The 72,089-nt window shown below is 46.7% G+C and overlaps 3 protein-coding genes across 3 annotated transcripts in view; 1 reads left to right on the forward strand and 2 right to left on the reverse strand.

Moving 5' to 3' along the window:
- Nucleotides 1–5,473: 5,473 nt before the first annotated feature.
- arhgap35a (Rho GTPase activating protein 35a) lies at nt 5,474–52,349 on the reverse strand. Its single transcript, XM_048980258.1, is given in 16 exon segments — nt 5,474–6,362; nt 6,787–6,892; nt 9,686–9,817; nt 12,224–12,301; nt 17,325–17,466; nt 20,695–22,145; nt 22,148–23,263; nt 23,266–23,349; nt 23,352–23,804; nt 23,807–23,857; nt 23,860–23,959; nt 23,962–24,020; nt 24,023–24,206; nt 24,208–24,258; nt 24,260–24,809; nt 51,626–52,349. Coding segments are annotated over 15 exon segments (4,596 nt in total). The 5' UTR covers nt 24,437–24,809; nt 51,626–52,349; the 3' UTR covers nt 5,474–5,950.
- Nucleotides 52,350–54,938: 2,589 nt separating this feature from the next.
- Nucleotides 54,939–64,766, forward strand: ap2s1 (adaptor related protein complex 2 subunit sigma 1). The gene is made up of 5 exons (XM_048980645.1): nt 54,939–55,121; nt 57,191–57,340; nt 60,814–60,927; nt 61,833–61,892; nt 62,883–64,766. The coding sequence occupies exons 1-5, from the start codon at nt 55,119–55,121 to the stop codon at nt 62,982–62,984; spliced, it is 429 nt and encodes a 142-aa protein (XP_048836602.1). The 5' UTR covers nt 54,939–55,118; the 3' UTR covers nt 62,985–64,766.
- A 136-nt stretch (nt 64,767–64,902) lies between these two features.
- rab4b (RAB4B, member RAS oncogene family) overlaps nt 64,903–72,089 on the reverse strand; it is a 10,849-nt gene continuing 3,662 nt past the window's right edge. Inside the window, exons 3-8 of the mRNA XM_048980644.1 lie at nt 71,794–71,908; nt 71,532–71,594; nt 70,915–71,069; nt 70,294–70,389; nt 68,989–69,147; nt 64,903–68,252 (exon numbers count right to left, since the gene is read on the reverse strand). Of these exons, the coding sequence (XP_048836601.1) occupies nt 69,032–69,147; nt 70,294–70,389; nt 70,915–71,069; nt 71,532–71,594; nt 71,794–71,908 (545 nt within the window). The 3' untranslated portion in view covers nt 64,903–68,252; nt 68,989–69,031. The remainder of the gene's footprint in view (nt 68,253–68,988; nt 69,148–70,293; nt 70,390–70,914; nt 71,070–71,531; nt 71,595–71,793; nt 71,909–72,089) is intronic.

A 72,089-nucleotide genomic window follows, 5' to 3' on the forward strand; every position in this document is an offset into this window, starting at 1 on the left:
CGCCCTCTCAGCTGCATCGGATCAATGGCGTACAGTGCAGTAAACATCTCTCAGGCTGACCCTGGCAGTTTTTAAAGGCTATAGTTCAAAGGTCACACAAGCTGCCAGAGCTTTCTGTCATACATTATCTATCGTCTATTCTTTCCTAAAAGATCAAAAATAAGATTAGGCAGAACAAAGGTCATTTGAAGTTTTTCTTTTTTTTTACGAAAATCAAACGGCAGGGCAGCCGCCTGCAAAACAAGTCAGATGACAAAATGAATCATTTTTCATGAGCAAGGACCATATTTCACAGAAAACCCATATCCGTTTTTTTTTCCCTTAACCAACTTAAAACCAGTTAGTTTCTTACCATTTCAGGTTGGAAAGCTGAAATGACACACAGATTATTTTGTTTGTGCATGGACACATACACCAGTAATAGCTGGGATAATAGCTGAACAAACACATCTCTGGTTAAGATGGACGAAATTAACTGATGCCAGACAGAATCCATATCAGAGCAGGTCCTTAAAGGCAAGGGGTGCATTTTTAATCTTCTGAGCTGAACATCAGAAAGAAGAAGCAGACGAGTTGAATATCCATTTACTCCGTAGCCCCTTTATGGTGCCGTCATATGTGTCCACAGCGAGCTAATTTAACTGTGACTGCAGCTGCTCCGACTGGAAAAGCTCAGTCCCAGACGTGGACGCAGAGCTCAGTGGTGTAAAGAAAGCAGAGGCCAAGCCTGTTATTAAACAGTTAAGTCTGCAACCACCAAGTGTTACAGAACAACTGAGTATATCGAGCACAGTCCCACCGTGGGACATGAGCTTCATCTGACCTTTGTGAAAATAAAAACAAAAGAAGAGGCTGACAGGAGGCAGATTTTACAAGATTGATTTATTTAGTATTATACAGGTCACGTAAGGCCTTAATGTTTGTACACCATTCCCATTGAGACAAATTACCATACTTTTAGCAAATAATATGATTTTGTTGTTGATGTGTTTTCACTTTACTTCATTTTGATTTTTTTAACTATTTTTTTTTTTTTAAATACTGAGAGTGGTAGGGCCCCTCTCCCTGGCTTGGTTTTAAATCATGCACTATACTGAACTGGCCTTAACACCATTCACAAAATTGTTAAAAAACGTCTTTTTTTAATTATTAAAATAAAACATAAAAAGAAATGCCTGCTATCACCATCAACTAAAGGGCAAAGTGTTAGACCCCTAACATACAAATAAACAGCCATTTGAATATAGTTTGCTTGTTTTCATTTAACTTAACAGACAATGTCACCATTGTTTGCAAAAATAAAGAAAAACATGAGGCAGCCACAGAAGATTGCTGAACCATTGTCACATTTTTTTTTTTTTTAACAGAACCGTTTCCATGGTTATCCTTAACCTCGGGCTTACCCCGCTCTTCTTTCCCCTCCTGTAGTCGTGCCCTCGCCTGTGCACACAGTTCACTGTAGTGTTAAGTCGTCAGTTAGCACGAAGAGAATCGCTACAGCGGCATCCAAAAAGTACCAGAGGGGTTTCCGTGCTCTCCCCCACTTTTCCTTCAAACCCCCCATCTCCCAAAATGCCACTTCAACTCACCCTCTGGAAAACAAACAAAAAAAAAAAAAACAATCTTCGTAAAATGGGATTGTTGCGATTTCGTTACAAGCAGAGTTCTTCAAGTAAGAGCCACAGTAGAGAATGCAGGAGGGGGCCGGCGTATGTGACACGGGCAGCGTGGGCGGATGACGAGGCATAGGTGGGATGCTCTGCTACACTGATTGGCTGGGCGTTCCCCATGTACCCGTCCTGGGGACAGAGAATTTTAATGCGTGCTGACATTCGCCTGTATGGTGATGGGCAGACGGGATAAACTGAAATGCCTGTGTTACGCAACTAGGCTCCAATTGTAGAGCCATAAAAAAAAAAAAAAAAACACAAACACAACACCCCCTCCCCCCGTTGGCTGGACTGTAGATGACCATGTTTAAAACAGCTTTGTTTTTTTTTCTGCCTGGCAAAACACTCAAAGCACCAGGAAATGACGGGTGACCTAGTTGGGCTTTCATTTTGAGGGAAGGAGTAAGAAAACCACCACCGATCAACGCCCCGCATCATGAAGTCTCTCAGCTTTAATTCCAGGTAGACTGGTCAACTCCGCTAAGTTAGTGATTAGCGATGAGCGAAACGCACACAGCAGAGGGGTTTGGAAAGAACCGGGCGGCTGCACGTTTATAACCCTCGCATCCGAAGATGGTCATCCAGATGTTCTCTCGCCTGGCTGAAAGGATGCCAAGTGGACTTAATATTACTACCAGAAATGATCAGGCTTCTAATTCCCCATTGAGTAATGTGTGTTTCTGTCCCTTGACAGACCCAGAATTTCATTCCCTAACATTGTGGTCTATAAACAGAGCGAATTTACATAGCAGGCATGCAGTCATCAATCAATTATGCAACACTTGGTTCCTGGAAGGCCACATTTCGTAGGGGTTTAAAAGACACCAGCCCTGCCTTTAAAATGCTTCACTTTTGAAGATCTGGACCTTGGAAGACGATGGTAGCTAGGCAACAGAGGTTAATCCCCCTTACAGCAAATGATCTCACTGCTTTCCTTCATGCTAAAGCTACATCTCCAGCCGGCGCTAACAAACCAATTCTATCAACATCAATGCAGTGAAAACATCAAATCTAAAGGGCGCATGTCTGACTGGATATCGGTTGTTTAACTGCAGTGGTGGACGAGGCCAGTATAAAATCAAAGCTAATGATGTGGCAGTGAAGGAGCAGTGGGGTGGGACAGGAATGAAAATGGAATAACATGAAGGTTTAAGTATAGAATTGAGGAATTTAATGGCCATTTGGGCCTGGTCCACATTCCAGAGCTCAACGGCGGCACTGCCAGTAAGACTGGGGCATCTACCCCAGCACCCACACACTCCTGAACTGAGAAATTCAGGTTACCCTCTAAAATAGCTGCCAGATTGAATGTAGTAATTTACTAAACGGAAGATATGAGATAAGAACAGCCTACATTCTGAGATTGGGCCCAAACTACAGAACCAAGGACGTGAGCAGTGAGAACAGAACAGGCCAGTAGCATGACCCACGTGGTCGCCTTGGAAACCATGTCGGCACGAACAATCTTAACCCGCTGAACGTCAAAGTGAATAACCCACTAAAAAACAGTGACCGATCCACTGGACGTCAGATGCAGTGGATGCACAGCTCATGAAGCCAGATGCAGTGGATGCACAGCTCATGACGCCTCGAGTGGGTTACCTCGGTTGCCCTATAACGTCTTTCTTTGTGGTGACTTCATGAAAACGGCACGGTGAATTAAATGACACGCCCCAGTCCTGCGCGTGCAACACCTCACAGTGGCAAATGCGAACAGCGCCGTTCACCTTGAAGGTGGCCGATCCCTTTGTTCCAAGTGCTTTGGAAAATCTAAACCCGTCGCGATGTGCGTTTCTGTCCAGCAGGTGGCAGCAGCTCGCTCACATGTATGGCACAACCAGCCCGACGGCTGATGAAAGACTTGCACGGGGGAGGGAGTGAAGAGGCTGAATCGAGCCACGGGCCGTCGCCCATTCTTTGTGCCAAGCAGACACCGGGAGTGGTCTGGTCTCTACTCCCTGGAAACACCGATATTGCAAACTTTAATCGACCTGGACAACATTCTGTTCTTCTCATCAGTAATTCTGCTGCAAGTCAGCTCTGACCCAAGGGTTAGGTTTTAATTGGCACTCTTAAAATGAAAACGGCAGCCAGTACTCCCCCCCCCCCCACCCTGTTACTCGGCTCCTTACTGGGATATACATCCGCCGGACTGGCCTGTCACCTCACCCCAATCAATTCTGCTGCAGATTTTCCCTCCTTTTTTCTCTTACATCCCTCTCTCTCTCTCTCTATCCTTTTGTTCAAATCTTCTTGTTCAAGTCTTTCAATCATCATTCAACTGTGGATCACCGTAGCGCTACCCACAATGCTATGCTACGAGTGGCAGACGTACACACACACACACACACACACACACACAGTCCAGCCACTCTCTCGACCTCCTCCCTGAGGAGGGGGTCTCCATGGCGACCAGGTGATGCTCCATCCCTCGGCGAGCGGAACGCACTCGGGGATAAACGCCACCCCCCGCTGCCACAAAGATGAGTTGCCATGGGCGTCCACAGCCAAGGAATGAATCTGTGGCCGACTTGCGTGCTACAGCCATGAATTGTGGGATATCCAAGGGGATCTCTGTGAGCGCTACAAAATAAAAGGGGAAAGAACTGAGTGGCAATTGGGCTAAATGTAATCTGTGCGGCTGCCCCACACCACTGACACAACCGTGGAGGGTATATTACGAAGAAACCAAAATCCATGTCATCCCCGATCATCATGCAGGAACCTCCCTCGATGATAATCTCAGGTGCCTTGCGAGGCCTTTACCGCCTCCCAGGCGTCTCAGGGCCGCTGATCAACATCTGCCCTCCCCAGTCCATCAAACACGCATACACACAGGGAATGCCGCGTCCAACCCAGTTCCTCCACATGCATTTCAGCCACACAATCGCCGTCTCTGCTAAACATGCGACCACCCATTTTATTTCACAGATGGGATAACAGCAATTGGCTGCTCTGACAGGGTGAGTATGAATAAAGACTCCTTTTCAAAAAAAAAAAAAAAAAAGGAAAAGAAATGAACTCGGGAACCTGCCAGGACGCGAAAGGCTCACCCATGCAAACAGTCCTGCTTCCACATAAGCATCTCTGCAGGGTCGCATTTCTATGTGCAATAAAGTGCTTCCCTGGGCTCATTCTCGCACCCCCTCCTTCTCTGGCCGGCCCTCAGCATTCCACCCCCAGCCCAGGAAGTGCAAAGCCTTTGGGAATTAACGCAGGCCCCTCCCCCTTCCCCAGAGAGGTGGGACTTCCTGTGTACTCGGTCACGTGTCTCCGTCAAGTCCCTGAAATCTGGAAGTGATCAGAAAAATGGCTATGGGGTGCGAGGAGGCTGACAGGATGGCAAACTGCACCAGGCTGATCCTGGGGGGGGGATAAAGCAGAGTGAATGGAAATGGAAAAGCAAAAAACCCACACGATCCAGCCTGTTAAATCTGTGTTCCAGCTTGACATGTAGAGATGGTCTTGTAGTATTTTCAGGGTCAGGAGGGAGCAACTTTAAAGGTTCTGTTCACCTGGAATGTTCTGCTGAAGTCCTCCCCGCGGGGGAACCCGAGCATCCCGACTGAATGGGGTGTTTGGGCTTTTCTTTCCTTTTTTTTCTTTTCATTTTTTTTTTAAACATACATGTGACAGGGTTGGGGTCTCCATCCATATACAGAGAATTAATCAGAGAGGACAGTCCTTTCGAATCCCCTAAAACGAGGTGTCAGAAGCAGTCTGCCATTGTCACCTGGGCCTCACTCCCTCACAGAAGATCAATTCATGGTTGTGGTGCTGGGGGGGGGGGTGGGGGTGGGGGGCAGGGAACGCTCAAGGGAAGGATGGCGAGAAGCTGGAGGGAGCAAATGGGAGAAAAGGGGGGGGGGGAGGGGCGAGAGGTCTGAATTCCACCGCTGATCTCCCCCCTGCTGTCCTCTCAGAGCACAGTGCTCACACCGAATAAAAAGGGAACTACGCTCTCTGCTGACACCTGCAGGCCAGATCCTAAATAACAGCCGGTGGGGGGCGGAGTCCCAAGCAGCAGAAAGTCAGCTGTGGGAGTGGGACACGCACATATACTAGTCTGCGTTTCTGCAAAGGGGGTGGGGGCCGGAAGGAACTGGGGATGGACAAAAAAGAACGAACGAGTGCAAGGCAAAGGGTACGAGAAATAAGTGGCATGTTACTTAAGTGGCTCAAAAGTCTCTTGTTCCTTGTGGCGAGAGGGGAAAAAAAGGGGGGGGGCTCCCTCTCATGTTCCTGCTGCTTATCCTTTTCTCTCGCTCTCTCTCTCATTCTCACAGAGTCTGTTGCTCGGCCGCAGTGTGGTGGGGGTGCAGGGGCAGCAGGGACTGCAGAGGGGACTGCGGAGTAGGGGGAGGGGAATGGGAGGGGGACGGCTGTGACTGGGGGGTGAAGGGTGTGGCCAGAGGGGGCGTGGACTGGCAGGGGTAGGTAGCGCCCCCGGAGGAGACGAGGGTGGCAGTGGGGGAGGCGGGCAGCCCTGGCAGACCGCTGGGCGTCTCCACCAGTGGCTGGCCGTAGAAGAAGAAGCCGCACTGGTGGATGAAGCTCTCGATGATTGTCTGGTAGGTGCGTGTGGCCGTCAGCGCGTCCATGGTGGTGAAGTCAGGCCGCATGAGCGTGGGCCAGAAGCAGATGGAGAGGTTCTCGCTGGTCATCAGGTTCAACCGGTTGTTCTGGCTCACCCTGGAAAGGAAGCGCGATGAGAAAGACGGCCCCTGCTGGTCAAAACACTCGGCGTCGACAAGACGTGGAACACTCCCTGGAACGAGACCTTAGCAAACATCTCGCTCTGCGACTGAAAAGCAAATTTCTGAAACTCACTCGCTACACGGCACACGTTTAAGAAAATTTCTGTGGACTTTTGTGAGTTTTGGAAATGGATTACATGAGGACAGAGTGACTTTTGCTTCCCAGTACTGTAACTCATCTTAGAGACAGAAAAAAGTATGCATAAGCAAGGTATGGGAGATTTTCACTTCAACTGAACTGAAGAGGATATCTGAAACTTTAAGCGGTTGCATTCCTGACGCGTATTTACACCTCCGGTTTACATTTTCTCACCCGCCCCCCTTCCCAGGCCTTGCAGGAAAGCAGGAATGGGACTTACTTGTTCAGGTGGGTGATGACGTACTTGAAGACCTCGTAGTTCTCGCGGGGGAACCTACGCAGTATGTCCTTCATGGTGTGCAGTCTTTGTTCCCGGTCGTTGATTTCTGCAGAGAGAGCGAGTTGCATTGATGCCACCTACTAACCTCTGTCTTTGTGGCCATTTCTGAGTCAGTGACTCTCATCATATTAATGAGTCGTAGACAGAGGCGGAACATAACATTAACCGATCATGAGATGCTGTACACCGGGGTAACGCTATAGGAACTTGCGTGCGACGTGTTTTTCAAGATTTACTGCTTTTCTGCATCGCATCTCAAAATGTCACGCGCAGACCGATGCAGCCTCACAGAGGCATGCGCAGACTCATGCAGGTAGGGGCAAATGGGGATGGGAGACGACTGTCAGGACCGTGCAGTACATGGCTGCCCGATTGCAGCGCTCCTGCCATACTGCGACACTTTGCTGCCAGGTCTCCGTAAAGTTTTCCTCCTCGGCCACTGCCTGATCGCCAAGTGCGATGCAAAAAAAATTATCCTACAGTGGGGCACAGACAGACAACGCCGCCATTGTTTTTTCCCTCTGGGGACGCACATATAAATACAACCTCGCCAACTTCCTTTTTTTACGAAATACAAAGTATGCACCCATCCCTTTGATTCGGCCTCAAACTTCCCTATGGGGCCTGGAAAAGGCATACAGGACATGCAAAAACGTGTGACCTCCCCAAGAGATCCCAAAACTACATGTTAGCAGCAGCCTGGTTTCTGCTACATCATCCCGCTCTGCACTGGACGTTAGGGGCTGCACAGATCAACTGTTACACATAGTTCATAAGTCAAATGAACTGCTCTGCCATGACGCTTTAAAGCTTGACATCGGTCTTGCTGATCGCGTGACTGTGACATTGACGACATGGATGCCAAGGAGAACACCGGTTACGTGGTTCGGGGAAAATAGCCAGACGTAGTGGAGCAAAAACTGAGCAGATGGAATTATTTGTGTAACTCAGTTACATTTAAGGCATCAACGAATGCCCTCCTGCTTCTTTATATTTCCACATGGGAAAATTCGATCGATATCTGATACACATTTGCCTAAAATCGCCAGTGCTGGTGGTGAAACTTGCCAGCACTTATTAGCGGAATAACGTTAAGTCATTTATTATTCCGTAGATCAATCTGCATGCCAGGTCAAAATAAATCAAATATAAATAAAAAGATAAGTCTCATTTTAATTGCGATCGATCCCAATAACTACCCAATAGACTTGCTTACGCTCCGTGGTTTTGGGGTGGCGGCGTAGTGCTTGTTTAGCGTAAAAGGTCACAGCTCCTCTTGCAGGGTAGGAAAGCGCCTAAGGACAGCGACGTCCAGGCTTACAGGCTACAGGATCGTACACGGTTTTGTTTTGTTCGTACGTGGTTTTGTTTTGTTCGTATGCGGTTTTGTTTTCCTCCCCAAGTGTTACGCCGACATTTCACTCTGCTTTCACACTTAAATGGAAGTTGTAGCACACAAGTGTTACTGATGTATAAATTGTTGCTGCCGAGTTGCAGTCTGTCGTCATTTCTGTTCGATTCTGTTCCCCGTAAGAGATACTTGTACCAGCTGTCTGTTGTCAGCATATGCAACAAGTTTTGTGAATACAGATTGTCGCTTTACTGCAAAGCATTTCCTCCTCCTGTGGTTTTATTAAAGATGTCACCAGCGATTAGTCGACGTAGATTCGACTTTCATGACGCGACTGTCGACCTAAAATCTGAAGCTGTGCCTAGTCCAGGCCGCTGCACTAGGCCAGCCTGACATCCATGGGGTGCGCCCCACCCTGGCCTTACCTCCCCCGGACTGGGGCCAGCCATTCGTACAGCTCCATGATTGTTTCTGCATGGCGACCTTAACTGTACCCTTCACAATTAAAAAAAAACAAGCCCTGGCACTTAAAAGCAGAGCTTCCCCATGGCAGCTTAGCTGAGATCTTGACACTAGATCAAACCCCAGCAGAATAAGTGCCGACTGCCAATTCATCATTGGTCTGATGGGGAGAAGCTTTATCTATAATAAATTTGTCACAATACTTCAGAAATGTTATTTATGCGGCTTGTGTAAGCGGCAAAAAGAGAAAAACAAAAAAAAAAAAACTGTGCCCACTGGATTAGTGGCAGATTTGACCCTTTACCCACCTGGGAGAGGGGGGTAGGGAGGGGGGAGAGCAATCTAAAGGGCTCTCATTGGGTTTTATCATCTCTAACCGGTGACAGTTGTCTTATCCGCAAAGGGCCGGTGTGTATGCAGGTCTTTGGGATAATCTTTAGGTCAGCTGTTCAAACCTTCAGCCAATCAGTCCTCTAATTAGTAATCTAATTAGCTAATTATTAATATAATTAGGGAGTTGCAGTGAAAACCCGCACACATACCGGCCCTTTCTGGATAAGACTGTCCACCTCGATTCTAAATCTTCTCAGAGTTGAACCGGCACAGCCATCAGAGTCAAGTCCCATGTTTTTATAAATGCCAAAGCCTTCAAAATGGCTAGTTAAAGCAGGAAGGGTGAGAGCCGAAATGCTAAAAGATAATCCTTTGTTAGGTGGATATACAGGCCGGGCACATTTAAATTCGTCAGGCTCTTGTTTCGACGGTCTTTTAAATTGTGAATAAAAAAGCTCCCCCGTTTTCATTATAGCGACCTCCAGCTCATGAGAGCTTCTCCCTGGCCGAGGGAAGGGGGCTCCGGCGTCAGGCGAAATGTCCACAGAACCTGTCAGGCGCCCAGACCAGGGAGAGGGGAAGCCAGGCACGGTTTGCGGGTACGTGACTGTGCGCGCTTGTGTGCTGGGTACTGCACTGGTCTCCCACACGAAACCGCCGCCCCCCCTCCCCCCCCACCCACGGGACACTTACTGTGAGCTTCCACCAGCTCAGTCTGCATGCTGTATGGCACTAGTGGCTCGGGCAGCTCCGAGAAGAAGCTCTTCATGGCCCCGGCCACCGTGTTCACAGTGAAGTCCTTCTCTACCAGATCCAGGTTGTGGTCTACAGGCAGGAGGGGAAAAAAAAGCGTAAAAGAGAAGCACAAGTCACACTCGCCGCAGCCCTCTGTGCAGGCGCCACCCCACCCGCCAACTGACCAGCTGCTCCCGCTATAGACCGCGAGGGACACCATCATGCTCTTTTTATAACTGCCTCCTGCCCCCTACAGACCGAGAATCGTCAGCGCCAGCTGACATCACAGGCCCCGGGCCCATCGAACCCATCTGGAGATCCGAAGGGCTCCGCTTCTCCCCCCTCATGCTCGCTCCCTTTGGAATACTTCCATTGCCTTCCATCAGAACAGTAACGGAACCTTACACAAGCTACTGTGACCTAACAAAAGAGCAGTTCCGGACGTTCCGCGTCTCCGACAGGGATTGTTATGGATTAACAGGCAGGCCTTTGATGCACTCGGTACTACTGTTTCACTGTGTAAATCAAAGATATAATTTCTCAATCATTGCGGGGTGGGGGGGGGGGGGGTGACAGAGGCTAGGATGAGAAAGAAATCAAACACAGGGCGGCACTCATGTACATGGCAAGACAACTGTAATTACCGGGCCCGCCTTCGTGCTGAGCGTTTGTTTTCAATTAAAGGAAAGAAGCGGGAAAAATGAGACAGAGATGTGACGAGTGTCTGCAGAAAAAAATGGGATGAAGTTAATTAAAGAGAGCTCACTCGTGATTAATTTCTGCAGATTAGAAAAGGCATCAGGATCCCGGGGGGGGGGGGGGGGTACCCATTGTTCCCGGTAAAACAATACCGGCCCTCTCACATGTAAGCATCCCGCTGGAGAAGGAGCTCCTGGAAGCAGTGTAACAAAGGGAGGTCAAAGGTCGCCTGGATGTGAGCGGATGCCCAATGTTGCCAGCTGGGGCGGGGGGCACTGCAACACCTCTAAGTCTTACATCACTCCCCGGTCTGAGTTCCTCATCGACTGCGGCGTGTAATTGTACCTAGGCAGGTCCCAGCCCAACCGGATCAGTCTCTCGTATGCTTCATTAGTCGATCCTATTCGGGGCTTACAAACTGTCCGCCCAATCACACCCCCTAACAGGTTGTAGGCTGCGCCATGCTCTGATGCATTTTTCAACCAGCCCAGACCATCGCCCCCCCCACCCCAAAGTCAAGATCGATGCCTCCAGGCAGCCACAAGTTCATTAAACGGACCCATTACTGAGACAAGGTATACGTAGAAATTGAACATGAACAAGAGTGCCTCGGTTGTCCGCACACAGCTGCCAGATGGGCGGCAAGGCGTGCCCCAGCTGCAAGAGGCAGGATCTATGCCCGAATCCACAACTACATTTACCAAAGTCCAGGCCACTCCCAGTCATTATTTTTACTTTTGAAATCGGACCTTAAGTACTTGAACTAGGTTATAAACCTGAATTTCAAACAAAAACACACACTGACTAATCAATAAATTGTAAGCAATACAAGACTGTGAATGACATTCTGAACATGCTCACTTTTCAGTTTAAATCCGGTCTCATGAATTTGGGCAATGCGATGTCTGTCATCCCCAAAGTTGCCGTTGATGCATTTGAAGCTGCATGTGTAGGCTTTGCATGTTCCTGCTGTGTCACTGGGGATTCCTCCCGCACTCCAATAATGTGCAAACTGCCATTTCTAAACTGCACGCGATTTTACCTGCGTTTCCTGTGACTGTGTGCATGCCCTGTGAATGACTAGCATCCTGTCCAGGGTGTTCCCTTTCCACGCACCTCAGGCTTTCTGGGCCCGGCACCATTCCAACCCCATGACACCATACTGGATATGCGGCTGGAAGTTGGCTAGATGGATTATTCGCTTTTTGCTGAGCATGCATTTCCATGGGCGGATCAGCGTTACCATACTTAAATTTAGGGAATCCGAAAATAAAGATCAATATCTGTAACATATCCTCTTTGAACTCAAGGAGTCTTGCGCCGCTGGTGAGATGTAGACGTTGTGAGATAGGGGTTGCTGTAAGGCTCGATAGGTTAGGAGGTCGTGCCTGTGATCAGAAGGTTACCAGTTCAAATCCAAGGCTTAGCTGAGTGATGTCACCATTGAGCCCTTCAACAAGGTCTACCTTAACAGTTAGACATTTCAGGTCCAGAAAGTAAAAATCCAGACCAAGAGTTTGTTTCAACCAACCAGTTGAGTACTCTGTGACTGTGACTCTGACTGGTTGGTTAAACCAAAATCTTGGTCTGGATTTTTACTTTCTGGAACTGAAATGTCCACCTCTGGTCCTTAATCCCTAATTGCTCCAGGGGCTGGCTAACCCTGCATTCTCAAAGAAGTATGTCGCTAAATATGTTAGCGTCTGCTAAACAAATGAGATGGGAAAGCTGCAGCAACCAAGTTCCGCTGCAGAATGATCAGCCGCACAGCAGCTGACCCGCTGGTTAGTTACTCACCCTGGTCAAACTGCCTCTGCATGCTCTCCATCTCTGCCTTGTTCCCGCTGACTCGATAGATGCCCTCTGTGCTCAGCCCTGGGAGGAAGAGGAGCAGAAGGAGGAGGTTATGACTTATACCGCCCTGTTCCAAACTCTGCCAGTCCAGCGTGAAGGGTGGACCCACCAATGCAAACACGTTTATCTGAGAGATCCGCTAAGATCCACATCGCGTCGGTCCCTCCAAGAAAAACAAACCTCGCTGGGTGTTCCGGCAACACAAAGGTTACATCGGCCGTTCCAAGACAAGCAAATGTCATCAACTGCTCCACTTCGGCCCAAGCCGGACTGAAATGTGAAAGTCGAGACAGCCCAGAAGCTCAGGAGGCTCTCGGTCCATATCCTATCTGCCCGAGGATAAGCGCAGGATGACCCCGGAACCAGCGGACACCCGTCCTCATTCCAATACCACAATACTTCATACCAAGATTGCCAGCTCCAAACCTCCTCACGGTTCCTAGGTATAGATTATCTTCCCCAGGTGGAAAGGCATTTAGTGTTGCAGCACCGAAACTCTGGAACAAGCTGCCGCAGAGTCTGCGAGATGTGCAACCTATTTCAATGTCTATGTTCCAGCAAAAATATCTACACATAAAATATTTATATATGATATACAAATATCTATTCCAGGAATGTTATAATACAGTTCGTAAGGCTTCCCTTGTTTTTGTTGCCGCTGTTCTGCGGTTTTCGGTTTTTGTGCCGGATTATATGCATCGTAAAGCTTTCCGGAGAGTGAGAGAGCAATAATATAAATAAAATGTATTGATATTATATTTTTAAGGAAGGATTGGTAACAAAAAAAATAAAAGATGCACCATGAACTGCATGGTTGGCACTCAGAGCGGAACGGTGACTCATCTAGCGGTAAAACTGATAAACAGGCCAAGCGGTAGCTAGAAAAAGCAGGGGGGGGGGAGAGACAGGAGAGTGGACACCCCCCTCACTCCAGCATGGCCTGCCGGACACCCCCCCCCAGGCAGCGCTCGCAGGAGAGGGGCAGTGTGCTGTTGGTGAAAATGAGGAGCCCCAGCAGCAGGGGGAGGCCGCATTGATTCCCCCCCACCCCACCGATCAATTACCCACAAAAGCATTAACAGGCACCGGGGAAGGGGGTGCGGTGGGGCGGCTGCAGGAGTAAGGGGGGGCGATCGGGGGGGCGGGAGAATGGCTAAGGATGTGGGGGGGGGGGGCGTGCGCACTGCGTCTCACACACAAGACTTAAGGTCACATATTAATTCAACTCACTTTCAAACACCGGAAAAAATGCTAACAAAGTCAAACGATCAGGCCCTAAGGGACACTGCAGTGGCTCACAAAAAATATTAAAGAAGTAATTAAAATATGTAACTGTTAAATGCATTTGACCTGGGTTTTGCCACTGAGCTATGGATCACTTTACCGACATTTCAGGTCCGTAGCTGCAGCTCGTACGAATTTGAACACATTCCGCCTAAAGTGGAACCGATTGGTTCATGTAGAAATACTTCGGAATCGATCCGGAATATAACCGTAAGTGTGAATTTATGGTAACGTTACTATCAGGCGGGGGGGGGGGGGGGGGGACTAGTTGGTCAGTAGCTGGTCGGTGATGGAGAAATCTCAAAAACGAGCTTAGCAGGATAACAGCGCTGACCCACCCTGGCGGTTGGACCACGGTGTAGATCGATATGCTCGGCACCCATCTGTTCTCACACCCCGGACAGCGCGAGTGAAGCGGCGGTAGGAACAAACGAGGCAAGGCCCCGGTGCGTGAGAATCGCATTCCGAAAGAAGCCCCCGGGTGCGTTTAACACAATCTCCCACTCCATCGCTCGCCCATCAAGGCCAAACGGAGACAGGCACCTGCCCTTCCGGCATCCCGAGCCAAGAGAGACCAGGCAGGAGTGGCCTTAGCGAAATGACCATGCTGAAGATCCACGAACAAAACACGTGGGAGGCAAGGAACAAAGAACAAAGCAGCCTGGCTCACAGGTTAAATAAAGGGAGGGGGGTTAAGGAAATTAATTCTTGACTGCGAGGTTGCAGGTTCCTGTCCCATGAGGTACCTTGGTGTAACTGCTCTGGGCAAGGTATGTAACCTGAATTACTACGGTGAAATATTCAGCTCAGCAGTAAGCCTAACACTGCATGTCACCTCTATAAAAGTAGCATTTAAGCAATAAATACAGTAAAACTCATCCATCCATCCATCCATCACCCAACCACTTACTAAGTATGGGGAGCGCAGGGGATCGTGTAGAGGTTGAGAAATATTAAACCGACATCCATTCATTCTTCCTGCGTCTATGAATCCTTCTATCTCTCTCTCACACACATGCACGAAAGATGGCAGCCATTTTCAAAAGATGCCCCACCTCCCCACCCCCCCACCCCCCCGTGGCCTCTCGGGTGTCAGCGATGGCCCAGCATATCCGCTCGGCACCTGCGCCACTGAAAAGGATTCTGGAGAGCGGCTCGGGGAAGGACGCGAGGGACCGAGAGGGAGATCGTATATGCATACAAATGGCGGGGGTGGCAAACAAAAGAGAAAAAGGCAGGAAGGTGATGCGGATCAGGATACAGGCGGCTCACATGATGCCATGCAGGCACATGTAAGGGTGCAAGGGAAAGGGAAACCAAAGTTTAAAAGAGTCATGTATTATGTTTAATAACACTGACATGTGCTAATCCCCTAACATGCTGCTATACGGTTGGACTAGTGTGCTATATTTGCGCTTATATATGTGCCGTAAATATAATATTACACAGTGATCACACAGTGGGGGAAGGCTGGGTATCGGGCAAGGCAAGCTGTTCTATACAAAGCAGCACCAAGCTTTTGCTGAGGAGAGAGGAAACAGTACTGGAAATTTAAAAAAAAAAAAAAGAAAGAAAAAAAGTGTTATCTTCGAAATGCTAATGCTAAAAAAAGTAACGTTGCATGGATCGTGACGTGCAGGCGGGCTAACAGGAGCGGCACCCTGGCCCAGCCGCGGAGGGCGTCATGCCTGGGAGCCGTTTCGGCAGCTTGCTCCCGGCGACAATCGGCGACGAGCTCCAGAGGACCGCCCTCATTTCCTCTCCGCCGATATCGATCTGAGCGAGGGAGCTCTCAGGCAGGAGACGGCGGCACACGCAGCTCGCCAATCTGCCGGCTCCGCGGAGATGGAGGAATGGGGCAAAGGCGCGGGGGGGGGGGGGGGTCAGCAGGAGTGAGGGATGCTGCGGCACGGAGTAAGATGGAGGACCTGCGGTGGGGTGGGACGGCAGGGGGGGAGGACACAACCCTAAAATATGAATATGATAAACGGGATGAGAGAGAGTCCAGAGGCGTGTTTAACTTGGCCAAAGGTGCAGCTTCTCTTTCAGGCTCCCAGTTTCTGGGCTTTTGCAAATGTCCACATAGGCATCAGAGTTGCACACAGTCACACGCTAAGCCAGTGCTCAGTGTGGAAATGCACAGTCAAGGCAGATAAAACGTTAATACCTTCGCAAATGCACTGCACTGTGAATTACCTTTACCTTTTCAAATGGCCGCTGGCTCATTCTTTCTGGAGACTTGCGTTTGAGCTTCTCACGCGGTAAATGTGATATTCAAACCCCCCTAATCACTCCTCACTGGTCACCCGCCCCTTGTTTATACAATGACAACACCGGTCACCGAGATGGCTTCAAACCTTGCCGTCTAATCAAAGACCAAAGATTCACAATTAAAACTCTCAATCACAATTCACAATCAAAAGCTCTTTTAAAAGAAGCTTACAGCAGCAAAACAGATTCAGATCAGCATGTGTCACTGAGATCATTACACCACCATCCGGGACAAAATCCCCCCCCCATAACTAATACACAATGCATTCTCCAGGGATCATGAGGGCGAGTTAGATCCGCACACAGAATTCTGCTTTGTTGACTCATAATCATAACCACCACACTAGGCAGTGAGGCGTACACAAGGCGAGGACATTGTAACAGTTATTGTGTTTATCCATACGACAAAGACTAATAGACCGCGTTCCCTAACGGAGTCCACACAAGCCTGCCACCAGGATGTATTCTCCACAAAGACCCAGTGAAAGAATGAAAACAAAACTAAACTAGCAGTGCTTTCGATTCTATCCCAATGACACTGCGGCTTGAGACTCCAATGGGATTGGTGTGGAAGGAAATCCCATGGGAGATGACGAATCAAAGGATTTGCTGTGGATTACGAAGTGTGGATATACAGCTCTAGAAAAAAATTAAGGGACCCTTCTGTAATATGTATTTACATTTTTTTTTATTCATTTATAAATCCTTGTCCTGCTGGTAGAAGACAAAGCAGAGCAGCAGGGCGATTCCAGGTTCAAAATTTACAAGACAGCAGTAAAGAAGAACAAGCTGAAGCAGGAGACACTGGGATCAACCAGAAACCGGCCAGATAGAAGGTGAAAGTGACTCTCTAATGCCCAAAGATGACTGTCAACTTATCTGACAGTGCCTGCTTCCTGAACTGGAGGATGACACTGTATGACCATCAAAAGGAATGGGAAACATTAAGTGCAGGTGTGAAGTGCACTGCTAGGACAGTTTGTATCAGGCTGCTAGAAACAGGATTGAAGACCCATAAAGCAAGGAAGAAGCTCTTCATTAATGAGAAACGGAGAAGCGCCCTGCTGGAGTTTATTTTACCCAGAAGCATGCCTTTAAATTGTGAAATGAGTCGAACTAAAAATTTTACTGCTGTCTCGGTTATTTTCCAGAGCTCTAAGGTAGCAAAACAATGAAATATACCCCTGCAAGGCTGACTGACAACTGGGCGACGGCTTGCAATTCAGCAGGAAGAAATATTATAGGAGAGATAAAGAAAAAAAAAAGGGAGGGGGAATGGGGGGGGGAGGGATTAAAACAACAGGAAGAGAAGAGAGGGCTATGTAAAGCAGCAGACAATCCCTGACCAAACTATGAGTGAGGGTGTTGGTCACGAAAACACAAACAGCAGTCCTTCCTAAACCCTCAACGGTGGGTAGACATTGGCAACTGATCCACCTCCAAGATGGGGGGGGGGGGCTACAATACAGGCGGTTCTCAGGCAGCTTACCAGTGGCCTCGATGTACCGGATGCACTTCTCAATGAAGACGGGGATGGGTCTCTCCGGCGACACCACACTGACCAGCGGCACCCCGAAATAGTTGCTCTCCATCGGCTTGGAGATGGACGGCCGGGACTTCATCCTTTTCTGCTGCTGAGAGAACGGCAGGCTTTCAGCACAAACACTGCAAGGCTGGAAGCGCATCCTGTACCGGGATCCGGCCGAAGGTCGTCAAGTCGCACGATAGTTTGGAGACTCGCTGGCCAACAGGCAGGACTTCTACCGCCGCATGCCAACACACAGGCTGTTGTATAAAGGACATCGCAGATTCTTGGAAAACCGGTGCCTTTAGATTTTTAGTCGCTCCTTAATTACCCCCCCCCCATTCCACCATCCCCCACTGGGCCACACAGTACTCTCAACTCTTAGGGCCCGCGGCACCATCAGCACCTATCAGCAGGCCGGTACTCGCGAGACCCTGCCGCAGCAGGAACGCCACGGATGGCTGGGAGCCGCCTCTGAAACGCTGTCAGAAGTAGAAGCTGCAAGAAACTCATTAGCAAAGCAAAGCTCCCCCCCGCTTGCCCTCTGCTACAAATCCAGCACCCATTTCTTTTATGAGACTCTTGGCAACCACCTCCTTGTACCAGTCATCTTCTAAGTAGTTAATTTGCAGCGTACCGCTCTCCCAGGTCTCCCCTTGCTTCCTATCCAGACTTTTAGCTAACTAGCTAATACACTTCTGATAAAACAGTACCGCTGAAGATACCATCTCAGCCTGAGATGCTAAGGGCTTTTATCTGTATTACTAAACTAACTTCTAAGACAAGAGTGGGCATTGCCCACATTCCGTGGGCTATGGCCACACAATGTATCTCTTCAAATACTTATTCCACTATTCCTTTCTTCAAAATTTCAGACCGGCTGTGTAGTGAAAACATTCACAATAAAAACAAGAATCTACTCACCGATTCTGAGCCCAGTACTTCTTTAACTGGCACATTTTTGAGTTTTTATTTCCCATTTCTCATTCTCCACGCCCACACAGGAGACAAACAGAAATAATTGCACCTGCCTGCTTCCTTCCCGCCCCTCAAACACAACATGCTGCAATACCAGCGGGAGGTTCTATAACGTACCTAAACTGAGGCAAGAATCTGAGCGATTCTACTTGTTAGACCAGAATCATTAACAGTGTCACAATTGTATTAGAACAATATTTCACATTCCTGAAATTCATATGTCTATGAGATGGACTAGCATCCCATCCTGGGTGTTTCCCTCTCTCTTGCCCTATGCTCTCTGGGATCGGCTCCTGGTTCACAATGACTGGATAAATGGTGTGGAAGATAGATAGATGTAATTCATGCAATTCACAAGGAACTACATGGGCGTCACTGCCATTAAATCTGAGGGGGACGTGCCCCCCTCACATTTTAGAATTTATTCGTTTGGACGCCCCCCCCCCACATTTAACATAAAATATTAGTTTTATGCCAGTGTGTCCCCCCCCACATTGAAAATGCTTCTGACGCCCCTGAGGAACTGGCAGATGGGAGTTCAGACTTTGGGAATGCAATGATACAATGCTTAAATGTAGATTTTATTCATTACATGTTTATTCATTATATCTACCCAAACAGTCGATGTTGGTGTCACAGTATTTATCCATTACTGGACCACAGTGAGCCAGCAGCCTATGTGAGGGAGTATGGCGAATGACGCATGGGACACTCCGAAAGGAGCACCAGTGCATCCCAGTTATTCAGAACCACAAAAAAAGACCTTTCTACAGGAATCAACCTATAGATCCAAAATTTTACTGTCAGGGCTCAACTGCTGTAGTCCCTGATGGCTCGTTGGCTACACTAGTTTTTATTGCTTTTATAAGATCCTTTCAATCAAGAGCTGCCCTTTCAGGGATTGGAAGTAGATTGTGGAGGTGGTTCCTGGTCCCATAATGAATCCAATTAAGTAATAAAAGACCCTGAAGTGGTGCAAAAAGCCGGAGCCTCTACACTCCTGCTGCAGCTGAATGGAGCTGAATGTTCGCCGACATCAGCCAGCAGGCTGCAAGTGCCACAATTTTGGGAATAACAAAACAAAAATTAAAATCAGGACCTTAAACACCATACATGAAGACACCAGAGGTCATGACTCTCGCCTCTCCATAGCAAACATGACCGCCCCCAACCAATACGGACCGATCAGATTGTTGGAATTCCTCTGCACGCTGCGTGGCATAGGCGGCCCCTTCAGTGCAGTGGCTGTAGGTAACAGGAGATCGAGCATCTGCACTCCAGGCCTGTGGAACATTCTGCAGCCCTACAAGCTCCGGTCAACCGGGACCAAGTGCTAGAAAAACCAGAGCCTAAGAATCCCCCCCCACCCCCCTTTCTTTAAACACACTGCGGCCGCTCGCTGTCTCCTGCAGACATGCGCCAGTGCTGCACAGCACAGCGCTGATTCAACGTCAACGCGTCTGCTGCCCAGGGCCCGACTCCAATGCGAAGCCTTGGCCAAGAAGCCCGCAGCTCTGATACATACGCACAGGCTGCTGGATTAATATGAAGTCCAATTCTGGGCTGGACTTCTCTAAATGCTCAAGGCTTTGGCCATATCTAATCCAAAAAGCACGTCAATAAAAAAAGGTGGTGGGTCAAAGAGGAGCTTTTAGACCTCACCACCAGGCTTGCATTTTGTGTTCAGAGCATGGGCAGAAGCTCTGATTTAATACAGGATGAAGCAGAGCAGGACAGAGAGTGAGAGTGAGAGAGAGGGGCAAAGAGGTTGGAGATGAGACAGCAGCCAACTCTTCCTTCACCACCTTTCCTTTTGTGCTCAGCTACAAATGATACCCGATTGTGAGTTTTGTATGGAATTCGTGCGATATTGTCCATGCCTATACATTAGACCAAAGGTAAGAGGCGCGGGAAGAAGCAGAATAACAGCACAACATGATGTTAATCGTACTTGTACTTCTTAAAGCATAAATAAAACGAAACAATTTAAATTCTAATTAATCTCGGCTGCAAGGAAAAGCTGATCTTAAGGGACTCCAGAATACAAGAGTTAAACAAAACAAAAGGAAAAAAAAAAAAAACCATGACAAAATGAAGTTTAGGGAGGAGGTGGTTTGCTCACAAATAACAGCCTTAGATAACAGGAAAAATTGGAGCTTAGGGTATTTCTTGGAATCCATTTAATTCCATTCTCAAATGAGATCAGTATCACTAAACTACTTGACATTCAATAGCTTTTCCTTTTTTAAATCTGTGCATGTCAATGACTACAAAAATGTCCTACGATCCAAATCATGCCCCCTCCTTCGATTCAACAATTGATAGTGATAAAAATAAACAATATGCATTCACGCACCTTGCCAGGCCTGCGGAGGCTCCTTAAGATGTTCCTCCGTTTAGGGTCCTCCCCTTCATCAGCAAGAGAATTGTCTCCTTTCAGGGCCCCCACTTCGTCCTCTTTGGCCTTTGGAGGGCCTCCGAGCTCGTCGTCGCTGCAGATGGAAAAGCTGGCACGGAACGTGCTGAACTTGCCCAGGCGCTTGGATCGGTCGCGATACAGCCGCGGCTTGACTCCCAAGGAAGAGAGCTTGCGGCGGCGTTCCAGAGAGCTGCTGTCCGCCTCGCTATCCGAACCGTTGCCTCCACCGTTGGAGTGCGCTTTGTTGGCATTCCGTATAGTGATGATCTTACCCTGTGTGCTGTCGTGGGGCACGGAGTAGATGTTCTCTTCTTCAGTGGGCCGGGGCTTAGCGACTGCGTCCATGGGCTCGGCATAATCTGAGGGGTCATAGCCACCATCCCCTCCGTGTGCCCATGTAACGGAAGGAGGTAGTGAGCGCCTGTTGGTCCCAGGGTCCACGTAAGGACCCAGGCTAACTTTGCGGAGAGAAGGTTTGGTCCGCGTTGAGGGTGGCACTTTGTTGTTTAGCTTGTTCTCAAAGGAGCTAATATCAGAGATGACAGACAGGGTGTCGCTTGTGTCCAAGTCGGACAGCTTGAAACCATGAGGGGCAAGAGTGCCATCATCCCTAAGGGTGTGGTATGGAGGTGAAGGCTCTACATCGTCCTCTGAGTCTACCAAAGCTGTAACGGGACTTGGGGAACCACAGCGTGGTGAATGGATGCTTTCATTGGTACTGCAAGCCTCGGCGACATTATCATACATATGTGTGGCCTCCACAATGTTCCGCTTATCTACGACTTCCTTGAAGAACTGCTGGAAGAGGTCTATCCGATGCAGTCCACCAACCACTCCACTAGGCCCACACACTATGCTGTTAAAGCGGGCCTCTATCTCATGCGCCAGGTCCTGTCCCTGAAAGATCTGCTCCTGGGCAGCCTCACAGTCTGTCAGTTCTGCCTGACTCTCCCCCACTGCTAGCAGCTGCACTGGGATGATGTCCTGGACCTCACACAAGAAAGCGCACAGTGTCTCCAAGGAGGCCTTACGGCTGACCGAATAGACTGCAATGTAGCCATGGACCAGCCTGGTCTTACGTAAGGAAAAGGACGAGTGATAGGAAAGAATGGAGAATTCAATGTTCTGCCTCTGGCCACCAATCATCAGGTCCAGAAGCACTGATGTGCCACTGCTCAGGCTGGACATGGGCCGACAATGTTGTGGCAACAGGAATGGTGCAAGGAGCTGGTCCACGTCATAGGCGTCGCCGCACATCAGGCACATAACAATCCGAATGTCCCCCTCCGAGTTGTGTTGATGGTGTGAATCTCTGAAACCCAGGGGTGGAAGCGGCAGGGGTGGCGAGCTGCTACCTAGACTTATACTCCTCCGTGATTCAAGCAGGCTTTCAGAACCTGGTTGATTTGCTTCTCGTTTACATTGCGCCCGTAGCTTATGCCAGAAGCAGCAGGTTCTAAATAAACACACTGCAGTTTGCTGGCTACTTGTTGCCCCTGTGCAATCAGCTGTGTGTCGTCTCCCCCCCAATGTCCCCCCACAGATCCCACTCCCCGTTTAGTAATTAAAAGGAGTGACATAGGAAGCTGAGCCAGATGGTTGTCTCTACGACCCAGAGTAGACTCCCGAACCTTCTCAATGCTCTCTACAACATATGAAAGAGACTCCTTTGAGTTATAGAGACAAAGGCAGCCATGTGGGGAAAAGGTAGGGGTGTGGAAGGAATTTACTGGCAATCGAACGTTGCCCTCAATGGGTCGCAGTGCTAGCTCGTACATTTTTCCATCCAAAACGTACCGGTCGTCATTTGTGCACAATGCCCGAATCTCATTAGCTAATTCCCGAGCAAGACCGTCTTTTCCCAGGATGACTAAATTGATCCTGTCAGCTTTACTGTCACCAAAATGGGACTTCTGGTTGCCGTCAAAAAAGGGGTAACGAGTTGGAAACCGAGTGGCCAGGATCTGTTCAATCCTGCTGTCCACACAATGTGGGCTGCTAGGGCAGGTGTCTTTAGTGGGGTGATAAACAAAGTGGATATGTTTGAGCACCAGGGCATCCCTTTCAGCTTGGAGTTTTTGAAGAGCTTTAAATCTCTGCTCTTCCCCTAACACCTCCTGAATTGCACCCATTTTTTCCTTTGCTGGGTTGGGCATCCACCTCCAGCTCTAGAAAAGCTCTGAGTATTCAAGCAGGAGTTCCTGAAAGTCCTCCTTGGCATGGTCAATGATCTCCTTCTGATGCCTGTTGTAAATGTCTAGGTATTCTGGCTCTTCTAGCCACTGGTAGAAGTCTTCATTCATAATGAAGCTACGCGCCTCCTCCCAAGGTTTCCCTGCTGTGACAAAAGGTGAAGATTTAAGTTTCTCCTTAAACTCCCATCGCATCTCAGCCCGCTTGCGCTCATTGCGCAGGTGCTCCAGGTGCTCTTCAAAGATGGCTTCCGCTTCCGGCGTCTCAAGGAGGTCCTGTGGAATCCGATCATCTGCCATGTTGTCAATATGGTCGTGGCATCCCAGGGAGTGTCCTCCAAAACCACAAACCACTGACTAAACTCCCGTTTAGTCTCAAGGACTTCTGCACCCCTGACCAACTCAAAAGGTCAATTTCATCGAGGTCGGGGACAAGCGACATAAGGGCCTGTGGTAGGGTGCTTAGATACATCTTGCGCCGTTTCTCTATATGCTCCTGCTTGAGTCGGTGCACGTGTTGCTGGAATAGCTTTTTGGCCTTGACTGTGCCCTCCAGGAAGACATAATCCCTATACTCAGAAGATGACTGCATGCGGCAGCTATTGTTAATCCAGGTCTCTTTGTAGTCCTTTACAAGGCGGCTGACCAGCCACTCATAGCGATCCTTTGCTGAAGCGATCTGCTGACTTTGCTGCTTGAGGGCCTCAAAATAAGGGATGATTTTAGGTTTGCCCCGACTCTTGTCAATCAGCTGTGCTAATGTGAGAAACGCAAGGTCTACATTGACATTAGAACGAGCAGAAGTCTCTACCACTTGCAGGTTCTTCTTAGTCATAGCAAACGTGTGCGAGTCCTTATGTAACGTTCCACACCCTCGTCGCACTTGGTGAGAACCAGCACCACTGGCTCTTGGTCTTGGCCAGCTGATTATAGAGATTGGTGACAAACTTCATCTGGTCGTCGAAGTTACGGTTCATGCCCCTGCTTACATCCACCGCATAGTAGAAACCCCATCCACCATGAGCTTGCCCTCGGGCATCTGCTTCTGCTCAAAGTCCTGTTCCAGACCAGCTGATCTGTGCAGAAGTACATGAGCTTCTCTGCAGAGGCCAACTTAGCAGAGGCTGCCCTCTTGATGTACGGCTGCAGGGCTGTGCTGCGGTGCGGCTGGAAGGTCTGGTCATCTATGAACTCAGTCTGCTCCACGACACGCAAGCGGCACTCTGGCCCTTCCTCGAGTGCTCGGGTAACTTCCCCCCCAGAACAGGAAATGATCATTGTTCACCACCCGGCCACCAAAGTCGCTGGTGGCTCAGCACAGACGTGTGGTCCAGGTAGAAGTCATCGGCACTAGGGCGGACGAACCTATTGCACAAGCAGGACTTGCCCACTCCACATTGTCCCTTTTCCTTCTCTGTCCCGGACAAACCAACCACAACCAAGTTGTAGATAAGTGCCCGGGCATCTTGTTTTTTTGCCATCATCATCGCATGCAGACACTCATCCTGCAAGGCCCAGATGCTCGGTGAGGGAGACGGACAGGGTGCTTTTCCATGCAACTGTTATCAACTATTGGAAGGAAATTACTGAAACTGGGTTCTCATCTGTGTTTGGGTTCTTTATCCACGAGAAATTCAGTCTTCTTTGCTTCGTGGATACTTCAGATGAAAATCGGGTAAGGGCTGGGTAAGGGTAGGGAAGAAAAAAGGATGGTAGAAAGAAGGATGGAAGGAGGAGAGAAGGGGATGGGGAGTCAGCGTAAGATTTAGATGGATAGGCAGTAATTAGCCTGATCCATCTGTGCTCCTCAGTTTTGTTGTAATGCAGAATAAGTGGAAGCAGGTTTCACAGTCTTCCAGCCTAGGGGGAAAAAGAAGAAATAAAATAGGAAAAATGACATCATACATGACACATCAACATATCTGGGCCTTAGGCTGGGCAACAGAAATGGCTTTAAAAACGATTAAGTGAGGACAGGTAGCCATTGCCATGATCTGCAATACATAATATCTGTTCCAAAACAAAAAAAAATCTCCACATATGAATACTGAGAAAAAAACGTATGCACAAGCCGAAGGTGGGGGGGGGGTGTGTTTTTGTTAAAGTGTTCCCATGAAAGAAAAAAAATAAATTATGAATTAGGTGACCCAACCCCCATAAACAGAGCACTACCATTTGGCAGCAATCCACAGAGTGAGAGGCATGTTCAAGAGGCCTCTCTGCGTGCAGGAACAAAGACAAGGACCACTCATTTTGGCTGATGTGCCACAGCTAATTACATATGCAAATGAGCTACATTAACAGCAACACGTTTCCTTCTCTGTAACATATAGCATCATTTAAAGGTCTGGGTAGCCATTATGGGGTGAAAACATAAGCTAATAGCAGGCAAATGCTTATGCTGGTTGAAAGTGCTTTTGAGGCAAGGCTACATCAGCATCGTAACGAACATAAAACCCCAAGAGGGGAGGACAGGAGCAGCATGCTTACTATTAGCATTAGCCTGACAGCGAGGGGGCCATCTTGGGACGTGGCCGAGTATGGCAGGCGAGAGGTCAAATTAACAGCCTTACTCAACAATTTGTTAACTGTTTAATGGATGTTTGCTAAACAATGAATAGATCCAGGTAAAGCACTGAGCAAAATTTCATTTGATTTAGTCACTAGTCCTGTTTACCGGGCAGGGCAAGGGCTAAACCTTGTGTTCTGTTAACCAAGTTGTTTACAAATCCTGAGAAGAATTAATCATCCTATTTCAGAGGAAATGTTTATGCCACATGTACACTGATGACAATCAGCGTTGGCGAGGCCTAGAGAGCAGGCACTGGCACAGTAAGACAAAGATGAAACAAAAAGAGATGAGCATTTCACCGTCTTTAAAAGCACGGCAGGTTGGAGCAGAACGCTATTAACGATCTTCGGTACATAGCGTGTTGTGGGAAGGGAGCTGCGAGACAAACATCTTGAACTGACAGGTCCTAATCAACATGTCAATATGGGGTAGATATTAAGACTGGGGTTATCATGGTTTATTCATGTGCGCTTCCCTGTAAGTCCATTTCCAAACCACTGTTGTTTGCCTTCATGCAATTAGGATGCAATCAATAAGCACTTCCCACAGAGGCAACACCCAGCTGGTTTGCTTGCATTGTTGACCCCGTTTTAACCCATTTCTTTGTCGCCCTTGAAGACACGACGTACGCCAGTTTTTGAGGGGAAAATTTCGGGACACAGGACACAGGGAAGCAGATGGAGAGGTGACCACTTCCATGACTTCCCAAAGACAACACTATAGATTTTGTGCGCGACACGCCTTTCAAGCGAATCCAGTGTCGATGGTCTTACAATTCGGCGATATACACACGTACAGCTCGACAAACGCGGGATTTCACCAAAAGGGCTACAGCAGCAGCTCTCCTACGGGAAGTTCACTGCACATCAATGGGTTTACATCTGCAAATCCAGTGATTTCCAAAACAGCCGAACATGTGAGGCGTTGAAGCTCCTTCAAGAAATGGATGACTCGATAAACTTTGACGGGCCGACACGACACGCATTATCCGTAGCAAATAAAATCTGACGTCAAAAACATGAGATGGTAGGTATTAAGACAACAAATAGTTTAGCAAACATTAAACAGTTGTCCCATAGCGTAGTAATTGGTACTGTGGCCTGCAAGCCTCCCAAGTTGTAGGTGTAACTCGTGTTCAAGAACATGTGCTACAGCCGAAACTCAGTGTACACAACTTCCTGTGTACACCAACAGATATGGAAGACACGATTCAGGTTATGCACGCTAGTTTACTTCAGCATATGGAAAGTATCTAAATGTAAAATCATTAGCTAGTTAGAACGCATGGCGGTGCGTCAGTGCATCGTGCCTCCAGACTGCGGCTTAAATTCCAGCCCAGGGCTGTGCATGTGTGGAATTCACATGTTCTATCCGTGTTTGTGCAAGTTTTCTCCTTAACTTGAAGAAAATGTGGTTTTGGCGAACTGCTGTCTCTGAATCGCCCACGATTCCATGTGTCAGAACGTGTGTCCTGCAAGGCATTCCTGATAGCCTGGGCTGCCTAGGATAAGCCTGAGACTCACAGCGACACGGACTCCAGACAATTCCCTTCTGAAACAAAGAACTGGGGGGGTGGGGAGTGGGGGGACAATAAAGGCCACACGTTAGTTCCTGGTTTCCCGCAACATAGCACGAGTGAAGGTGAAACCGATTAAGCCCAAGGGCATGTCGGACTGAACGGGTGCAACATGAGCTCTCCGGAGAATTCCGAGGGAGCGGATATAAAGGATTCCGTCTCCGACCAACCCCATTCCCTTTGGGGGTCCCTGACTTGACAGTTCATCGCTGTACCCTAAACATGCTAGAAAGCTCAGAATGTCCACCCACTAGCGCCGGGGGCAGAGGAACGGAATGTACTGTAAGAGGCTCTTATGAGGGTGGTGGGTGGGGGTCTTTGACTCAGAATTCACCTCCATTGGGTGGGGTGGGAGTGACACAGATTTTACCTTCACCCACGTGGGATTTCATTCATCCTGCAAACACAACATGGTTTACAATGAAAACCCACAGTAGAGTAGAGAGACTGCAATACAGTCCTGTGTTCCGTGATTCATAATTTCAGACAATGAAGGAGAACGATCGCGCCAGGAACCAAAAGGCTAAAAGTGACATCCATGCAAACCGAAAACGCTTAAATAAAATTCACGTTATACTTGAGTTAAAAAAAAGAAGAACTTTTACAGTTCAATAGAAGAGTCATGATGATGATGATGATGATGATGATGATGATGTAAGCCAGGACTGTGAAAATCCCAGTGGTCAGTCTGGTGTCTTCTCTCTTAAACACATCAGTACAAATGTGTCCAAAGGATCCACACCTCTCGCTACACCTTCTTCACACCCCTGTCAGCCCGGTTCACCCTCACTCCCTCTCCAGAGGGCTGCGCTGCATTAATGTGGATACAGGGAACGGGGCAGACAGCACCTCTGCAGAGACAGACCTGCGTAAAGGCATTCTGACCGGGCACCAGCAATCGGAGGCACCCGCTGAGGATCTAACCCCCGTGCCAGCAGCTAGTTTCCCAATGGATTAGCACAGCTGTAGATTTAAACCGGCCCTCTCCACCTCCCAGTTTTCGGGGACGGCTCGGGTATTAGTAGGTTTTAATGCCGTTACACAAACACGGCACTCCGGAGATTTACAAGAGGACTCACGTGTGGTTTTATACCAGCTTACTGTGTAAAATTCTGTTAAAAATATGCATGGCTCAGGACAACTACAGGCTGTTTCTGCATCATCCACCACCTCCTGCTGCATCCTGCAGCATCAGGGAACAAAATAAAGTGGCTGATCTGCAGTATATGCCCCCCCCCCCCCCAGGTTATCATTTTGACACCGTGCTCTGCTCGGCGCTAAGCAGACGGCCCGGCCTGGAGGAAGGCCATTTTGAGACAGCGCCGACACTCACAGTAGCACAGAGGCGTCGCCACAGGGCACTTCCTCTTCCTGCCGGTGCCGGAGCCAACAAGCTGCCAGGCGCGGCCACGTGACGGAGGGAGGCAGGGAGGGAAGGAGAGAGAGGGAAGGATGGGGGGATGAAAAGCGACAGGGAAATACGCAGAGTCACACTCGGACGGGAGGGAGCAGGATAGCTTTGGGGGGGGGGGGTAGGGACAAGCTGTGTGGTCTGTAATCCGATGAATCGTACAAAGCAGGGCGGGATCTGGCCGAGGCTGCAGGGAAGGGGTGGGGGTGGGGGGGGGGGGCAAGCTCGGCCATCCATTGCAGTGGGCCGATATGGAGGCTAAAAATAATGTGCCAGGGAACACAGCCGATGGGCAGATATTAATCCGGCAGACTGAAGCACTGCAGCGGCGGTAGCAGTCAGCATGGAGATAAGCTCCTCACTGGGGTCCGCGGAGATCAGGAGGCACGCCGAGAGTTGTCACGGAGACAAGTATGCTGGGCCAGGGGGGTGTATATAGAAACCCCAGTGACCCTAGACACCTCATCCTGCCCGAGAGACTCCGCCGTGCGTGTGCGCAGCGAGCTTTGGAGGAGGGCGGGGTCGGTTCAGCTTTTCCCACCGAAAGCTGTAGAGCATTCATGCACCAGCAGCTCCTGAAAGCAATTAAAATGAGATATGACAAGCGTGGCTGCAGTGAAGTGGGAGGGGGGGGGATGACACCGGGCCGCAAAAGCACGTGGCGTTAAACCAGCAACCGCACGCGGATATTTACAGGCCCCAACAATGGCCTCCTCCCACATTAGCGCCCAGTTCAACTCGCACTCCCAAAGTATCAACCAAAGCACTCCGCCAACCACTGCCCCACCTGCGAAAGCGCCCCCCCCCCCGATAAAGACAAGATGGCACTTTAAAAGCTTTCTGATATTAACGCTGAAAACACGAAGCGCTTGGATGGAACAGCGAGAACAGGAGCGAGGGACGGGAGGGGGACCTAATAATGGCAGCACAGGTCAATGGGTAGGGGGGTCCGCTCCACCCATGCCGGACAGAGAAACGGCTCAATGGCGTGTTTTAACATACGGATGGGAAACAGGGTACATGCCGTCTCGGAAAGGCACCATGGCAGAGAACAGCCAAGGGGCTGAGTCACTCTTGGCAGAGAGGGAAAAAAAACAGAACAACAAACCAAAGACACCTGAACACGCCGCATCGTCAATTAGCGGTAATGCCAGGTTGCCCTGGTAACCAGCCCCAGGGAGGTCAAAGGCAAGTTCTCTCTCTCCTTTTTTTCCTTCTGCAGGAGGCTTTTCTTTTCTTCCCTTCACCCGGCTCTTTTTCTTTAACAAGGTGTGGTTTGTGTTCCGCATGTGCCAGCGATACCACAGGATAATGCGGCTTCCAACGCGCGGCCATTTCTCCCGCGAAGGTCGGTGAATCGCGCCCGGGGATGCAGGTGTGGCCGAAGCCGTACCAGAAGAGGCGGCGCTGGGGGGCCTCCCCCGCAGCCCCCTCCAACGACCCCCCGGCGACCGCATGCCCAAAGCACCTCCGCTTGGAGATTCATTTTAATTGAGTCCTCAGACAATAGGATACCATTCATTAATAGCGGGGGGCCGGCGCTGCCCCCTTCTTCTGCGAGAGCGGGGTATGAGCTAAGAGTGTTGCGTGAAACTGGCGATGAATACGGCCACTGTGCAACGGGACTCATACACACCACCAGCCGCTACACGCGGCTCTGCTGGCTAGGTGACACCAGTGCGTACGAGGCCCCCTAGGGGCTGAGCGTGGAACATACGCTCCCGCCGTCGCCGGTCAGCGATACGGGGCCACCCCCTACCCCTACCTGCGCCATCCTACTTTCTGCGTCAGGGCCGGGGGCACCCACGCCGTTGGTCGCGAATCAAGTGCTGGGGTCGCAGTCTGACGCCTGGCAAGGGGAGGACGGGTGGGGCCCCTTTCCGTGAGTGTACCGTTTCCGGAGCCGGGCGGGGAAATTACAGGGAAGCAGGCTCACAGGTACACTGTCCACACTAACATTCATTCGGTCATCTTCTCTGACAGTTCAGTGAGGGCAGTGGTACCTTCGCAGTGATCTGTGGGCTGTCGTTCATTCCCCCTTGGTACGGATCCTCAGTACCACTCTCCCCCAAGAGCACACCCACCCACCCACAAGAAAAACACTCCTTAACAGCACTTGTGCTCGGTGAAGGCGAGGCATGAGGCTGGTTCAGCAAGAAAAGCTCACAGTGCTGTGGAAACGTAATGGATCGCATAGTAACAATTAGAGCTGGTGGTTTTGGGTGTAATTACCTATTTAATGGCTCAATGCATGAACTTAACAGTATTAAAGTAAATACATAGCAGTTACTTATAATAACAGCACTGACCTACCGATAAGTATATTAGTCACAGAATAAAAGTTTCATCAAAACAAAAAATGACTTCCTACACTTCCATTAGTTAAGTACTGCTTACACTTGAAGTCTGGGGCAGGTTTAGCCTGGAATTTGCCCTCACGAATCCGGGTCCGTCTCCACGCCATCAGTTCCCTCACATGACAACGTTTACCATAGTTTACCACTAAGACAACAATGAGCATTGCCTGCATTTAGCAAACTAACCACAATGCAGAGGTGGATAGTTCAGGTGCAGAGAGTACAATTCCAGACCTAGATTTTGTTTCAGCCACCCAGTTGAGTCTCTGACTCTTCATACGCTACTGTTTGGACGAAACAAAATCTTGATATGGAATTTACTTTCTGGACCTGAAATATCCACCACAGCCACCATAAATTACCCGCACCAATTACCGTGCCAGTCCCTCTTCCGCAGTGCTAGACATGCCGGAAAATAAATACTGTCCCATCAACACAATATGCCAAAAATATTATCAGGAATGCAAATAAATATAAAACCATTCAGATTTAAGATATGCGGTAAATTACCGCAACGATTCAGGCTAATTAGTTAGTATCTTAGTGGCATAACATGCCAACTACTACATCAGACACCTGCAAAACCGCATTCACTAAGCTTTTATGAAATACACTTTCGTTTTTTTTTTTATGTTGGTTTATTCTATGTTGTCATTGCTGCATTTCTCAATAATTTTCATTGTTTAAATTTCCCCTCGTTTTACAATGAGGTAGATTGATGACTCACACAACCAAACAAAGCATATATAGTGGACATTAAGTACTGCCTTGTCATTGTGTAATTGACTGTCACGCAAACCCCGGCTTCTTTTCCTACTCCTCTTACTCATCTTAGAACAGCTACTCCTCTCACATTTTGCATCCGGGCAGCTATTATCTCGTGCACAGTGCCATGATAGTCGCAGATTGCCATCTCAGACCTGTCATAATGTCCATAGCGGGCAAAGGCTACCACAAGACACAACCTCGCAGCCAACTAATTTGATTTATCCTCAGTTACCCTCCTGCAACCCATTATCTTTTTAACATTATGTCGCTTTTGTACAGTGGTTTATTTTTTGGGGGGAAAAAAAGATTAAATTGGTGTCTAAATGCCATGCGGCTGGTTCCTGCTATCTCGACGGCCTCCAAAGGGATTTCGAAGACGGAATGGAGACAAAGGCAAGTCAGCAAGCTGGCGATTGTTGTGTGAGATAACAAAAAAAATAAAAACTCTCTCAAGACTCTGTGTCCATGTACTACCCAAACAGCCTTAAGAGCGTTTATTCATAACGTCAAATTAGGTGGGAGAACAAGCACAGCTCGATAAAATCAGCTCAGAGAAAATGACCGGAAAAAAACTAATATACAATTTGGGCAAGATAAACATTTCGCTCACGCATGGGAGTATGGCGTGTGCCGAAAAGGGAAGAGGGAGCAGAGCGACATCAATTTAAGCCACTTGAGGCACTGGTTGGGAAAAAATCTCCCAGAACACCGCTGGAAAAAAATCAAAAAGTCTAAACCACCTCCAGACATCTTGATCCAAAATGACTTAAAACCCCCTGGTCGGGGGGGGGGGGGGGGATGGGATACCTGTCACGACAAGCAGCAGCAAAACATTTTCATAGTGCTGCCATGATGGTGCAGAAATTCCAGAGTTTCGATCGGACATTACAGAGATACTACGATAGACACAGTGGTTAGGTGAAGCACTGCTGATGGAGGAGATCCTGGAAAGGAGAAGCCCAAAGCAGTCGGAGGGGCAATCCATCTGTCTCCGATGCCAACGGAGAGGGCCACCATTGGCTTACAGTTTCTCATGTATGGCAAGAACAAACCAAAAGTAAGTAACTGTACGTTTCATCTGATATCAAACCGTGGGAACAGGAATGGTTTCACTTATTCATTGCTGGTTGAGATATTACAGAATTTTCCACCAAATGCATTTTGTAGTGTAACAGTTTTACTTCACTGCACGTATTTAATTAAAAAAAGCCCATCATACAGGGTAAGGAGCTTTGACAGGCTGAGAGGGACCCTACAGTCAAACCTAACTCTATTGCAAACTCATTTTGCCTGCAGTGAGGTGCAAAGTGGGGGCACACACTTAAGGATTTGTTTCAACACTGGTAAGCACCGTAATCAGCCCCAAACCCCTACCCCCCTGAACACACAATATTGGCTCCCCCAATATTGGTAAGGACTTGTCTGTACCATCCATACCATCTATACCGTCCATACCCACATCTACACCCTTGATTGCAGGATTCAGGTTCCCTGTTCTGTGCATTTGCTGCTGTCTATCCAGCACACAAGGCAGTAGGACGCAGGGGACAGTAGCATGCATCACACCTGGGGGGGTCAGTTACAATCATGCCTCATGAGGAATTTGACGGAGGGGCGGTGCTGGGAGGCAGCTTAGGTTACTAAGGATTGTGGGGTGGGGGGCTGTGAAAATGCACTACCCTCACAGAGCTAATGAGATGCTAGCCGGCTAGCGAAGGTGTTAAATCAGTGCTGAAAGACGCTGTTGCCATTCACAGAATTTTGCATCAGGAAAAAGGACCAACCAAGATGCAACAGCACACCTCTGTACTGATGCTTTTCTTTTATTAATGGGTTACTTAATAAATTGCATTACAGCTGCAGCACATTCCATTTGTCACGTTTATCTGGCTGCGCATTTCTGCCATTTACAACCTCAAGGCTTCAGAGACGGTACAGGGGGGCAATAAAGAGCCCCGGGCTGGAGAAGGGGTACGAGGGGTCAGACGGCTGCAGCCCTGCAGAGCTGCCGCATCCATCACCGCAGCAGCAACGCTGCGGCCAGCGGCGTCGCGCCGAGTACAGCGACCGCCATCTGCATTCTGCAAACTTGCTGATAGTGGACAAACATGGGAACCCGACCCAGTAGCCTACCTGTGGGGGCAGGGTTTGAGATGCAGCGATAAACTGGGCACGCAAGGATGCTTCACGGCGCAAGAGACCGCAGTCCTCAGCATATCCCTGCCCTTAGCATGGCCTCCTTCCAGGAATACAGACACTCGTGACAAACACTCACACTCATTTACCAAACCAGTCCCACTCACTTCCCTCCCACTTTAGCAGAAGTCCTCGTCGAAGTCATCTCATCCCCCCCCCCTCGCTTCTCCTCTCCCCCATCCTGTCCGAACCGCATCACCCCCGCATACCTCAGCATGCCCACGCCCACCAGCCTGCCAGTAGTCGGCTACTCCGGGCTCATACGCTGTGACAGAAGTCCTCCCCATTATGACCGAGCAGATTAAACATTGACTAGACACCCCGCCCCTCCCCCAACACCCAGCATTATGAAAGGCCACCAGTGAACAACGATAAAATATAGATCAGAGAGATGTACTAAATTCACAGGCGGCCTGGACTAACTGGATTGGCCTGGACTAGCCAATGCTGACGAAGACTAAACACGAACTCACGTTTAGCCGTAGAATTTCTGTCATCTTTTAATTTAATAATAATATCATAGAGGTCAGAGTCCGCTAGCAAAGTTAAAGTATGCAGAGGCACAACGAATTAATATATTTACTTTTGACTTATTTACTTGGCAGGTGCTTTGGGTCAAACAGTCCCTCAAGTATTAGGATCTTGCTCAGGAACCCAACACTGGAATCGCACTGCCAAACCTGGGATTACGAACCAGTGACCTTCCAGTAACAGCCACAGCAGCCTAACATGCTTAGCTGCACCCCCCCCATATGGAATAAGGTATTGAGAGAGGGGGAAAAAATTACCTATCGTCAGAGCTCAAGCCGCGTTTGAGCATTAAAGCTGCAGCCAGTCGACAGTGCTTAGCCCCCCTTGTGGGATTAACTGCGGCTTGCAGGGTCCCTTCTCCATGTGGGACGGCTCTCCGGAGACACAACGACCTCCTGTAGCTGCAGGTGATGCAGTTGAGTGCAGTTCACTGGCACTCTGTATGCGAGTGCCCTACCCCGAGTTCCTCGCCTGCTACAGTGCGTTTGCTGCGTCTCCAAGCTTCTGTTTGTCTTGTTTTGACTGGTTTGAGGTTAGAACAATGACACGGTTCAGCACAATGTTTAACTTCCTAGTTACCACCACCCCCCCCCCCACACCCCTTCCCTGACTCATCTCCTCATGCTACAAAGAACCGATCTGCAAATGACAGGGCTATTAGATGCTCGTCCTCCGCTAGGGTCCTCGTGCAAGCGAGCTCTGTCATATCTGTCGGAGGATATATGCCTCAGAAAACAGGAGTAGGGTCGTAACGGCCAAAAATAAAAATAAACATCGGGACAAACATATGGCGGCATGACACGAACGTAAAGCAAAGTTGGCGGGGGTCATGCGGGCACTCAAGGAGGTCAGGCAAGCCTTCATTGCAGGCAAGCCTGCTACAGGACCATCAGAGCAAGGGTCACCTATAAAACGCCGCCAAGCCAGGCAGCCCCAGGCCAATGTAAAAGTGGGAGGGGAGAACTATTGTACTTTAGACCACATGGCTGCTCTTACCAGCCAATCAAAAGAGAGCATGCACGACATGCACACAAGGCGAAGATGAGACCACGGGAAACGAGTCGGTTTCTAACAGGAAAAGGAGTCTCCGTTGCCTGTCGGCCCGCCCCGGGAGGTCTGCCGTAAAGACGATCCTTGATATGCCTTTCGCAGGAAGCAATTAGGCTCATTGTGTATTTATAAAAGAGGTACAGTACAGGGTAGTGTGTGCGTGCAGGGGGGTGCTCTTGAATACGCAAGTCTGATTTTCAGCAATAGTTAAATACCCGTCACGTTTTTAAACGCTGAAAGCTGAGCAGGACATCAGCAGCTGTTCAAAGGAAAATGGGACTAGTTATAAGGAAGCCTGGTTGTAGATAAATGGTCCCACTATGCACCCCCCCCCCCACCCCACACAAAAAAAAATCCCATCATTCCTTCAGAGCTGCGTGGCTCCCCCCGAAGATTCAGCTACTGTCCACCCAGCGTTTCCAAGCCCCAGCACAAATACACTCTTTCATGCTGATATGGGGAAGAAGCCGGTGCCCCCCCCCGCCTTGAGACCAGCCTTCCACATGTTTAAATCAGAAGGATCGCTAGGGGAGCGCGGGGCGAGCCCAGAACCTTCCGCAAAATCGTTGCGGCTATTCAGGGTTCGGGCTGAAAGTCCACTTTGTTTGGGCAGCGTTTAAAAAAATAAAAAACAGGCATGACCACAGCGGCACGGTCTAACGGGGCTGGGGGGGGTAGGGGGGTGCTGCGGCCAGCCCTATTGTGCGGACATGTGCCGCGGCACGAGCCAGAGGAGCTGGGGGTGGGAGCCGGCGCTCGCTGTGCCACAGTCTGTCCCTCTCAACGCAAACCAGCAAGCAGATAAAAAAAAAAATGCACGAGGTGAAAATGAAGTAAAGCTGAGGAAGACGGCAGAGCCGCGCCCCAGGCGAAGCTGGACTTGCAGTGACCGCATCACGGCTCTCAGGCAGCCAGAGATATGGCGACGACGCCCTTATCGCCCTTTTCTGTCGCATATTGATTGCAATGCACAATGAAGGAAAAAAAAAAACTGCTCTTTCAGACGGGCATCTTAATCAGACAGGATGGGGTCATGATGGAGGGGCTTCGGAGATTGACATGTGAGCTGGGGAAGGGGACCAGGCACGGATGGGGGGGGGGGGGGAGGAATATTTACTAATGAGCCTTGTGACAAGCTCAGGGGGGTAAGTCCGGACAGGAAGTGAGGGTCTTGTATCACCAGGAAGCACGTTGGATGGGTGAGGATTGGGGCAGCCCGGGGAGGGCGGACAGACGGAGCCGGCAGCAGGGGGGAAGAGCTTGACACACACACACACACACACACACACACACACACACACACACACACACACACACACACACACACACACACACACACACACCACACACACACACACACACACACTAAACAAAGCAGCAACATAAATGGAGAGCATGCTCCAGTGCAAGGGGCCCTCCCGACACTGCTGTGGTACACAGGGGACCCCCCAGCACAGCTGTGAAGTACAAGCTGGGAAGGGGAGGGGGCAAATGAATACAGGAGCAAGATTGTAAGGACTGCAAGCTATTCTTCAAATGGGTGTGTGTTTCTCATAAGAAAATACAAACAAATCAACTTTCTCTAGAAAAGTCAATTATCTAGTTACAAATTATAAGGGAATCATTCTGCAGGTGACTGGACCTCCAGCAAGGTAAAAATGGGATGCCGGAATGAGTGAGGTGGACGCACCTTATCCTGGGCCACATGGGAGAAGCGGCCAACCTCCATTTACTGTCCACTGCCTTCACTCCCAAGTCAAAAGTCTCATCAGATCACAAGCTTGATGAAAAGCATAGAACCTTCCTTATTGTCCTTATTTATGGCAGCAAGGAGACAGTCCTGACCTCTGACCTTTTGGGGTGTGTGTGAGGGGGGGGGGGGTTTAAAAACAGGATGGTGCATGGAATGCAGCCTTGAGGAGCTGTAACCGGCCATTAACTAAAGAGTAGCTGGGGTTTTGGAGCATTGCTACCGAGCTCCATTTTTGGCCATCAGACCAAGCAGAAAACCTGAAGCCGTCTCCTGGAAGCCTGAGCATTACTGTGTTCCATATCGACCATCACTCGAGGCCCTTCATGAGAAATTTGTTGAAATCTTGATAGAATAATCTGACATCCTGGCACAGACACAGAACAAATGAAGCCAGAGGAACACAAAGAGCCATGAAAGCGTTTAGATTTGGCATTGCTGCGCCAATATGATACGCATTACTGACGCATATAGTCACATGACATCATTAGGCCAATGCAAATTCTTTACTAAAGCATCTGAAAATGTGTGCGCCGTCAAATAATATATTGTCAACCCAATACACGGCCTCATTCTGCTCAGAGGCAAGAAGGATTCTCATCTCCCCATTTGCAGTTGATGCATCTTTCAGGTAAACACTTTCCTTTATCAAACTCCCACGTCGTAAGGGGACCAAGTACATCAGACGGAGCGAAAGGCAGTTCCGTGACGGATATTCTCGCAGAATCCAGTGTCATCATCTTTTTGGACAATGGCTGCCACGAACAAGCTTCCACACTTCAGTCATAATGGATCACAGAGCGCTCCCGCACGAAGGATGTCATCCCAGCGGAAATCGAGAAGAACAAAATCCATTTAGTCACGAGGTGCACGTCTGATTGCCCTGCCTCCCTGTCTGCTCGCAGCTACTGGATGTACTGAGACAAGCAGTCCATTAACGGTGGGCCTGGGCACGGCGCTGTCAAAGTCAATATGAGGTCCAGAATCCAATCAGCATCCCCTGGGTCCTCCAGAGCGCCGCCCCAACACTTCTTTACGGCAACCCAAGGACCGAGCCACTCACGCCGGCAGAGAGAGGCATGCTTTGGCGGCTTTTCCCATAATCCCCCTCAATACCAGAAATTAATTATTCATTCAAAGATTTCTGCAAATCCAACAGAACCCTGTCAAGCTCCAGGGACTATAACAGGACACATCCAGTCAAAGGAGTCCTTTGTCATTTAGACTGAAGTTGAAGGGGGGGGGGAAATTGAGAAATTACACATGATACTTGCAACAATTTTGCAGCGGTTCTACAAACACATCTCCCCCGAACTGCAATACGTAACGTCTAATGACTCAGTAGAGGAACAAAAAACTGCCCCCCCCCCCCCCCATTTACGATTTCCATTCTCCACTTTTAGGCAAAGTTTACAGAAGTATTATTAGCAATCATCAGCATCATCAAACATACTACTTAATCAAACACGTCGAATAAGTGTTTTGAATTCTCGTTACGCCAGTAGACTACTGGCAGTGGTACTCGTGGTTACAAATACAGTCATCAGTGTCCAACCAAAAAAAAAATAAAAAATCTGCTTCGCACTGGCTCATAAAGGAGCGACCAATTGTCAGATTCAACTGGCTGTAAATAATTTAAATCCCAGCCGGGAAGCGAGGAAGGAAGCAAGAGACTTTACTACATGTGAACGCGAGCTTCATGCAAACATTTTCAAATCCCATTTCCCCCTCCTCTTATACGTCATTTTCTGCCTCCGGCCTTCCAGCACTATCTAAGCAGAGGGAAAGAAATTAAAGAATAGCCAGGCGGCCCTTCAATCATGTCCGATTCTATAGAGTGGGATGGGATTTGTCCGTTTAACTTCATTAGTTACGCCTCAGTCTGGGGCCTGTAGATTATGTCTAATTAAGCAGCTTAACGTAGCTTAAACCGGCATACAAAAAAGAAGAGTTATCTGTCAACCTGCTAAAAGATTATTTTATTCCTTCTCCTTCTACCGGTAAACTATGCGCGCGTACTTTGCGAATCCTTTCGGCTTCCGAGATTAGCTAACGTATTTATGTGCCGGCTGGCGAAGTCCAACACAGGAATCCAGCAGGAAGCAGAAAACTTGGGACGGTGTCAGAGGGACACCTTCCATCGCATTTCCTCTAGGCCTTAACTGCAGGGCGGTGGCCCTACCAAAGCACACAGGTCCATGTGCTGCGCGTGTCGTGCACCTCGGCATACTGAACTCCTGATATGGCTTCTCCAGGGGCACGTCTCCTGTCCAGATATTAAATCAATAAAGAAAAAAGCAATAGAGGCAATAAACATTTAAAATGACCTAATAAGAGGTCTTAAAACCAATAAATTACCGGCAACTCCACCGTTAACAGAAATCTACCATAACCTGCACATGCCACGGACCACAATATATTACAAAGAGTGGGATAGTGCAGAGTGAGGATACGTTGTCGATTATCATTTGTCTTTGGGATCCTTATACTTCAGCACAGCAAAGAATTCCATGCCACAGCAGCACACACACATTTAGCAACAAATGATTTTAACCCATTTAAAAGGGAAAGCTGTGTTTAACTTCTGAAAATCTCCTGGCTTCATATCTGCCCTATTTTCTCTATCCTCTCAACAGGTTCAGAGCCCATATGCACGATAAACCAAAGCAAGCACCCGGTGAAGCAAGAACTGCTAAACGTGCATTTGCCATCAATAAATCAAGCTGTTAATTAACAAGCAGCAAGACAAAAGGAGCTCTGCATCAGTATTTCCTGCATTCAACAAAACTTGCCGGGTTAAGGAAGAGGGGGACCTCGAGCAGCAGAGAATACAGGCCTGCGGGTCACTGATGAATGTTAAAATGCTTCATTCTGGGGGAAAAAATAAACTTAACATTTGGGTATTTGTTGAGTGCGTGGGGTGTTAAGTGTTTCTGGCCTGAACAAACTGGATTTGAGTCTCTGTGAGCATGTTTGCCGTGCCGGGCGAGATTCCTTTGGTCATTGGGGTCAGCTATCAAAACATTTCATCAGCACAACATTTGTGGTTCCACAAGATACCACATGACAACCCCCGATCCAGAACCGGTTTTTCCTGTTAACCGTCAGCTAGATTTACAGCTTGGACAACAGAAACTTCCACCACCTCCCCCATTACCATTGAGAACTGCAACCGCAGAAAGGAATGGACCTCCAGAACTACAGATCCCATGATCCTTTGCCACCCCCCCCCCCTCCCGAAACCTAAAACGGTGGGCCGGGTGTGTTTCCTGTTCGGCTGCAAGAACAGAAGGCTTGAGGGCATTTACAAAGACATTTCAGCTTAGCCAGCAAAAAAAAAGGGGGGGGGGGGGGGGGGGGGGGAGAGGAGACAGGAGAAGAAGAGAGGCGCCTATAAAAAGGAATTTTTAAAAAGGAAAGCCCAACGCTAATCTGTTTAAATTGCATCAAGACGACTGGCAGCACTAAACCTCAGGGCACAGAGCGCCTTTTGTCTATCAGTAAGTAATGCGCCGCATCGTGCTTCCTCAAAAAAAAAAAAAAAAAAAAAAAAATGTATAAAAATCCTTTCCCGGCACGGTCCCAGAGAGCAGAAAAACCTCCATAAGTGCAGGCGGAAAGACATCATCTGCACAAGGTCGCAAGTCTTCAGTCAGAGAAATTCCGTGAAAGCTGACAAGATGGCTGACAGGCCACTGAGCTCTCCCTCTGCCCGGCCGAGAGCCGTCACTGCCTTCCTCGCCTCTGCCACCTATCAGCTTTGTACACCTGCTCCAGAAAGCCGCCTCCCCATTGCGGGCAGAAATTTACCAGACTCCTCTCTTCCACAGCGCGTCAAAGACCTTTCATTCAAACAAAAGAAAAATCACAGAGGCTAGGAATGCCTGTTAAAGCTAAACACTAGGTTTAGAGAGCAGAGAAACAGGCCTCATTGTGCTGTTATTAGAGAGATATAGACTTCATTGATCCCGAGTGGGAAATATGAGCAGATCTTATATGAGGGGAAGATACGACCTGTACAGGGAGACAGTGACAGGAATCAAACTCATTTCCATAAGCTTCTAAGACTGCAGCCACTGAACCAAGGGGCCATTCGATGACCAACACCAGCAGATTGATGAGGTGCAGGTGCCGACATACCTAGCATCCCTAATAACTTGTCACACTCTTTCTTTTTTGAAGTTTGGCCCAGCCCTACACGCCTCTCTGTCCCTCCCTCCCTCCTTCCCTCCCACCCTCCTCCTCTTTCCACCCCTAGATTTCCCTCCTTCGGCAGGAAGCCGTCACCCAATCTTCTGCGTCCGACGACTACGGTCCAACGCTCACCAACACGTGTCGCGCGGATCCGGACGGATCGCAGACGGAATGCGATAATGCACAGATGACAGTTATGAAAAGCCATCAAAGTCACACACACACACACACACACACACACACACACACACACACAAAACAAAAGCAACAACAGCAAACGTCTACATATAAAAGTCATGCTTTGGAAGGTCTAGGGAGCAAAAAGCTGACCGAAGGAGAAAAACAAAGAACTTTCCGGAAAGAATGACGAGGAGGAAAAGGGCCCCAGAGACCGACAGACAACGCAGACGAAGCAAAGCCCCGAAAATTATGTCTCTTTTACGCATAAAAAGTTCACAAACACTGACTTTTTTCCCCCCTCTCCTTCCTCTCTTCCCCAGAACTGGATCTCAGCTCCAGAGATTTCGTACATCTGCAGAAAGTCCCCTGACAGAAGCTCCGCCCCAGTAATCCTCAGCGTGGCGACGGTGCCAGAATGCGCACCACACTTCCTCTCCTCCCAGTGTCGGAGTTGCACAATCGGCCAGCTGCCCCATCCTTCTCCCTCTCCCATCGCATTCTCCAGAATGCAACACAACAGGAAGTGGCAGGAGGGCCCAGAGATTACTGCGTGCAGCGTATCCTTGTATCCGCTGGCGCACAAAGAGAGCAAACAAACAGATCGAAAACAGCAGTTGAAATTTAGCCGGAATAATTAACGCGAGATGCCAGCAAGCGGTCGATATTTTGTGAGCCTGCACCCCCCCCACCCCCCAAATCACACTGCCATGGACACCACTTTAACACCACGCTGCCGTCTTCTCCGCCTGCCACTTCGTACCGCCTCACCACTTAGGCGCCCAGTCAGAAAATGACTCGTGCCGCGAGCGAACCAGCCACACAGGATAGACTTCATTTCCCAACGCCTTCTGCCATCTCTGTGCGAGGAAGAATTACTGGCCTTGCATTATCTTCTACCGGAGGCCTGTCCTGTTCAAGCCCAGCCCAAGTGTCATCCAGAAATTTTACCCTGTACACCATTTCCTAAGGCAAGATACTAGTACGCCCGCATTCTTTAGCGGATGCCAAGAATTAATATACTGGCATATTTCATTTTATTGTTTTCCAAATGATTACAGGCTTTGTTTTAATGTATGAGCGTATTTTTTCAGAAGGGATCTCTTGACAAGTCTATTAATTCATATATGGTTTCTAGTTGCATAAAGCTCATTTTTCTTGAAAGTCCCAGAGAAGCAAAAATGCCCCCCTTTTCATAGCCCAACTTGTTTTCACAATCATATTTGCACTCTGTAAAAGCGCTAAATTGGATAAGCGTACGTCGTTCAGATTCATGGCATGTTCATGGAGCACTTTTCTAAGAATTTCTGGAAGCATGAGAACATAAGTGTAACGGTGCCTGTTTACAACAAGCGTTACGGTACAGAAGCTTCACAAAAATGACCAATTACTGATCAAAGATCATGCATGTGGCAGAAACCAATGCTGAGGTGAGAACCGGCAAGTTCCACTGACTAATAAACACATTAAAAAAAACTACATCCCATACGAAGCGGAGAAAAAAAATGTCAGAAGATGATGCAAGCATGTTGACTGTACTCCCGAGGTCCATAGCTATCTTTGTCTTCAAGGAATGAGCAATCCATTTCCTTCTGGACACTCGAGATCAGCTGGTGCCTAATCAATTGCATGTGGGAGGGGAACTGATAGATTTGGGGGGAAATTCCTATTAAAAAACTCATACAGCTTAAGACAACAAATATTCGACTGAGTTTTAAACCTTCCCTTGATGTGTTGCTGTAGGGTTTGCTACTCTTGGGTTGAAATTCCACAGCAAATTTTAGTGGAAAATCTCATTTAAATTTAGAAGCAAATAATTGGATTTTTCTTGTCAGTGGATGCAGTTTAACAGTTTTTTTTTGTTTTTTTGAGCTGATGCAGTACTTTAAAGTGATCATGATACATTAATTAAACTACGATCCACAATAAGAATAGTTCCGACTTATTTTCACTAATTATATGCAAGTTTTGTTATATATCCCGTTTGTCCAAAATTTTAAGCGTTAGCTTCAGCCTGGATGTTAACACCAATCAAGGTGCAGGAGGGCAGATGCATTGCGCTGGTGTAACACGGCAACATACTGTGATACTTTCCTTACAGTTCTGTTCTTTAAAAGAATGAAAAGCATTGATACCGATGCCCAATTTAACAGGCACTTGGGTTCTGCAAATTTTGCAGTAAACGCTGAAATACTCTACTGGATTTAAATAGCCTAACCCACCCCCATACCACTAACAGAAAGGGATGACTTCTATAAGTGATTTAGTCCTTTGGAGTGGTGTAGCCCAGCCCCCTGACCCACACTGCAATCCTGACCCTGACCCTCTCATCCTCAGTCATTCCCCCACCAGCGCATCGCATCTGCAGCGGGCTTATGGCATGTGACGTAAATTAGCCCGTAGTGCTCACATGCGTGGCTTGGCCGCAGCGCAAATGACAAGCGCGCCAACATCACTTACAACAGCGTTAACGTCACGGCAATAAACACGGAATGCCCTTTTCAAATACCAAATTCATCAAGTTCTGCTTTTGCAGGAGCGACGTGTGAGGATGAGACGCAGACTGGCCACTGAAACGATGTCCTCAATCATAATGTCTAATGACGCTGGTATTTATTGAAAGCAGTCACCTCTACCTGCTTCCTTTTATGCTAAACAGTAAAATACTGCCAAACATTGTGCGGAACGTTGTGCCAAGTAACGGCATAAAATCCTGACAGCAAGTTTCCGTACAGCAGTGGCAAGTTATGTAAAAATTCCCAGGCTAAATGAGGGTATTAAAAAAAAAAAAAAGTTGTCTATTATGACAACACAATCACATCTTTCACCGTTCCAAGACAAAAGGAAATGGGTGGTTTAGCTCAGTTTGTTTCAACACCCCCAACCGTGTCTATCAAAAAAAAATTACTAAGCCCTAAGGTTTCATTCTTTTGCAGCTGAAAGCAATCAAGGGCGAAGAGAATAGACCTAATATGAGGGTCAGGAGTCGGAAGAGAAAGGAAGACTGTGTCAACTCAGTGGCACTAGACCACTGTCATTTACGAACGCCATCCGTCTGTCAGGGGGGTAGTGCATCACGGGGCCCTCAGCAATGACACAATCAGCGAAATGGCAGGCCGGCAATTTACAATCGATGTGAGCATCCAGCTCCTGTACACCAGTGTTTCTCAACCCGGTCCTTGGGACCAGCCGGTCCACGCTTTTGCCCTCTCCCAACTCCCTGCCAGACAGTCCGCATTTTTTTTTACTCCGTCTTAGCTCCTGGAGCTAAAAGCATGGATGATCTGAGGATCCCCGAGGACTGGTCTGAGAAACGCTGCTGTAGACTACACAATGCTTGGTCATGAAAACCTCCCCACTACCGGGGCTCAAAGGGGACTGACAGTGCGTACGTTTTCCACGCAAATCAGCACCCAGAAATTCCACTTACTAGTGAAGACTCTGGTTGAGTTCGTTGAGGGTTCTCCAACGCTATCTTCAGGAAACGGAACCAGAGTGTTAAGGCCAACCATGGCAGATTAGACGAGGCTCCTCTGCGCCGCAGCGGCATTTGATGAAACCAATGACATACCAAGGAGGCCACATCACCTCCAGAGTTTCATCCCGTTTATTCAGGTTGCTTTCTGGCGAAGGCAACTCAGTTACTTCATAAAAGGATACCAAAAATACTAGACATGGGTGTGATCCTGAAATTCCGAAAAGGAGCAGTACAGGTCGAGAAATTCGCGGTCTGCAAGGGGAGGAACTCGTATTCCTAATCTTCGTTATTAGCTAGTTTCAGCTTTGGAGATGTGGAAGTCATTGACAGCAGAGTAGACAGTGCGGGTGGAGAGCAGCTCTAACATCTCAGCCACTTGCGCTTCCAATTCCTGCTACAAGACCAAAACCCAACAGTATTGCATGACGGAGACACTAAAATGTAACATTATATCATAACCACAACTCTTACTATCACAAGCGGATTGGAAAAAATGGACGGATGGGCATCGAAGAGCGAGGAATAGCACCAACGCCATCTGTATCCCGTCCTGCCTCTTTTTTGTTAAAATCTACTAGCAGAGATTTCACGCCTTATCCCACTTCTGCCTTCCATTTAAATCCGGTCATCCCTGAGAGGGGGAAGAAAAAACAATTATGATAATAAAGAGCGAGTGGCAGTGAAGGCCGGAAGGAGATGCAGCGATACTCCTTCAGGCCCTCTGAGTGACGTCAGGCGGCTGCAGGCTTCAGAAACCGGCCCGGGAATCAGAAGGATGCCTGCACCTGGCACCCGAAACAGCCACATTCCAGCATAGCAGAACTGTTTCGGTATCTTAAGTGGCTTAACGCTAAATAGGAAGAGGAGGATATGCCTGGCACCAAGTGTATTTTAGGTTATGCCCCCCCTCCGTCACCGCTGTTTATCTTGCAGTTATTTTAGCTGTCAGCCAATACAAAACTGAGGCACAGGTATATCCTGTAACAGCTACAGAGACACAGATGGGACCGGTGCAATGCTCATCCAATCAAAAGCGGACAGGAAGACCCACCTACAGTGCAATAGTAGTCTCCCCAGTGTTTAAGGTCAATCAAGGTGCTATAAAACAAAATCCTCAGTACAAGTTAGCAAGGATGTGTGAAAAGAATGATAAATCATCAAACATGACCAATTACTGGCAGCTACTAGGTCTGCAACAGCTCCAGTTCCCACTGGTTTACCCAGCTGTTGGCTAAGTGTACATCAGCTCGGATACAGTGCAGACCATTATAAGATCCAACGGCCCGCCATCTAAGGGCACCTAACCTGTGAACCTGCTAGCCCAATAATGCCGTCTCCACATGTCTGTTGGGGTAGGGGGCTGACAAGGACAACACAGCAATCAAGATGGCAGCCCTTTCGCCATTCAGCTTCTCAAGGAAAAAGTGCTGAGTCACACAGACGCCCAAGTGCGGAGGTCAGTCGCTGCGACACAATCGATAATTGGCAGAAGTCGCCGATTGTAACCCATTACATCATTAAGCTGCTGGACAGGGCAGTTGTGAAACAAACCCACCCCCTCCACGCGCCCTCAATCCCCAAACTACCCCAAGGCAGTTTTTCCAGTGGGTAACAGCCGGTTCCACAGTAGGCCATTTTAAACACACACACACAGTCACCTGTCACTGCCTCGCACGTTCACAATGCCGCCGCAGCAAGCCGAGAGCGCGCCGTTGCATACAAAACGACGGGCTTTCTGGAAAACCGCGGCCAGCGTTCCGCAGCCTCCGCCAGCTCCAAAGGGGAGACGGAACCCAGTATTGATGGGGCATGAAAGCACAAGTCCAACGATTATAGCAAAGCGGTGAGATGATTTTAAAACGTGTAAGAAGTCTGAAGTCATTCACAGAAAATAGCGTCAACCCCCCCCCCCAGCACAAACTGAGGCACAGAATTTTTAGCTAACAGAATGTAAGGTCAATGAGGGGGAGGGTGTGTGTGTGTGTGTGTGTGTGTGGGGGGGGGGGGGGGGTGAAGGGGGTCCAGTTACAACCTCTGACGCCGACAGTAACCACTTTCTTATCGATTTACCCCCTAGGCCATTTCAAAATGCGGAACAAGGACTTGGGATTCTCAGGCAGGGTGTCGAGTTTCAGCAAGTACAGGCTCTCGCACCCTCTGCCAGGGGATGGGGGGCAGCCATTGTTTGTTCCAGCCCCTGTTCCGCCATCTCTCTCCACAACAAGCCTCTAACTGGCACCAAGAGTCGGGCCTAGGAGACAGTCAGTAGCGCCAATGCAGTTCCAGTGCACTTTCAAAACGGGATTTAAAATATAAGAAAATACTTCTCCCTACAGCCCCCCACCCGAATCCTGTTTAACACAAGGCTACCATTCAGAGCTCAACACCATAATCTCAGCTCCACATTCTAAAGCTGCTATAACTGGCTGCATATAAACTAATTTTCCTCAGCGGGAAAATAAAAACAGTACCGAACTCTATTAGACTAACTAATCCATGCCAACAAACTCAACACTACAACATATTACAGTTACAACCCTTGAAAATGAAGTTGCTCTCAATCTTGCTGTTCCAGCAGATCATAACAATTCCTTCACTGCTGATTTTATAATGAAACAGCGTGCTAAATCACATACCACCGTGGCATATTTCAGCCTCGATGAGGCTTGAGATCAAATTTCTGCTGTGGTAGTAATCAAAGACCCACATCTTGTTTACTGGCATCTTGCATTGAGAGGTCAGGTGCACGCATGCCAAATAGCGAACAGGAGAGAGGGGCGACACACTCATGTCATATCGGGGAGTAATTTCTCCACCACTTTAAGTGTTACACTTAAGTGTAAGTAGGTGACAGATACCAGCTCCCTCAACTTTTCCGATCACAGCACACAAGACCATTCACCCAACCATAGTATCAACGTCCTGGAGGGTTGACCTGAACTTTCCAGCCAAGGCAAATACAATTCCCCCTCCCCCAACTTGAGAGCTGCAGATTATAGTACTCAGGAACCCAACAGAAAGGTTAGACTTCTCAAAATATAAAGCTAATTACCAAATGCAAGAGAATTTGGGGAACAAATGAGAAGGTAGGCAGTCTGAAGCAGCAACAAGATCAGGTTCTCCAAGACTGAAAAGCACTGCATCCCTAGATAACATCAAGCCACCCTGGCACACTGGATACGTGGGCTCTGCTGGTGTGCAATAGTAAGAAGTCCTGTCCCTCAACGGTGCAGACTTTATATGTCATAAACTGACAGCAGGGACGCTGGCTATCAAATGTCACCGATCAATCTTGAATCTGCCCTCACAGGTATCATTAACTCACTTCAGAAAATAGCCATGACAACGTCGATCCACCTTTGACTCTGATAAAAGGGGACAGGGTCTTATAACAGTCAAATGAGCCATGAGAAAGGCACCTTGAACCAGCAAAGATCCTTCTCACACACTGGGCTGGAAGGGGAGGGGGTGGTGAATGAGGCAGGCGCATTACGCTTCAGGTTAAATCAGATGACCAGAAAGCTCGAAGAATCGTTCCAAGATGAGAACATAAACTGTCAGAAAAGGGGAGGAGGAGCAGGTCGGATGGTCCATTACTGCAGGTAAAAATGCGGCATGGGTACGCATGGGTACGCTCCGGGTTATACCAGCACAGAAAAACGTGGGAGGGGGGTGAAATGTGGATGCTGAGGGACTGGTCCTGAAGATGATGAACTAGAGGTGTGTTCTGGTCTCAAACCCGGGGCAGAACAACCACCTCTCAGACTGGGCTATGCTTCATTTCTGCTTAGGAGGAGGACTGGGAGAGGACCAGAACAGGATCGACACGCTACAGGGGTGGTCATGGGTTCCGACTCACCTCCATGCAAGAGACCACAGTTTCTCTCCCAGAACACTACCCTCAGGATTGTGTTCTAAGTTTATGGTTTGTGGAGATGAAGATCTGGTTAGAGGTATGCTCAGGGCCATATTTATGCTAGAAAAATCTCCTTGAGCGACATAGAAGCCTAAGCACCACAGCCCAAATAGTAGTTTAAGTCTGGCAGGACGGCTTGCCTACCATCGGCGGTGGAGAAGAGCAAAACACATACCATTCTTCCGCTTTTGGCCCTGAACCCGCTTGCTTGTCGTGGAGTGTGTTGCAGCGTGTAAATAAAGCAAAAGGGGGGCATCTGACAAGCGCAGACGCTGCCTTGCCAACGTCTGGCTTGATGTGAGCAGAGATGCTAGCAGCCTGACACAAAACTACGAAGTGTTGCTTTTCTTTTTAATGGAAAAATAAGATAAATACACCAAATCTTGATCAACCATCTGCTACAGCAAATATACATATTATATACATATACACACACACACACATATATACATACACCCAGTTCAGACTTAAGATAAATTCTTTAAGATTATTCACAGAAACTGCAAGCAAGCTTCCACTAAAACGTGACAGAATTGCTACTGTTCCTTAAACACTAGGAAAAAAAACTTCTGCATATGATAAAAACTGTAAAGAATTCTGTATCTGGGGAAAAACATAGTTCCTCCTGTTTCTAAAGTGATATTTGCATAATAATCTATGACTGGCTGGATTTTCCCCGCAACTTCAGCAATTTAACGTTTATTCATGACAGAGATAGGAAAACGGTGCTAGTATTTTTAACTCTGGTTTCCTGAAAATTGGCATCTTAAAAAAAGAAAAATACTTCAGTCAATATTACCACAGCGTGTTGCCTGTCAGGAAACTATATTTTGGTAGAATGTTTAGTGCGCATTAAACAGTAAAGCCAGATGGCACGCTACGATAAGTGCCAATAACAAGGATGTGAACATCCAGTAACGGCACCAGCCGCATTCCTTGTTTAATATCTCCTTTAAAGTTTATTTTCACAGCGTCAATGAGGTGTTAATCGCGTCCGATTCTATCATAACCTGTAACAAATGATTCCAGCCACAGATCTTAATAAAAAATCCCTTGAAACTCGGCTACCATTATTAATTTCTGAAGCGAATCTGCGTGTTACAAGAACACCGGGGCGAAGGAGACAAGCGGAACCAAAGAAAAGTAAACGGAAGCCGTGCAGCAAGGGGGCCAGGGAGCCAGGCTCGGGCTGAAAAGGGACCTAAAATCTACAGGAATGTGTTTACCATCACCAATCAAAAACAGGAGAAAAAGCAGACCGTGACAATTATTAACACACCAGAGCACAGCCAGGCCTGCCAAGTAACGGGTCAAAAGGGGGGACGGAGGAAAATTAAACAAACTGCGTTATTTATGTGACACGCATGCAGAGCTATTGACACCTACCGGACGGGCACCCAGCAAACTTTATACAACTGCAGGTGCTTTCAACACTTCATTACACCCGCCCCCCACCCCCGCACCAATTCATAGTAACTTTACAGAAAAACACAAAATCCAGAAAACGCGGAATTTGGCGTTTTAAAAACGCATTTTAAAGTGTTTCTGTCAAGGTGTCACGTTTGAATTATGGGTCTCCTATTAAAAAGCCAGACTGATTTGAGACATGCCCCACACCCTGGCTTACAAAAATGTGGCCGGTAGGATATGCACCAGAGCAAAGTAGCAAGAGACGGGAGAACGAACCCCCCCCCTATCTGCCCTTTTCTTCATAGAGGCGAGAGTACTAGGGGTGTCTATGTGATTGAACCCGGGGCTGTCCTCGGCATCCCCAATATACAGAGGCTTCATTTTCTACGGTTATTGTCTATTCGTTTCTTTTCGACTCCAATCCAAGTCTACATGGAATTGCTATTATAGCCGTGACAAGTAACTTAAACACACAAACACACACTAGACAGCTACTTGAAGACTGAAGTGCACCGGAGATTTGCGAATATACATGTAAACTCACGAATTAATATAAACATAATCGTATGTACAAAATACCATCCAACAGCGGGGCCTAGCCTGACTTCCCAGTACTCTAACAGAATAAAACGCCAGCTGCTACCGTCAGGATTAAACAATGTCCAATAAGCATCAATACTCCGATTACATTTTAAATTCTTTTTAACTCGGAGAATGAAATACCAAGAATAATTCACTGATAAAACCTCGGGTTGGGTCATATAGCGTCCAATCAAGATACCGATTCGGCGCAATTAAAGGTGCTATTTTCGATTCCGATATATCCAAATAAATAAGGGGAAGGACAACAAATAAAATGTTAGGTCCTCGCTTCGCTGAGAATTACATCAAAGTGCCGAGCCTATAAAGAAATACGCGCGGAGAAACGTTTGATCATCTGAATGTGACAAAAACTAAACGGATATAATCTATCGCACATCAAAACAAGAAAACTAACCAGGGGATATTTGCTGGACGCAAGAGGGAGGGAGAGAAATAACAGCCATCGCATCACCAGGCCTTTCGTCCACAGAATGGAATTGCAGACTCCAATTCGCCGCACATTTCCCCTTCTGCGAGATCCACTTTTTATTGCCTCGTTCATCGCGATCATATCACTTAATTTCGACAGTTTACATTAATCTCCACGAAATCGCAAACCCTGCCTTTGCTCCAGCTGCGTCCTTTGACAAAAGCCCCGTTTAGCTCCTTTTCGTTGATTAAAATGAAAGCAGAAAGACTGATACATACCACAGCATTCCTCGCCTCTCTGCCCTTCTCGTTTCTCTCGGGTTCGCGCAGGCAGCAGCCCCAACCGGCTCGAAAAATAAATTAATAAAGAGAACAAGAAAAAAAAAAATACACCTCCAACAGGCGCAGAGATTTCTATATTTCCCTTTTTCGGTCGGTTGACAGATTCTTTTTCTTCAAGTCTCCATTATTATAAGTACGAAGTTTTTAGTACCATATTCTGTTTTTCGATCTTTTTTTTCTTCTTCTGACAAAGCAAAGCAGCCCAAGAAAAAAAATCTTCAGAATCTCGATGCCTCGCTCAGAGGAAATCTGTCTTCTTGTAAGAAAAAAGGGCGTTAAAAAACACAAGCTTGTTTCACTGTGTCTTCCTCGGGACTCACCACGTTGTTTTTTGGCCAATTATTATTCCCTTTGTTATACCCATAATATGCTGAGTTGCTCATGTATATTCACGGCATTTGCTGCAGTTCGCGGCGCACTATTTCGTCGCTGAATGATGCAACCTCACAATATTTTGTTTTCAGATACGCGCGTTTGACATAAGACTGCGTATGTATGTGTGTATGTGTAAGTGTGTGTTTTTTCAGCTTCCCAATAATGGCGGCCCTTCTTCCGAATCCAGATTTCCCCTCCTTCTGTTCCGAGAGAAAAGGGAGATAGAAAGGCGGGTAGGACTCGCCCAGTGGCGCATGGACACAATTGCAACACACATTCACGAAACAATATACGTATTCGCTAAGAGAACGAAAAGGACTCGAAATGTCTGCAGCGACTGGCATTGACTCTATTTCTAGTGATTATTTTTATTGATAACTTTTCTGAGGATCGTTAATTGCCAGTTGTTTGTAATGGCTATTTGTGTGGTCACTAAAGGAAATAATGAACTATTTGCGTGGCTTGCATAAGTAAACACCCTTAGAATAATGGCACATGTACCACGCTTAACTATGATACCCATTTTATGTTTATATTTGCATTTCGCGTCTGTCTGTCGTATGCCTTAAAACTTCCATTCTCAATGTGCTCTTTCGGCCGCGTCGCGTTCGCTACACTTCCATGGGCTGCCAAGGCTTCTCTTTCTCAAGTCGGCATTACTTAGATGCCCTGTCCACGTTTCGCACCACCATAACCACGGCGGTGAACATATTTATTGAGAGATGCAATGCTTGACGTCCATTTATTACGGTGTATCACACGCAACGCTGAATCACTTATCACTGTCTCTCACATCAGTGCACAAAGAATTTATGTAGAAGACAAGCAGATACCCTTTGGAACGTTCGCTTATCGACGTCAGAAACTATGTATAGACAAGGTTGGCAAACTATACGTCACAGTTTCTGAGAAAATCAATAATGTCAATGTTGTTTTTCTCCGCTTTATCCCAATAAATTTTATTTGAACAATTACATTTTCTCTTTTCCGTGGAACATATATTAAAATATATATATATATATTCAGTGTTAAGACATTATTAATGCAGTATATAGCTGCGCATTTAAAGACAACGAAAAACAACCGATATACTGAATGACCATCGTATAATCCTTATATATTAAACACAAATTTGGACAACACAGACATTTGATTACACGTCTTAAACCCCAGTTAGAACATTGATGTTCAGTATATGCTTATTATATGTTGACATAATTGTTGTCTAACAAAGCCAATATATTAATAGGAAATTTGTCAGGCCTGACTTTAGACTACTTATTGCTCTCACTCACACACGTTGTGGGTAATGACTTTTAAAAATGTGTTGTAATTATATGTATCTTTTCTGAAAAACAAATAAGTCCATCCATGTGTTCATTCATCCATATTTCTACCCATTTTTTATAATGAGTTATCTGGTCATGGTGACCAAACAAACAAAAGAATCACATCTTATCAATACACTGTTTTTCCATTTTAGAAAAATACACTCTGTAAATCAATCACCACTAAGATAAGACAATTTGACTCAAAATTTTAAACCCTCAATGGTTGCTGTGATGAAAAAAGCTTACAGTCTCTGATTACTATAATATGTCCAGCGTTTTGCAACAGGGTAAATATTTGGTCTGTATAAAGGGTCAAAGATTAAACTTTACAGATTGCCTTTCTTTTACATTTTCTCATTTCAGGGCTTTGCAATTAAAAGACACATGGATCTATGAACCGAAAAGATCTGATCGGGGGAAATGTTGAGTTATATTAAATTCCACCCCATGTCCACTTTCATTACGTTCCCCAGGTTCACTCCATAAAGGTTACTTTACCCCTGGTTGTTTGCTACTGGTTGGTCAATTTTCAGCCAAACTGCCTTACCGAAGTAAATAATGCTGCAGATTGTCCACATTTCCAGAGGGCTGTCCTCACAGTTCAGCTGACCCTCTCTCTCCCCCCACAGTACTCCAGCAGAAATTTCCCAAGGGGGCTGCACATTCTTCTCACTCACAGTTTTGCAATCCCTGACAATCAGTGAGACCTCCACCACCCCCCCCCCCCAAAAGCACAGAAGAGCTATCCAGGCTGTCTGGATAATGTTCAGTTGTGGGTGTTTCCTGCTAAACAATCCAACAGACCGACTGAAACTTTATTTTCTCTGTTATGGAAACAGTTGGTGATGTAATGAAAAGCTGACTTTAATTACATGTGTTTATGTATGTATGGTAGCACACCGTTTAACCTTTTCTCATATACACTACAATTATTTAATTCGCTTTAAATCTCTGCAGCTTGCATGTATGCAAGTTGGATCTAATTAAGTCTTACATTGACGTTAACAGGAAAAAATAATAAACTTACTAAATATTAATAAAACCACTTTGTTTTGATTGTACTGAAACACTACATTAGTGGGCCTTAAAATTGCAACGCTATGCCACACGGATAATATTCTTAACTTTTCTTTTAAGCGCGTAAAAAAATAATTTAAAAGACCACGTTTTCTATTAGACGTCACGTCTAGTTAACTTTTTTTTCGGGCGAAGACAACAGGACACGGATTTGACACTGATAGTTCAGCAAGCGAAAACGTATTCTAAGTAAAATAATACTGTAAGTCGGTTTTATTTCGAGTTTAATAAATACATTTAAGTGTAATCGGTGACAAAATTAACTTTCTGCATCGGGGAAACATCCAAGATTTTAAATTCACGAGACTTTTTCATATCAGAATAACTGATCGAGCAGATCGACTTAATTACTCAATACTGCGCATAGGCAGCAAACTAGTAGACCGTGTATCCTTGTAATTGCAGTGCATTATAAAAGGATATCCCTTCGGAATTTGACAATACGTGCCCTAAACTAAACTACATTACCCAGAATGCTGCCCGAAAGTCGTTTCAGGACATCCGGTGAAGAGGAGACGGCGGAGATAAGCAAGACAGGTCTTCTCATAGCGAATCCATAAATACTGAATTTTATGCTAATTTGAAATATAGGTTACGGCATATCGTTGTTTTGCACTTCTTGAACTAACTGTCACCCGAGAAGTACAATGGTGAGTCTCTTTTTTTGCAATTTCCGAGCAGGCTAAAGCTGGCTAGCTATGTAGCTAAATGAATGAAGGGAAGGCCGACGCGCAGCGCGTGACATTAATGAAATGTAGCTAGTTAATTTTACGTTGTATAAGGTGCAGACATTCTTAACTAGCCAGTGAATAATTTGCACTGAAAGTATAAATCGTTATTGACTAGACAAGGTTAGTAAAATGACACTGAGAAATTGCGACTCTGGGTGCGGTTCGTTTTCTGTCACTTCGCTTAAAATGCATTGATGTTTTGTAATTTAGCGAAATCGAAATAATCTCATTTTCTAGAATACAACATTTTAGTTAAGACTAAAGATGTGGCAACACTCCCCTGGGTTATAGGCTATTCCCTGTCTGTGCTTTGTCGCTTAACTTCGTTATCTGCAGAAACATTTACTTATCAAGGAGCGGGCATATGGTTAATTATTATCGCCTTTTTTTCTAAATGTGGGTGGTCGTGCAATGGAGTTTTAACTAGAATTATATGAGGAATTCGGAATTGCATGTTGTGAGGCAACTTTTATCCTTTTGACAGATTTCCCCATACATCCGGCGCTTCTAAAATGTAAACATCAACTGACTTTTCGGGAAATAGTCGGCCATTGCACTTTTTCTCAAAGTAGGCCTAATGGATGTTTAACTACATTCCCTCTCCTTCATAATAACTGTCCCATGGCTTCCAGGAAACCTTTGGGATTTGAGACGATACCAAAAATAATTAAACAGCTACACATATCCAGTTTTTTTTTTCACCAAACATTATCTGCATGGCAAGGCTTCTGTGTGGTAAACGATTTACCTGTCCGTCAGTTTGAAAACAGTGCTTCAGCTTCTGAGCATAGGCAGTTATTATGCATTTTGTGAACTAATGTCAATTTTTAAAATAGTTTGACATTTTATGGTATTTTCCCCGAACCTCAACTAGGTAAATGTGTTAATCTGAAATGATTTCTTATTTATGTGTTACAGCTATTGGTGTAGTTTAAGAAAGCACTCTCTTTTTTGTTAGTCTTATGTAGCTTGTGAGTCGAGGGCCCCCAGAATGATCAGGGGTCTCTCCCACACCCTCTTTGCCACACTGCCGTCTAGTAGAAGATTCTCAAGCCTCAAAGCCAGGACAGTGAGGCTTAAAAACAGCTTTATCCACATGCAGTTCTACTGCAGAACAGTCTGACTTCTACCAGTCTAAGACTGGATCTCCTGAAATGACTGTCTGTACTGAAATCATAACCGTAACACAAATTCAAACTCTGCACATTCAGTACTTATAACCACAATCTGTTATTGCATATTCTGGCCAATATATCTCATGCCCATTTCCACACCTTTTTTATGTAAAATGTTTTAAACTTTCTCATTGTATTTATCTGTCAACATCTTCATCCATGCCTCGGCAGACCATGTTTAAAATGTCGTTTATATTCCATTTATCCTTTTCCATTTGTCAGTTTTTTTATTTTTTTTTATTTCTTTCACTGTGACCAATGAGACTAATTTAATCTCAGCATATGACCCATGGATCATACAGCTGAAGATGACAATAAGGATATTTTGACGTAAAGGCAATCGTAAATTTCAGTGTAGGTGTTTCTGCACTGGGTCTTAACTGCCATTCTTGATTATCACTTGTTAAATAACCAAGGAGAAACTCATTCCTTGAGATGCATGACATATTGTAATCTAATTCTTATGATTGATTGAAGTCATTAGGAAGGAGGTGCCCTTGTTTGGGGGTTGTCCAGGAGTTTATTAACTGGTCATTAAGTGATTAAAAAACTGATTACAATGCTGTGTTTTTCTTTTTGGGGGGCGGGAATTCTCCCCCCAAGTTGAAGCCACCTCTGATGTCGGAAATTAAACAATTTAGCAGTTAGATTTAATTTTCAAACAAAGCCACCTTGTTAGCTCTCCATCTGCTTTTGATTCATGACCTGCTTGAGAGAACAGATGGCTGTTTTCTTTACTGCCAGCTGCATTAGTGTACAATATACTGACCTCTCCATCTCTTTCGCCCTCCCTCTCCCCACCCCTTTCTGTAGATCCGCTTCATACTGATCCAGAACCGTGCAGGCAAGACCCGGCTGGCCAAGTGGTACATGCAGTTCGACGATGACGAGAAGCAGAAGCTAATCGAGGAGGTGCACGCTGTGGTCACGGTCCGCGATGCCAAGCACACCAATTTCGTGGAGGTACTGTCCCTGCGTAGCTGTTTTGTGTGAGGATGTGGCCATGGGGTGCACCTGTGTTGAAATGGAAAGTTAGACATGCCCATTGTTTACACATTGCCAGTTTTAAATCACAAATGGTTCACTGTGTAAGTGAAATAATTCCAAGATATTGAACTGTGACCTTTGGAATGGCTTCACTCAGGTCCTCATTCAGTAGAAAGTACTTTACTTCCAGGCAAAACATTTTTCACTGGTCGGTTTACCCAAGCACTCTATAGGAATGTGGGAAAAAGAATTCCTTGGAAAATGTGCCGTGGCAGCAAGAAACTCTAATCCATATTCAGATTTCTACTAATACAAGCCAGATTACAATATAAATAATCTATTTCAGGGTTGCATAAATACAATAGTCTGTGGCAATGGCGGGCCAAACATTTCTAAGGGATTCTTAGCTGGCTAATTGTCCCCAGTGTGATTCTTTAGAATAAAATGGTGATATTTCTGTCACTCCAGCCAATTATCTTTCAGGGCACATTTTTGGTCACTTTTCAGCATTCATCAGATATCGATGAATGCTCAACATTTTCGCTGTACTACAAAGATTGTTTTTAAAACCAAAAAAAAACATGACTGGTAAGAACATAAGTTTCGGAATGCAGAATGACTGGTGGTGCTATCTAATGACAGTGTGACCCTTTATTTTTGTTGTACCGAATGTTTTACAGAATCTCACAAAGGGTTATTGCTCTTTTACCCTTGCATTCTGAGACTCTAAGTTCCTCAAGCACATATCCAGCTATATAAATGTGAGATAAGGTGTTCTTTTAATCTTTCTCGCACTGCTTTTCTCAGTGAGAGTCATGGTGGCAGCATACCAAGCAGGTAAGACCAGACCTCGCTCACACGGTCTCAGGATCCAGCTGGTACTAGGGGCTCCTCAGACATTCCTAAGCCAGGTAGGATATATCATTTGTTCAGCATGTCCTGGGTCTCTACCCAGAACAGTGGGATGCACCCAGAACAGCTTACCTGTCAGCCAAACTAGTGCCATCCTTGTCAGTCTGAATCGCCACGGTTGGCTTCTCTTGGACCAAAGGAGCTGTGGCTCTTTTTCGAGGTTCTTCCGTATCTCCTGACTCCTGCAACCCTGTGGAGAAAGTAGTACTTGGGTCCTTGTTTGTTCAGTCATTAAACACAAATCAAAAGAATGGGTTTATGATGCAGTCACCAAACTGGTTTGCTTCTCGATCTCATATTCCCTCTTACCATCTGTTGTCAACAAGATCTTGGGATAATTAAATTTCTTCACTAAGGGGATACTCTTCCTGTTCACATGAAAGCAGCCACCTACTCTTGTCCAAAAGAATGCCATAAACTACAAGAAGAAGGCATGTTATTTCTAACTCTCTGTACCAGATGCCTTTTCAGGCACAGGTACGCCTGATATCCTGTTCATGAAAATCGCTGACTGCAATGGAGATGAGTTGTACCCTTGCTGGAGGCCAGTACCCTTTTTTAAATGACTTCTCTTCTGTGCCGAGTATGCAGACACAACTCCTGCTACATTCATACAGGGGCCAAATACGGGCAGTAACAGTCCCAATATCACATGTTCCTGCAAAGATTCCCATAGCACATACCCGGGCATGTGGAACTCACCCGGTCCCTCTTTTTAAAACTGAGGATCACCACCCTGGTTTGCCAGGCCAGAGATTCTTTACCTGCTTTCAATGCAAAATTGAAGAGGTGCGTCAGTCACGTCACCTAAACATCTGGTGCTCTCAACATATTTGGATGGGTTTTTATCTACTCCTGCAGCCTTTCCGCCATGGAGGTCCCCAACCACCCAAGCATTGTCCAGCTGCCTTTTGGTGAGAATGTATATCCATCCAGTTGAAGTTTCTCAAAGCGTCTTTTCCACTAATTCACAATATCCCCAGTTAGTCAGCACTACCCCACACAGCCTGAAAAGGGTCCTGCCTGTTTCTCCTACGGCTTTGCCACAACATCTTTGTGGTCACCTGACAGTCGCTCTCCATGGCCTCTTCAAGCACCTCATGTATGAGCTTTGGCCTACACAGCCGCATTCTCTGTACCCTTTCTGGCTTCTCAGGACCGTTCAGCTGTCTCGGGAGATGCCCCATAGATGTATTGCCCTGACAGCTGTCTCCTTCAGCTTGACTGCTTCCTTCACCATTGGTTTCCAGGGCTATAGGTAACTGTGCTGTACATGTGTTTACACTCCCAATTTGACAAGCAGATTAGTAGTATGCCTAAATTAATAATGAGCTGTATCGTGATGCCCAAAAGTTAGTAATCTGTATAAAATCAGTGTATCCTGATGCTGATAAATTAATTTAATGGAGCACACCACATGCTTCTGCTTTGGTATTTTATGGAAGTGGTTAGCATTGAATTTGCGGCGAAGAAAGGGACTGCTCCGCAGCCATAACATGATTTAAAGTGGGTGTAAGGAAACATCTGTACAGTATCAAAAAGCTGATGTCCGGATACTTTGGTGCACCCAATATCTTATGCCCCGAGTGTCCACTGGTGGGTTTTACCACCACAACGGATACCATCTGCCTGGCTCTTTGAGGCTTCTGAAATTTTTGGCCTCGAACTTAGTCTATTCAGTGTCTCCTTCCACACTCAGCACATGGGAGAAGTTTTGCTAGAGTTGTGTGCTAAATTCATCCTGCACGGTGACTTCGGTCAGACATCTCCTGCAAACCCCGATTGCCCATTTAGGTCGTCCTGGTCCATCTGCCCTCCCCAGGTCCTGAATCCGGATCACTGCTGAGTGCTGATCGGTTGATAATTCTGCCCTTTACAAGCACCTCACCGACTTTAAGAAGACTCCATACTGAAACTGCACTTGGGTACATGTGCACAAACTGAGTGCCCCACCATAACTTGCAGTCTTGATAGGTGACCCTCTTGTCCACTAGTAAAGACACCAGATGCACAGCCCTCAGCCTGGAACTTGAGTCACCCCATACCCACCAAGTCTTTCCCCATGGGGAGGGAGCTTCAGAGCAGCAGTGGGTCCTGGTAAGCTTATTCCATGCAGGGTACTCTGCTTAATTTCAGGAGGGTCTTTGTTTGATCTTTGTGGATTGCTAAGACATGCAAAGCTCTCTACCATGCTACGGTCATGATCCTTGAAGCGGTGAATATGGTATAAACAAATTCCTTAAAGTATTATCCGTATCTATAGTCTAGTGCTGCTATCCTAAGGAGAATATTGCAATTTGGCTTTTGAGCATGAAGACTGCTGACATACAGAAACTAGACAGACAGCCTCACTAGTAGCACCGTCAACCGCAATGCCTTCTTCCATCTGCGATGACCTCATGTGATGCTTGATGAAGACTGTCCGGAATGCAATAATTCATTGAAATCCCAGTTGCTTAGCCATGCAAAAGTGTTGGGTTTTTTTCTGTCACTTGTGCACATGTCCTTATTTTCTCTCTCTCTCTCACATTCCACAGTTCAGAAACTTCAAGATCATCTACAGGCGCTATGCCGGCTTATACTTCTGTATTTGCGTGGATGTGACCGACAACAACTTGGCGTATCTGGAAGGCATTCATAACTTTGTAGAGGTAACAGACACGCTCACAAACAAGCACACTTTTCCTCAGCATCCTTCTGTTTTTGTATCCATAATATTGTTTCAGTTGCGATGTTTGCCATAGTTCAAAATTCATTGTCCCAAATTCAAATTTTGCCTTTTGTTTTTAGAGATGAGTTGAGAGGTTTAAAGGGCCACCAGCCACTTGAATCAGTCCTCCTGCTACCATTATCGGTGCACATGAATGCAGTTCATTCCTGAAGCACCAAGGACAAGCTTTATAGCAACATGCAATTCGGCAAATTTGGCCCAAAAGTGTCCCGAAGCATGAACACTGATGTTTTTGACGTCAAACCTCAGCTGACATTTGACTGATGTGACCAGTTAAAAGGAACACGGAGTGTCAGTAGGGTGCTGCCGCATTCGCGTTAAGCTCCCGCTGTGTGAGAGGACAGCAGGAGGAATGCAGAGCGAAGGGGAAACTGCAGGAGGCTAAACTACAAGGGCGCATGAGTTCAAGAGCTCTGGAACCTGGAATCTCATTACCCCCTCTCCACACACACACACGCACGCCGTATTCCGATGATTCTTGCGAGTAACGATTCTGCTAACCCAAAACCAGTTTATTTTCCAGTGTAGGAGGCTTCTACAACACAGGGCAGACAATTTCGCTCTGTAATATCTTTGAGGGAGTATTTAATGCTGTTTACTGAAGGTTAGGTAAAGGTCAAGGGATTGTTAGCCACGTCGCAGATAAAGGCACACGTGCCGCATGCTCTCCAGCTCAGTTCTAGCTGCGTTTAACGGAATCTCCCATGAACATATGAATGTTCAGATGTGGGGATGATTGAGATGGTTACAGGTATCTGCAACTGCATGTACACACACGAAGCACAGGAAGCTTTCTGGTATTTATTTTGAAATTTTTGATTTCAGGTTCTGAACGAGTATTTCCACAATGTGTGTGAATTGGATCTGGTGTTTAACTTCTACAAGGTAGGATATCTCACTGAAATGTATCCAACCCAATACTTTATTATATAAAGGAAAAACACTCCCTAGTGGTGAGAGAGAGTGGACATTATGCAAGCAACTCTGTACCGAAAGGAGTTAAAGTAACTGTAGGTGGAAATGAATATTTCTTTTGTATTGCTTCAGTGGTGCCATGGCAACGGAGAAGCACTGCAGAATTATGAAAATCTGTCAATTAAGTTTTAAATATGTTGCAGTAACAGTGAGTAATTAAGAGAGAGAATTGATTATTAATCACTGCTTCTGGTTTTATTTGCTGGAGATATTTTTGAAGCCACCTACACACTAAACCCTAAGATGCTGCCTACATTGGGGGGAAAAAAGGAACCTACAGATTTGTTAGACTCCTGTAAGATATTTAAACGCAACTGAAGCTGCCACTGCATTAAACATAATTTAAGTTGATTGTACTAATCAAACCATGTTTCCCACTGGCTAAATGGTTTGTTCCAGCCAGCTACTGAGTATTGTTGCCTCATATGCTTTTAATTAGTTAAATTTCTTTTATGTATATGGATCGTTTAAAAGACAAATATATGTACAGCCTGTTGCTTTTGAGACTGATACAGCGGTATTTACATACCATTACAGAAATTAGCATTAAGCCTTTTGACGAGTATGAAAATTAATAATGTAAAATTAACATATATCACATTTAAAATTACAATTGAAAATTACTGTGAGTGATTATGAATAATCCCTAATGATACCATTTGTGGACATTTTCAGTGGCATTCGCAAATTCTCATGTAATTCCAAGTTTTTGTCATTACATGGCTACATAATTAGCTATACATTTAAATGACTGATTCCCATTAAATGACTATTATTGAGTAGCCAGCGATGCGATGTACTATAAAACTGACATTAGGTTCTTTACCATCCAGAAAGACTTGTACATATTTATTCAAGATGTACTTGTGGTGTACTGACCCCACCCCCGCTCCATCTCAGGTGTACACCGTGGTAGATGAGATGTTCCTGGCAGGAGAGATCCGGGAGACGAGCCAGACCAAGGTGCTGAAGCAGCTTCTCATGCTGCAGTCCCTGGAGTAGGCGTTCCGCTCGGACGGCCCATTCCCCTCCACGGTCCCCAATCGGCTGATACCCCAGGAAGGCCCCTGCTTAAATCGACACTGAGGGACAGGCCTTTTGACCCGACCCATCCACTTTAGCGGCGTCCCTGTTCTGCCTTCCCAGAACCCAGTTAGATTCAGGACTTGTTGTGCTTTTCTTTTTCCTTTTTGTGCAGTGTCATGCTATGCAGTTGAATGGAGCAGCAGTATCTCTCTTCCCCCCCCACCCCCCCCAAAAACAAAACACTACTATGGCTAATAAGCACCACAGTGGCAAAGGGCTGCCTGCCTGCCCGCGTCTCGCTGTCCGTTCGTAGAATCGGGTCCGCTGACATCACAGCTAGATTTTAGTAGACATGGGAGTTTACAGCATTTACAATTTCACAGTTTAAATTTAATGTTAAATAAAAAAATTACCACCCCTAATTCGATGCTTAATATTTCTACTCGCTGGCTCTGTTAACTGGATGAAGGCTGTGCGGTTTCATGCTATAGCTGGTGTTCATTAGTTTGGTCCAACATAACTCCCTCATACCTCAAAGAAAAGGGGGGGGGGGTGCCACTAAGTGGGAAAACCAGCTGCTGAGATGTGCCCTGCTTTATTCCATGGGACACGTGCTGTGTTTGTTGTGTAATTCAGACTCAGTGTTTCAGCCAATGAGGGATCAGGGATAGACTGGAGGGATGGTGCTGAGGCGGGGCCTTAAAGATCTGACACCAATCACCTGTAGCCATTTTTCTGTCTGTATTGTTTGGTCCCCCTTTGGATAATCTATAATCTCACTGCTAGACCTGAGCTGTATACATCAGGTGAAATCATGGTGGGCTAGATCTAACTCGTACTTCCTTAGCCACCCCTCCCTGCACAGATGTGAAATAATCAAGTACCTATATAATGAAACTGCAAAGGAACAATATTATTCTGGCCTGCAACTGCAAAACTGGGATAGAGTGAATCACCCAGCGGGTGCACCTGAAACCAGGTCCGGGCAGATTGTAGATTATGTGGGTCGTTAGTGCGACTAAAAAGATCAGCGACACTTGACTCGGTTACGACGTTTATAACGCAGCTCTAAAAGCCGTCCGTGGCCGTTGGGCTCCAAGCCGGTGCTGTAGGGGGATCTGTGCTCGGAGCCATGAGACGGCCATCGCCCTTCCGCTGGGTTTGACCTTGTGCTTGGCCAGGTCTGTTAGTAGTGTGTTCAAGGATGCTGCCTTGACCGCCACCGGTTGGCGAAAATCAACAGCATGTCTTCATTTCTGGTCGCCCCAGTCACTCCATATAATTGCTCATTCCTTCTGCCAGCACACTTTATTAAACTACTAATCAGACCCTCGATTAGTTTACTGAAGCATGCTTGGTGGTGAACCATAAGTCGATGGCTAGGGGCCTGTTCAGGAATGGATCGGAACAGGCTGGTCCGGACTTCAGCCAAATGGCAAACCCACCTTTTCTGCCCACTATGGTGGAGAGGACTAAACCGTTTCGCCATACTGTCTGTTCAGGCGCAGCCAGCTACACGCAGCAAGTTTTCCATGTTGCTTTTAGTATTTTATTTTTTTGTATTGAATGGGTCATGTACATGTAGTGTTACCCATGGCTTAAGTAGTGATTCCCAGTACTACTCGTTTCCCCACCACCAGCAAGTGTGTTGATGAGTGTTGCAAGGTGCTATTGTCATTATCCTGTTGCTGAAGTCTAACGCTATTCTCTTCTGTTGAACATGTGTATATATATACAGTAAAAGTAAATGTAAAAGAATTTGCCTTAAGTATGCTGTTTGATTCAAGTATGTCGTCTGAATTAATGGTAGGAACAAAACATTTATCCACCATTTCTAAGCATGGAATAACACTTTGCACTTAATTTCAACAGCATAAAGCATTGACGCGAGACATTTTGTAATCATGAATTTGATTTATTCTTGGTCTTGTTACAGTGGATTGCCAAGGAAAGTGAAATTTCATTTTCCAAAATGTTATTAATGATGTGTCTGGCGGATGATGACACAGAGGTTACACAAGACAGCAAGTTTAATCGCCAGTGTGTGGGATGTCAGAACATTTGTTCCGAAGTAGAGCAGTGCCTGGTTCAGGGGGATTTGTTTTTTGTTCCTAAATACCCGCCCCGTGGTCGAAAAACATTATCAATGGCACATACTTCTAACAACTGACCATTTTCTGTCATGAGCAACATACACCACTAACAGACATCAGTAACAAAAAAAATATATGTATTGCACCTATTGTTCTGTTGTATAAATCTGCCATCTAGTGGTCATGATGGATTTGCTCACAGTGAAATTTTGGGACTGTGAGAGATGAGAGAATCCACTTTTATCTACCCTGATCCACCGCTTATTCTCCCAATCCGTGGCAATGGACAAACATCCATAAAGGCGGATTACCGCAAATACCCACATAAAACGATCAGCCTTCCTTCATGATCGCTCTTCCCCTTTTCTGTGCCAGTTCCACAAGGCTCCTAACGCAAAGGCCATCCCCGACGGCGTGTCCGGGAGATCCGGCGTCGCGGCCGGCTTTCCTGATTGGACGAATCGTTATGGGAATGCGCGGATGCTGGGTCTCCCACTGCGCGAGGCTACGACAAAATCCTTAACCAACAGGCATTCACAACCCTGCAGAGCTCCTCAACGAGGCGAAGGGAAGGGCATGCTCACGTGGACGGACGGGATACAGAGCGGACAAAGCACGCGCATCCTCACCCCGTCAGAACTGAAGATCGAGGCGAATGGTGAAAAAAGTACAGCTCAGCCGAAAAACCCCGAATGGAAATTACTTCCGTACACCAGCAAACGCACAGGTGAAACTGTACCAACATAAATAATTATTACCCAAAAGTGGTAATAAGACAGACATACAAGCATTTTAGTTATAACTTGCAATCTTTAAAATTCACAAGCAACCCACAAAAACACTTTTTTTTTTTTTAATATACATTATAGATGATTCTGATATATAGCAGTGATAAGATTATACTGGTTACTAAGTAACAATAGAGCATTTATTTGCAGGGTAAAGTGGGTAACTTCTGTCAAACAACAGACCAGGGAATTGGGGGGTGGCGTCCTATTTGACCGCAACACCACACGCATCTCAGTGGACGGATATGCAGGAGCTTTCTGCTACTGTGTGTCAGGTTTACAATCCACACAGTCTAATCCAGTTATTCTGCAACCAACCACCACGCTGTACACACAGACAGAGTAATGGCAAATTGCAAATTGTCCAAAGCAATAAGATTCAGCAAAGTGCTTGTTAGAGGTGTTTTCAATGTGTCTGTAAGTAACATAGAACAAAACTCTTCTGGAATGTTCCAAGTCACCAAGTTTATACATTTACTCTTTTTCAAATCCAGTTTGGGATATTATTAGCTGCTTTACAAATACTTAAAACAATACTACTTGCACAAAAAAAAGCTGGGGGAAAACGAATATTCCTTATAAATAATGCTACACAGTCACAGTATTAAGACACAGTTGCACAGTAATTTTATTTCCCAGTTCCCCTTTTTAGCTGGTTCATCAAATCTCCACAAACACTTAGAGCTCCAGTATAACCATTTCACCTCGAAATGGGATGGAGAATGCAAGAACAGGGAGTGTCATCAGAAATGAAACCTGGATCGTACCACCTTAATACCGGGGAATTCTCAGTTTCACTAGTTCACAGGAAATATTTAAAAGCGTAAGCACGTTCATTCAGTCAGACGTATTTTACACTTCATATATATATTTATATAATTAACCGTTTTTTTTTTTTTTGCATATACCCCTAATATATGTTATATTCCAGGCAAAAATTTTAAAAACGCCTTTAAACCAAAGACCATAATTATACAGGAGAAAGACTTGTTTTTCTACAAACAATGCAGCCGTGAATGTAAAAAATTCGCAGTAGTATACCGCTCAAATAACAGCAGGACAACGAAAATTACTATGGTGTGGGGGTGGTGAGGGCTGGACGGAGCCAGTAAATTTCCTTTCGTCATGTTAACGTGTGTATTAAAAAAAAAGAGCAAAATCACCAATTAATGACACACTAAAGTTGGGTGGAGCAATTCAAGTAAACACATAGAGACAAGGAGGAGGGCCAATGACTGGGGAGGGGGGAGAGATATTACCGAGCCCAGCTGCTGTGAATCAGCCCCGGCAGCCCAATCAGTGACGGGAATAAATCACGACCAATCAGCAGGCTCCTTTTTGGTAGACTGCAGCACAGTAACACAATGACAACATTACATACGCACCAAATAACTATGTACAAGCAGTCACGCGCTCCCTTTTTTCATAACTGAATGAATTCACCGTACCTTGTGCTTTTAGTAGACTGCCCTATGGTACGGTAATATCTATACAATATTGATCAATCTGGGTGAAAATCAAAGGCCACAGAACTGGAAAATGTTATTTCTTTGCAAAAAAAAAAATATATAGTAAAGAAAATACAACGGTTACCCAACTGACCAACTTGAGGGGAAAAATTAAAAATTTCATTCTTGCTCATGAAACATTCTGCGACATCTGCCATCAACCAGCGTCTTGCGAGTGCGCAGGGCCACGGTACTGACACGAGGATCAGTGTGTATCTCCTAAAATTAACCGGTCTTTTCTACCACAGCTCTGCAAAGGGCGACAGCCACTACAAGTGGAGCCGTATGGTGAGGAGACATCACAGAAGGTTTTAGGACGAGAAGCCCCAAATGCTATTGCACCCCCCCCCCCAAATCTTAAAAAAGTCTGAAATAAAATGAGAGCCGGTTTGGAGTGACTGGCATATACATAAATATATATTTTAAACACACGCTAGTCGACAACTCGTTTAGAGATCGTTAAGAGTGGAACATGAATGATCAGTAACCCCCACAGGACTCCTTACCCTCCTCAAGCCGGCCGCCACTGATCGCGTGTGAGAATCAGAAATTGCTGCATATGGTCCTGGAAGGAATCGAAACACCCGTCACGTGTGGGGGGGGTCCAGGGGCCATGAGAGGTACGGCGTCGAGCCAGGAATCACCACCTGCCAGACCCCCATGGGATCTCAAAGGGAGGGTGTCAGGTGGGGGGGGAGGGGGTCAGGGGTGGATCATGTGCTTCCAAAAGTCTGGGGTCAGGTGTCGCTTCTGAGCGATCCGGGATCTTCGATGAGGCGGGGGTGGGTGTCAAGGCGGGGTGGGCATGTCAAAGAGCATGGTGGGGAGTCCTGCACACCGAGCCACAACCAAGAGCTGGAAGACAGACAGAGGGTGGGGCAGAATTAGTGCACCGTGCCAACGACCAAGCGAGGCGTACACCCCACCCCCACCCCCACCCCCACTCGTTCCCTCAGTGCGCAACTGTGCATTACTGCGTCATTCCTCGGCAAATATAGCGTTAAACACGATTTTTAGCATTTGAAAAGGCACTGGACGGACGAACGTTCATAAAGTTCTTTTGTTTTAAATTAAAATAATCTAAATGACCAAGTGAGGTGACTACAGCATGCTGCTTAAGGTCTTTTTTGCGATCTACATCATTTATCATAATGTGTAATTAAATATCCAATTAAATGCCCTCATTCCCCTATGATCCTTTAGTGAGAAATTCACAGCAGCATTTTAAGTCTGATTCTTTTTCCTTCATTATTCATCGTGCTTTTCAATTAATTATATAATTTAATGAATTTGTAACGTAGCAACATTATGACATTTCAGAAGTGCTGCTATTTCAGTCCGCAAGGAATTGAAACTCCAGCCTGTTGCAGCCATATTTAAAATGGCCACACTTGTGTTCATTTACATAATCATCCTATAGAAACTGCAGCCCTTGCAAACCCATCTGACGGACATATTAACTTTAAGCCAGAAATACAGCTCTGAAAGTGAAATATATAAAATTATACATCATACGTCAAAATATTAACAGACATCGGCATTGCCGATTATAAGTGCGAGAGAGCACGGTGCTGCAGTGTGCAAAACCAACCTGGAGGGGGCGCCCTGAGCATCTGGGAGTAGGGGGACAGGCCCTAGCAGTTGCATTGCTGCTTGGTGGGTGCCGTGGTGCCTCTGGGCTGGCGGAGTTGCCTTAGTGAGGCGTCACCGTACTGGATCCCCGAACCCATCCGTTCTGGGTCGAGCTCCCCTACGTTAGAAGGACGTTCACACATTTAAATAGCCTGAATTAAATTCATATTATTTGCAAAGCATTATGTATTTGCATACTCAGATATACACATTATAATTTATTGCACAACTACAAAGTTCAGTGTACTAACATTTATACCAGGCTTTGGAAAATACTATATTCTTATTGGTCCAGAGACGTCACATGAGTGCCGTAATTATTTTCGTGTACATGTAGTTCCGGCAGATTGCTAACAGTTCTATATTAATATGCGCTAATTTCATTAGCGGTACATGTTCATGCCATTTAAGCATGCTAATATAAAAACCCTTGTGATTTTTTACTCATAAATAAGGAGTCATTCTTTTCAGCATAATTTTCCTTGATTTTCAAAATGCCTGTCTGTTGACGGTTTCTATGGTAACTTAACGGACTTGCCCACTCCGGCGAGGAGCCTGACCAGATGATCTACTCTTATAGGGACTATATTTTTAAGAGCAAATTGGAATTAGTAAATGCTAACTGAAATAATATTCCTTTGAAAAATTTACCGTGACTAATTTATTCTGTTATTATTTTTTGTTCATTTTTTTTGTTCGTGGTATTAGAGAGATAAACCACAACAAGGATTGCGCTAATACGAAAATAATCAGCTCCAGCTTAGTTCATCACTACGCCTAGTTGTTGTGGATTATTTTCGTACAGCCGCACACCTCGTAATGATTTATCCCTTAAATATCTTACCCAAAGTTACTTATTGCAGCCTGTATCTGGATGATGTAGTTTATTGGTTACTGGTCCGAAATTTACCCACTACATTACCTGCACAGTGTACCTTACCTAAACAACACGAGGCCCAAATAAAAAAATTTTTTTGAATGCTGTGAAAAGGTGAAAAATGACCCCATTTTACAGGCATGAAAGCGTCTTAAGACATTCTCACCTTGGTACCCTACAAAGCTCTGCTATTAAACACTAGCTAATTTAGCCCCAGAAAGATATTTACCGTCATGTACCAAAGTTCTCGTAAAATCTTGCAAAAAAGAAAGAAAGAAGAATAATCCCCAAATGAAAGACTCTGCATAGATTTACCCTGTAAAACCATGTCATCCATCTCACCCAAACTTCGCTTGTTACCGTAAACGTTGCGCAGAGGACACACACCTGACTCGATCTTGTTGAGGATGGTGCGGGCACACTTGAGGAAGGCCTCCTCCACGTTCTCGCCCGTCAGCGCGCTCGTCTCCAGGAACATCAGCTCTACGTGGTGGCGGCAATAAGAGTAGGCCAAGAAGCGCGTCAAGGGAAAGGCTCATTTAGCCATCGACTAAAACGGTCCTGATAACAGAGGGCGGGACTAAATGGAAGGGGGTAACGTTAAAACGCAAGTCAGAGCAAAGGCTGAAGGGAAGAGTCAATATCTGGAATCTTCCTGCCCTACTGGTCATTTTATATATAAATTAATTTTCAAAAACTTATTGTACATGTATTTAGTATTAAACATTCATATGGCTAACATAAATCACATTTTCAAAACATCACTTCATAATATAAATAAATTTTATTGAATTAAGAAACTTAATATGTTAATGTCCATCTGACCAGTAGGGGGTGCAATTCCACCCTCTGCAGCCCTGGTAAAATCACCTACGGTTGACTGGCAAAAGTCAGTACAAAGGTTAGGGGTCACTGAGCAGTAAGCCAGCGAGTCTGCGTTAGCGTCCTAGCACCCTACAGAGAAAGGATAATGTGGGGTGAGAGTGGGAGGGGGTGCTGGGTGGTTACCATTCTCCTGGGCAAAGCGGGAGGCCTCCAAGAAGGTCACCTCCCGGTCGGCATCCAGGTCCTTCTTGTTCCCACACAGGATGATGACGATGTTAGGGCTGGCCAGCGTCCTGGCGTCCGTCAGCCAGTTGGTCAGAGCGTTGTACGTCTCTCGGCTGATAGGCCAGCGCCATGGAGACAGCAGGACAGATAGATACAAAGCCTTAATATGACAACAGAGTACCACCTAATCGACTTCAGGCTGCTGACTAAACCCCGTCGGCAGGGGACAGTTTATTAAGGCCCTGTCAGATTGCATTACAGCCTTCGTGCCATTCGATTACCATGACGGTGCCCCGGTAACTGCCTCAAGGACTTGGACTTTATTAAACGAAACACCGCCTTCATGGTTCCTCATCAGCCTTTGCGGCAGAGAGCATCCCGTCCGAGCCGTGCACCTTCGCAGGATTTGCTATCGAGATTTCTTTGACAAGGCAATGAAGGTAAAGTGAGATGGGAGATGCTGGCTTCCATCTAGCCTGTTCAGTAACATTAGTCTTGCTCCAACGGGCCTGTTTTTCTAAAGGCGCCACTGGGATTTTCTCAAAACTATTCAAAATGCGTTTTTTTCTCATTACCTTGTGATGTCATAGACCAGGAGAGCTCCGGCTGCCCCTCGATAGTAGCTGCGAGTCACTGACCTAGGATAAACACAAGGCTTTAGTCTCTCGATAGTGCCGCTTATTTGAAACAAACCCTTTCCAGTCACAATACTCCCAATTTATCTGAACGTACTTGCAGAGTTTGCAAAGATCACTCCCTGATTTTTACCCAGAAGACTCCAAACAGCTTTGCACCTCATCTGGGTCATGCCGTACTAGTCAAAACGGAGCCCAGTACCTAAAGCGCTCTTGGCCGGCCGTGTCCCAGATCTGAAGCTTCACTGTCTTGCCACCGACGTTGACGACCCGTGAGCCAAATTCCACTCCGATCGTGTGGTTCGAGTCCTGTTTGACTGGGGTGGGCCGGGGCAACAGCAGAGAGCTGGATTGTTACACCAATGTCATGGACAAAGTACCATTGTTACAGGAACAAAAACCACACACTGCTTCTATACGGGCACACAGGTACGCTCTCCCTGCCAGCCTCAACGCTACGATGAACATGCATCGAGAGGAAGGATCAGAGGGGATCAG

Source organism: Brienomyrus brachyistius, chromosome 17, assembly GCF_023856365.1.
Source record: "Brienomyrus brachyistius isolate T26 chromosome 17, BBRACH_0.4, whole genome shotgun sequence".
NCBI lineage: Eukaryota > Metazoa > Chordata > Actinopteri > Osteoglossiformes > Mormyridae > Brienomyrus > Brienomyrus brachyistius.

What these genes read in the sequence shown, in the direction of transcription:
- ap2s1 (XM_048980645.1), top strand. An exon ending in AGCACACCAATTTCGTGGAG is followed by an intron (nt 57,341 to 60,813) that starts GTACTGTCCCTG and finishes CACATTCCACAG; the next exon opens with TTCAGAAACTTCAAGATCAT. An exon ending in GCATTCATAACTTTGTAGAG is followed by an intron (nt 60,928 to 61,832) that starts GTAACAGACACG and finishes TTTTGATTTCAG; the next exon opens with GTTCTGAACGAGTATTTCCA.